At 39.8% G+C, this 72089-nt stretch overlaps 5 protein-coding genes across 5 annotated transcripts; 3 read left to right on the forward strand and 2 right to left on the reverse strand.

The window, feature by feature from the left end:
* The first annotated feature begins 8320 nt into the window (after positions 1-8320).
* On the forward strand, positions 8321-9289 carry LOC120876676 (olfactory receptor 51S1). Its single transcript, XM_040258647.1, has one exon. The coding sequence runs from the start codon at positions 8321-8323 to the stop codon at positions 9287-9289; it is 969 nt and encodes a 322-aa protein (XP_040114581.1).
* A 7304-nt stretch (positions 9290-16593) lies between these two features.
* On the reverse strand, positions 16594-17556 carry LOC120876677 (olfactory receptor 51A7-like). Its single transcript, XM_040258648.1, has one exon. It carries the CDS (start codon positions 17545-17547, stop codon positions 16594-16596), a length of 954 nt encoding a protein of 317 aa, XP_040114582.1. The 5' UTR covers positions 17548-17556.
* Positions 17557-28013: 10457 nt separating this feature from the next.
* On the reverse strand, positions 28014-28994 carry LOC120876678 (olfactory receptor 51F2). Its single transcript, XM_040258649.1, has one exon. The coding sequence runs from the start codon at positions 28962-28964 to the stop codon at positions 28014-28016; it is 951 nt and encodes a 316-aa protein (XP_040114583.1). The 5' UTR covers positions 28965-28994.
* A 14521-nt stretch (positions 28995-43515) lies between these two features.
* LOC120875935 (olfactory receptor 52R1-like) lies at positions 43516-44514 on the forward strand. The gene is given in 1 exon segment (XM_040257681.1): positions 43516-44514. A coding segment is annotated over 1 exon segment (999 nt).
* A 14591-nt stretch (positions 44515-59105) lies between these two features.
* On the forward strand, positions 59106-60092 carry LOC120875936 (olfactory receptor 52R1). Its single transcript, XM_040257682.1, has one exon. The coding sequence runs from the start codon at positions 59106-59108 to the stop codon at positions 60090-60092; it is 987 nt and encodes a 328-aa protein (XP_040113616.1).
* Positions 60093-72089: the final 11997 nt, after the last annotated feature.

Below are 72089 nucleotides of genomic sequence, written 5' to 3' on the forward strand. Positions count from 1 at the left end.
GAGCAATTAAAAATAATAATCATGTATATAAATAGACTATACTATTTCTTTTTCATTAATACTATTTCACTGTGTGGGTACCAATGGAATAAAAATAGAGCTTTGTGTTTTTGCAACTATATCATATGTTCGTTTTGTTTGTTCAGTTTTGATTTATTTTAGCAGATATGGTCAATATTTTTCAAAGCTCTTCATTTCATTCACGTAAAACAAATTAACATTGGGTTGAACTTTGTTTTCAAAAGCTTTCTATATAACCATGTGTAACTTTACCTTTCATCCACCAAATTGTTTAAGACTTTTTAAAAGATATGTATATATAGAAAAAAATATGATCAAGAGTAACTACTAATCCCTTTAATGATAAAATCTTTGAGTATCTATATGCAATATGTCATCAGCTTTTTCTTAAATCAGTGGCTAAAGTTCAGGTATTTAATCCTGTAATTTTTCATTTTTCAGGAAAAAAGATACATTTTAATATATTGTTAATAAATGAACATCACTAAAAATACTAGCCCTTTTAATACTGTAATACTCATATGAAGTATCAAAAGTAGTCAAACTCGTAGAAAAAGAAAATAGAATGGTGGTTACCTAGAGCTTTCGAAGAGGAAAAAAGGAAACTACTGTTTAACGGTTATAGAGTTTCAGATTCAGAAGACAAAATGTTATGGAAATCTATTTCACAACAATGGAAATATACTTAGTACCACTAAACTATATACTTAAAAGTGGTTAACATGGTAGATTTCCTTATATGTTTTCTATCAAAATAATAGATTTAGAAATGAAATAAATATTAAAATACATATAAGAAAAGTTAAATGTGTTATGTACTGTACAAGGAGCTCAAACCAAGATAAGGTTTTTAAAATCAGGAGGATCACTGTTAGCTGGTAGAGTGTGGGGAAGACTGAGGAAATTTAATGCATGAAGTGAAATTTAATTTAATAGTGTGTGTATGTTAATCCCCAAACTCCTAATTTATCTCTCCCCCAACCTTTTTCCCTTTGGTAACCATATTTTTCTTTTTTTTTTTCTGTATCTGAGTCTGTTACTGTTTTTTAAAGAAATTAATTTGTATTCTTTTTTTTTCTATTCCACATACATGTGGTATCTTCTGATAATCTTAAATGGTCTTCCTGCTTCCACTTTTGCCTGCTAAATCCATTCCTACTCTACATGGCAAGTAGATGTAACTTTTTAAAATCACAAATCATCTTTACATTTCTCTACTTTGAAAACACCCAAGGGTATTTCCTTGGACTTCAAACAAAAACTTTGTCTTGCCTCACTGCTTGAGAATTTGCCTAAAACATGCTTTGTCCATATCAGCACATGACTATTTCATTCTCAATATTTAGATCTCAGTTTAATATAACCTTCAGAAATATCACCCTTTCTATAGTATTCAGCCACTCTCCATCCATTATTCCATGATCCTTTTTGGTTTGTTTTATAGACCTTAGATAGAGCCATCTGGAATTGTCTGAATTGTTTATTCATTTATTGTCTATCACTCTCCCCACTGGAAGATCCATGAAACCTGACTATTCTTGTTTACTCCCTTGTTTACTACTGTAGCCTATAATAATATCTGGTATATATCAGGTGCTCATAACTCATCTTTGAGGGAAAACCACTTTGGACAACAAAGAGGGAAGATTGGAGACCTGACGTTGATGGGCACATACAGCAAATAATAGGAGTTATGCATATTCTAGACACTTCACTAACCTTACATACAAACTCTTTTTACTGATGAAGAAACTAAAGCTTGGAGATGTGAAGGGGCTTGTCCTGTATTATTGATAGAAAGTAGCAAAGCAAGGATTTTTGCCTAAATAGGTCTAAATATGAAAGTCATAATGCCATATTGTGGGCTCCTGAAATATGATAGCAGATGACAGACATGTTGATCTGAGATAAAGAAGTGTCCATGAATGGTTTAATTCTGTCCCTTCCTTCAACCTATTAGGTCAGAATCACTTATCACATTGGAAAATAGTTATCCTGAACATTAGGAAGATCAGAGTACAGAGATATGGGACCATTTCTATGGTTTAGAGATGAGAGAAGAGACAACTCTGGATCCCAAAGGCATGAAAGTATAGGGAATGGTACATTGAATTGAACAGGGAATCTGTGATAGGACTGGCTAGGGGACTGTGGGTGTTCTGAGGAGGTAAAACCGACTTTATCAAGGTCCTAGTCCCAATCCCCAGGGATTAAAAAAAGCTTCAGTTGGAGAGTTTGAGGGCAGCCTCCAGGTTCAATAGATCACACCTATTGGAATTTTCTGGGAGAAAATGAGAGGAAGGATGCAGTAACTTGAATCTAGGAGAAATTTAGTTGTACCCTGGGGATAAAGACATTAATGCACAATCTCTTCAAGAGGAGTAAAAGTAACAGGGATGAGCCAGGATAAACCCACAAGCTGGAATCTAGGGACTGTAGGTCTGCCTTAGGGATTATAGGAACAAAAACATCCCTGAAAGTCTTCAGGTAGGGGAGGAGCGGTGGGTGGCATGACACAAATGCGTCCCTAGGTTCTTTACAGAGATTTGGGCTAATTATGTCCAAGGTGTGAAGGAAAAGCCACAAGCTGGTGTGGGGAGTGGGAGTAACTGATACTTGATCCACCAGACAACAGGACATTTGTAAAGAATGAGAAATGGCAAGGCGAATGAGAAAGGGCAAATATAGGGAAGAGAGGGAAAAAGAGTGAGCCCAAATGACTTGATTTGGGCCAGAGGAGAGAGGGGATCCAGTCAAGCTCACTGCTGTATTTCAGAGAGATTTGACTTTATGTGTAGCAGAGTGAGTGTGGTTGGGGATGAGCATCAAACCATAACAAGGATAAAAGGTCATTCAACAGCCCTCTTTGAATGGATTATTTGAATTGATTCAGCCCTTAGCCTAAAGTTGCAAAGCAAAGTGAGTGAGTGATCTTTGGAGAGATGGAACCTGCACCCTTAGAGCTACTAGCACCCTGTTGTACTCCACTGAGCTCAGGGCAATTAGTCAAAACAAAGACAAGCAACGAATCCAGGTGTCCCTATGCTAAACCTGGGATACTCTCTGGGGCTCATTATGTGCTCTTTGAAAAAAAGGTTTGGGAGAGGTTGTAAACTGCCAAAGAGCAGAAAGACTTGGACAAAACAGGGCATCAAAACCTAGTGGGCCTATGAGCTCAGGGTTAGTGTGGGGTGGAAAGAGACTTGTTTTACAGGCTGAGAGAGCAGGAATTTATGCTGGGGATGGAAGGAGTCTTCCATTCCAGCTACAGTTTAAAAGTTGTTGTGATGCTTCCTCTGGGCAGAACCACAGACCCTTAACTAACTACAGCATTCTCAGGATCCCCATGGGGCTCTGGCAACAAGAGGCTGGACACCTGTGCTCTACTTTCATGTACCCTATACCCCACCCACTCCCTCAGAAGCTGTACAACAAGGGTAGCATAACGAATACATCTGAGGCAGTCCAACGTGTGTGAGGGTCATTGGAAGAACCAAGTGAGTGAACTGCACAAAGGGAGAAGCAGGTGTGAAAAAGGACCATATGATTCGAGGTAAGAGTGATAAAGTAAATGGGGAGAGGGTAGTAATTGGAGAGATGAAACAAGAATGAGGAAAGAGGAAGGAGAAATAGGTGTGAAAGTTACTGTTTCTGAGCCTGAGAGGGCAGAAAAAAGATAGGGTAAAGAATTTGGCCACTTGCAGAAAGTTACTTCCATTTTTGAAGCATGGAAATGTAGATGTGGGTTGGAGAATTGAGATGGAGCAGTAGAAAGTTTAGAAAAGCACAATTCCATTTACAAGGAGCTATGGGCTCAGAATCCGGTCAATGAGAGCAATTTTTATATAAGCAGACTTTAAAACAGCTCGTGGAATTCAACAAATATATTTCATGTATAATGGAAAGATACCATTATTATAGGAATGAAAAATATAAAAGATAATATGTCTTTATACAGCTCATAGAGTAGCAGGAAGGCATGGAAAGTGTTATAATAGTGCACTAGTTTATGCTAGAGGGATTCATAGAGTTAAGAGAATAATAAGTGATTTGTTTGCAGGGAGTAATATATTAACATTAGCAGGTCTATGGGAACCAGTAGCAGATGAGTTTTTGTAAGAATAAATTGTTTCCTGAGATGGATAATGGAGTGAAGATAGAAATAACTGTTCATGCAAAGACATGGATTCTGAACCACCATGCAGTATTCAGGATTGGGTTAAAGTCTTGGAGACTAGGCATAAAGGACTCTAACAGTTACCACCATAATTTAGAGATAGGAAGTCACTTGAAGCAGACTTTGAAGATCAAATATATCACTGAGAGATGTCTTAAAATTAATATAGTATAATTCTTAAAATGTATAACCCACAAGGACCTACTATATAGCTTAGGGAACTCTGCTCAATATTATGTGGCAGGCTGGATGGGAGGGGAGTTTGGAGGAGAATGGATACACGTACAGGTATGGCTCAGTCTCTTTGCTATCCACCTGAAACTATCACAACATTGTTAATCACCTATACTCCAATAGAAACTAAAAAGTTATTGGAAAAATTAATATAGTACAGTTCTAAGCTTCAGTTCAGTTCAGTTCAGTTCATTTCAGTCACTCAGTCATGTCCGACTCTTTGCGACCCCATGAATCGCGTCACACCAGGCCTCCCTGTCCATCACCAACTCCTGGAGTTTACTTAAACTCATGTCCATCTAGTTGGGGATGCCATCCAGCCATCTCATCCTCTGTCATCCCCTTCTCCTCCTGCCCCCAATCCTTCTGAGCATCAGGGTCTTTTCCAATGAGTCAACTCTTCGCATGAGGTGGCCAAAGTATTGGAGTTTCAGCTTTAATGTCAGTTCTTCCAATGAACACCCAGGGCTGATCTCCTTTAAAATGGACTGGTTAGATCTCCTTTCAGTCCAAGGGACACTCGAGTCTTCTCCAACACCACAGTTCAAAAGCATCAATTCTTCGGCACTCAGCTTTCTTCACAGTACAACTCTCACATCCATACATGACCACTAGAAAAAACATAGCCTTGATTAGATGGACCTTTTTTGGCAAAGTAATGTCTCTGATTTTGAACATGCTATCTAGGTTGGTCATAACTTTCCTTCCAAGGACTAAGCATCTTTTAATTTCATGGCTGCAATCACCATCTGCAGTGCCTTTGGAGCCCAAAAAAGTAAAGTCTGACACTGTTTCCACTGTTTCCCCATCTATATCCCTTACTGGTGGCCCAAATCTGGATGGTGGAGCTTGGGGAATCTTGAAAATTCAGTAGCAGTATCTGCTATTCCCTATATGTGGGCTGGCTCTTTCTGCCTACCTTACACTCCTGATAAGATTAGCAGGGGTCCTTTTCCCCAGATTCTTCAGAGCAAAGCTCAATCCCATGGGTGTCCTCACAAAGACAGAGTGTGAGAAAGAATCTGAATATACAGAGTAGCAGAACTGATCCCTGCCTTGTATTTCAACTAGCCACAGATTCGAGATCAAAAATAGACAGCTTATTATCAAAAGTTAGACTCTATAATTTACCAAATCATTTTTGTTCCCTGGTTGTTTTATTTCTCAATCCCGCATGTGATGCCCTTTTTAAAATGTTTCTTATATGCCTAGGTCTCTTGCGTATTCAAATTTCATAACGTATCTGATTTGATCTCTTACTTTGTCATATGGATATACCACCTGCCTCCAGCAGATTCATTAGTCTTTGGCTCTGTAAATATCTCTTTCAGTACAGTCAAGGTTAATATGGAGACAAACAGAGGTCTCTCAGGAAATGGAGGGGCAATCATCACCTTGGAGAAAAGTCCAATCCCTTAGCCATTTCTACCTACTGTGACTTATCCCCTATGACCTAACTTAGCAATTTCTCAAATTGGCCACTTCTAATTCTGTAGCATTCATGTGCAACTGAAGACCCTGTCTGATGCGTAAATTTTTCGATGCTGGCCTGGTAAGTAGCAAGGAGAATTTTAATGAGAGCCCTATAGCCAGTCTTGGTCTGGACGCAACTGTAAATTGAGAAGATTGGTTCATAATACTTTGCCATCTCTGTATGCCTGCTCCAATCTCCCCATTGCACCAGCCTCAAATCTTCCCTATAACCAAATATCCCATTTTCTATCTCTTTAGTAGCCTGAGCCACTTTTATTTCAAATGGCAGGGAAATAAGCCAGTAATGAGTGAAACTTGTCCTCTCCCCAAAAACATCATTAAGTATTTATACACGTCTTTTGTTGATAATGTCCCCACTTTCAGTTTTGTACCACAGGAATAAATCTATAGAAAGCAAGATTTCAGTATGAGAAAAATGGAGCTTATACTTGTCTTTGTAGTAATCTATCAGATACTTGAAGTAAAATATGGATTAAAAATGCCCTAAGTAAAATATTGATAAAAATGAGTGATGTGAGATGTGATTATTAGATACACGTTTATGATCACCTGCCTTTCTGATGGGTGCAGATGTATGTTTGTGTGCTGCATACTGAGGGAAGTTTCTGAACATCTGAGGAATATGTGTATGTGAAGAGGTAGACTTACTCATTGTCTGCAGGTGTGTTTATGGAAAATGATTGAGTCTTTGTATTTGCTTGGCTCTGATGGTGTAAAGCAGCAAAAGATTGGTTAAGGGCACTTGCCATTCACAAACTGCGGAGATGAGTGCATGTATGATAAGAATATACTAATACATGAATGTACGGGTGCTTTTGTTCCACATGTATTTTCATGTGAATATGTGTATACGTATCAGTACATATTCAGAAGTGCTTCCATCTAGGGAATGAGCATTTTGTATCTCTCCATGGTTGAGTGTTTGCATGAGTATGCATTGTATTTTGTTTATATTTTGTTTATCAGTTGATATAATGCCGCTTTTCTAACTTTGCTTTTGTCACGTGCACTTTTAGTGTCATACTCAAGAAATTATCACCAATTCCTATGTCATGATGGAGAAGGCAATGGCACCCCACTCCAGTACTCTTGCCTGGAAAATCCCATGGACAGAGGAGCCTGGAAGGCTGCAGTCCACAGGGTTGCTGAGGGTCGGACACGACTGAATGACTTCACTTTCACTTTTCACTTTCATGCATTGGAAAAGGAAATGGCAACCCACTCCAGTGTTCTTGCCTGGAGAATCCCAGGGACGGGGGAGCCTGGTGGGCTGCCGTCTATGGGGTCGCACAGAGTCGGACACGACTGAAGCGACTTAGCAGCAGTAGCAGCCTAAGTCATGAAGCTTTTCCCTTATATTTTCATCTAGCAGTTCCAGGTCTTACGTTTAAATCGGTAAACTTTTTTGAGTTGATTTTTGTTTGCAGTATAAGAACCAAGTACAATGTAATATTTTGTATGTGAATACATTTGTTAAGATCTGATTTGGATTATTTGAATTTATAACACTATGACATCCAAGTAGAGACTTGGGTGAGCTAAATATAGAATTATCTGGGGATATATTTATGATTCATCAACTTATAAAGTTTAGTTGAAGTCAGGAGGAATGTCACTGAGGAAAAAGGAAATAGCCAAATAAAGATTCTCAAAAATACCAGTGTATAAATTGGATGGGAAATGGCATGGAGAACTAAGAATATAAATTCTGAGAGGTAGAATTAAAAAGAAAAGGAGAAAGTGTTTCATAAGAGCCAAAGCTCATTGAGATATACATCAGTTTAGGAAATGTAAGTGCCCCTAGATTTGGTAATAAAGGAGTAATGGATGACAAATGAGAGCAGTTAAAGTGAATTGAAATGTGTGTTGAGGAAGCACAGAAGTCAGATTGCCTGGGACTGGGAGGAGTAGAAAACAGGTTTAGGGACTTCCCTGGTGGTCCAGTGGCTAACACTCCATACTCACAATGGTCAGGGAACTAGATCCCACATGCTGCAACTTAGTTTGCATGCTGCAACTAAGATCCTGCATAGCCAAATACATTTTAAAAAGAAAAAAAGAAAAGGTGCTCATAGGAGTATAGACCCCCTTATGGGTGTTTTTCGTTAAAGGAGGGAGCAAATTAGGAAAAAAGCTACAGTGAAAAACAGGGTTGAGGAAAATGGGAAAATAATTTAAAGAGAGAATCAGAGCTTTGTGGACAGCTATAGAAAATGCTCCAAGGCAAGGGATGACTATGGCATAGCTACTAGAATGAGTATGTGTGCGTGTGCCTGGGGCAGGGGACAGAGGCGGCAGGCAGTTTTAGAAAGCCTTATGCAAAGGTGTCATAAGGTTAAATAGATCTTTCTAATCTGTTTTCAGTTTCCTGAGTTCCCCGTGGGATCCTGAAGTATGTCAACATTCCTCACCCACTCAACTCCAAATGCCAGCACTTCGATGGCCCCCACCTTCCTGTTGGTGGGCCTGCCAGGCCTATCGGCTGTACCCTCCTGGTGGGCAGTACCCCTCATCACTGTCTACCTTCTGTCTGCCCTGGGCAATGGTGCTATCCTCTGGATCATTGCCCTGGAGCCCACACTGCACCGCCCAATGTACTTCTTCCTCTTCCTGCTCAGCATGTCTGATGTTGGCTTGTCCACAGCCCTGATGCCCCCCCTGCTGGGTCTTGCCTTTGCAAATACTCATGCTGTCTCTGCCTCAGCCTGCCTCCTCCAGATGTTCTTTGTCCATGTCTTTTCTGTCATGGAGTCCTCTGTCTTACTTGCCATGGCTTTGGATCGGGCACTGGCCATTTGCCGCCCTCTCCACTACCCAACACTCCTCACCAATGGTGTCATCAGCAAGATCTGTGTGGCCATTGCTTTCCGATGCCTGGGTCTCCACCTGCCCCTGTCATTCCTCCTGGCCCACATGCCTTACTGCCGTCCACAGGTCCTGACCCATTCTTACTGCTTGCACCCGGATATGGCCCGTTTGGCCTGCCCCGGAGGTGGGGGAGCAGTGTACAGCCTCTTTGTGGTCCTGTCTGCCATGGGCTTGGACCCTCTGCTTATTTTCTTCTCCTATGGCCTAATTGGCAGGGTGTTGCAAGGTTTGGGATCCAATGAGGATCGCTGGAAGGCTGGCCAAACCTGTGCTGCCCACCTCTCTGCTGTGCTTCTCTTCTATGTGCCAATGGTCCTCCTGGCTCTCATTGATCGTCTCAGGATGCCAATCCCTCAGCCTGCCCATACTCTTCTCTCCTATGTCCACTTCCTGCTTACCCCATTGATAAACCCTATTCTCTATAGTGTCAAGATGAAGGAGATTAGAGAGAGAATCCACAAGAGATTACAGCCCAGGAAGGTGGGTTGTGCTTAGTGAGAAAGATGTTTCCTCCATATTTGGTGGTTACCTGACACAAAGGTTTCCATGACTGAAAACTCAGTTCATCATGCATAAAATATCATTCAGGTACACAAAAGTACATGTACACAGATGTATATTTCTGTCCCTTGAAGTGTTCATGTGCATACTGATGAAAGTTTATGAGCCCTAGAGAAGGGGAGTGGTCTGTTGTGAGCCCCTATTAACATCACATCCATGGCCCAGAAACAGTCAGAATCTAAGTCTTGTCACAACAATTTAGGTGTGTTAGGAGGGTGAATTTTCTGCATGTCCACCAGAATTCCCTGTTATCATTATTCTCAAATTTTCATCAATTTTATGAGTGGTGAATTTTACTTTACATCAGATTTTCCTAATAGAAACAGTGTCTTTCACATATCTGTAGGCTATTTTGTTTCTTCCTCTATGAATAGTCTCTTCAAACAGCCTTCATCCATTTTTCTACTGGATTGTTTATGGTTTTAAAAACAAATGTGCAAGAAATCCTTTATATCAAATCCTTTTTATACCTTTGCCAATATAGTATTTGCCTTTTTCATTATTTAAGCAACCAAATCTCAAGTAAATGCAGTTTTACATAATCAAATCCATCTTTATATATCTTTTTAATTTTTGTTTTTCATGGGTTGCTTTTAAAACAAGTGTCTTTAACCTGTTCTGTACATATTCTCTTAAGCCTTTTTAAAAGAACTGTTATAATGACTTTTCTTTCTAAGTCCAATGTTATGTTAACAAGGTGATTATGTACTTGTGGTAGCATCATCTATTAAATACATTCTCTTTTTCTTACTGAAATAAAAAACTATGTATGTCATATTTTTGGATTACTGGTGGCTCAGATGGTAAAGAATCTACCTGTAGTGCAGGAGACATGGTTCTATCCCTGGATTGGGAATATTCCCTGGTAAAGGGAATGGCAACCCACTCCAGGATTCTTGCCTTGAAGAATCCCATGAATAGAGGAGCTTAGCAGACTACAGTCAACGGGATTGCAAAGACTCAGACATGACTGACTAAGCAGCATATATGTCATGTTTTAGGTGTGTGTATGGATATGGACTTTACTTTAGAAATCTTCTTATGGAATATGATGTATATGTGAAAAAGCTGGCTTAAAACAACATTCAAAAAATGAAGATCTTGGCATCTGGTCCCTTCACTTCATGGCAAATAGATGGGGAAACAATGGAAACAGTGAGAGACTTTCTTTCCTTGGGCTCCAAAGCCACTGCAGATGGTGACTGCAGCCATGAAATTAAGACACTTGTTTCTTGGAAGAAAAGATATGGCAAACCTAGGCAGCATATTAAAAAGCAGAGACATCATTTTATCGACAAGGGTCTATATAGTCAAAGCTATTGTTTTTCCAGTAGTCACATACAGATGTGAAAGTTGGACCATAAAGGAGGCTGAGCACTAAAAAATTGACGCTTTCAAACTGTAGTGCTAGAGAAGACTCTTGAGAGTCCCTTGGACAGCAAAGGAGGTCAAACCAGTCAATTCTAAAGGAAATCAATCCTGAATATTCATTGGAAGGACTGTTGCTGAAGCTCCAGTACTTTGGGCACCTGATGCAAAGAGCTGACTCTTTGAAAAAGACTCTGATGCTGAGAGGGGATGACGGAGGACGAGATGGTTGGATGGCAACATCGACTCAATGGACATGAGTTTGAGCAAACTCGAGGAGTTGGTGATGGACAGAGAGGCCTGATATGCTGCAGTCCATGGGGTCACAGAGTCAGAAAAACTGAGCAACTGAACAACAATATATGTGTCATATATATTCACATATCACCGATCTATTAGACCAGCCTCATAATGTGATTTGGTTAATATGCGCTATAAAGTGATCCTCTTTCAAAAGCAATTAAAAACTCTTAAATTCTAACAAGAATTACATTTTTAGTAGATTTAGTTCAGTTCAGTTCAGTTCAGTTGCTCAGTCGTGTCCAACTCTTTGCGACCCCATGAATCGCAGTACTCAAGGCCTCCCTGTCCATCACCAACTCCCGGAGTTCACTCAGACTCACATCCATCCAGTCAGTGATGCCATCCAGCCATCTCATCCTCTGTCGTCCCCTTCTCCTCCTGCCCCCAATCCCTCCCAGCATCAAAGTCTTTTCCAATAATCAACTCTTCGCATGAGGTGGCCAAAGTACCGGAGTTTCAGCTTTAGCATCATTCCTTCCAAAGAAATCCCAGGGCCGATCTCCTTCAGAATGGACTGGTTGGATCTCCTTGCAGTTCAAGGGACTCTCAAGAGTCTTCTTCAACACCACAGTTCAAAAGCATCAATTCTTCAGCACTCAGCTTTCTTCACAGTTCAACTCTCACATCCATACATGACTACTAGAAAAACCATAGCTTTGACTAGACAGACCTTAGTCGGCAAAGTAATATCTTTGCTTTTGAATGTACTATCTAGGTTGGTCATCACTTTTCTTCCAAGGAGTGTCTTTTAATTTCATGGCTGCAATCACCATCTGCAGTGATTTTGGAGCCCCCCCAAAAATAAAGTCTGACACTGTTTCCACTGTTTCCTCATCTATTTCCCATGACGTGATGGGACCAGATGCCATGATCTTCATTTTCTGAATGCTGAGCTTTAAGCCAACTTTTTCACTCTCCACTTTCACTTTCATCAAGAGGCTTTTTAGCTCCTCTTCACTTTCTGCCATAAGGGTGGTGTCATCTGCATATCTGAGGTTATTGATATTTCTCCTGGCAATCTTGATTCCAGCTTGTGTTTCTTCCAGCCCAGCGTTTCTCATGATGTAATCTGCATAGAAGTTAAATAAGCAGGGTAACATTATACAGCCTTGACATATTCCTTTTCCTATTTGGAACCAGTCTGTTAGTAGATTAAATACAACCAAATCAGCATTCATGATAAGTTTCCACATCCAACAATTTATGTATTTCATTTATTTAGAACTTTTTTACACTTTTCAATAAAATTATTGATTTTATTTAAATCTATTTCTATGTAGTTTTTAAAATGTATGATTGTGTTGCTATCATAAATAAAACATTACCCCATTTCTCTGTGTGTGTGTGTGTGTGTCTGTGTGTGTGTGTGTGTGCTCAGTCATGCTCAAGGACTGTAGCCTGCCAGGCTCCTCTCTCCATGGATTTCCCCAGGCAAGAATACTAGAGTGGGTTGCCATTTTCTTCTCCAGGGGATCTTCCCCACCCAGGAATCAAACCCACGTCTCTCAAGTCTCCTCCATTGACAGGCAGGTTCTTTACCACTAACACCACCTAGGAAGCCCTTAACATGTAACCACCTTGGGTAGTAAGGAGGAAAACTTTCTGTGGCCTGCCTGGGGATTGAACCCAGGACCTTGGTGTTATTAGCACCAAACTCTAGTCAACTGAGATAACCAGCCATTTCTATCTCCACATATATATTGCTAGATTGAGAAAAACATTTTTTATCTTGCATTATTATGTACTTTACCAAATTATCACAAAATTATAGAAGCATTTTAAAATTTTTATATTTTATTTGTATTTATTAACAGCATTCAGAAGTAAAAATAGATGATAAGTAATGTTCCCCTAATATTCATAGAAATTATTTCACTTTCTTATTTTATTAAATTCATTGGAATCTTCAACCTGTTATGAAAGTTTAAGAGTGAACAAAAAATGTTGTTTCTCATTTTATTTAAATGGCATTAGTGTTTCATTTACTGGCACTGCTAGATGGTTGACTGCTAGATCTTTGAATAAACTTTATAACACTTAAATGGTTCATTTATATTGCATTTTTTAAAAAATTTAATAAGCTTACTTAATGAATCCTATTAAATGCATTTTCAGCATTCACTAACACAATAATAGTCTACTTTAATATGGTGAACAGTTGAAAAGTCCTTGTTACTTGTAATTACAGAAGAACACATTTTAAATGAAAAGTGAAAAAATCAAATTTTCAGATCAAATCCATTTAGTGACAAGATAAGAATACACAGTGATATATTAGAACATATTCTAGGAATACAGAAACAGTTATAGCCTCATATTTTATCAAACTATTCTTTAAGATATACTGTATATTCTCTTAATAAACTAATTAGATGGCAGTCTCTCAATTTCATGGAGAAGGCAATGACAACCCACTCCAGTACTCTTGCCTGGAAAATCCCATGGACGGAGGAGCCTGATAGGCTACTGTCCATGGGATCTCGAAGAGTTGGACACGACTGAATGACTTCACTTTCACTTTTAACTTTCACTTTTCACTTTCATGCATTGAAGAAGGAAATGGCAACCCACTCCAGTATTCTTGCCTGGAAAATCCCAGGGAGAGAGGAGCCTGGTAGGCTGCTGTCTGTGGGGTCGCACAGAGTCAGACAAGACTGACGCGACCTAGCAGTGGCAGCCGCAGCAACTCTCAATTTCATGAACGAGAATACTGAGGGTAAAATTTTAAGAATGCCCCAGGTCTATACAATTAATTACTAAATAGAATTTATTTTCAGATTTTTCTTAATTCAAACCCCTGCTACAAAATACTCTTTTAAAATTATTGAATGGAGAAACAGCATGGTCTTGAAGAACAGTGATGAGGTCTCTGAGAAACATTTTTTTTTTCCCAAAGCCCACTCTTTCCTCCTCCCTGGAACACCTACCTCCATCTTCCCATTTCTTTACCGAGAGTAGAATGTTGTATAGAAAGAACGTGGAGTCACATTGGCCTGGCTTAGAATCCTCAGTCCATGATTCCTGGGTGATTTGGCGCTAGCTGTTCCATGTTCATAAAATAGGTGTAATAAGGATTTCATGCAATCAAGTCTCTGTATCATAGTGTCTGAACATATAAAATATTCAATAAATGATAGTTTTGTGGAATTAATCATGGAAATTAAAATAACTATATTTAAACTTCATATGCATATTCAATCTGAATACAGAATTTTACAGTTGGAAGTGTCTTTAAGTTCCTACCACCTCATTGTATACAGGAAACTACTGAAAGCATTTGAATGGCCCTTTGTAACTGGGTGGTAGATGAGCTAAATGCAGAATCTGACTGCCTCCATGTTTTTATTACTTTACTAAGAGATGGGAGCAAAGAGCTCTTCATTTCACAGCAGGGCCTCAACTGCTCTCCCCCGTCTCCTGACCACTGGCTACACCCACATCAATCCTGTAACATCTTTGGTTTTCAATGCTCACTATTACCATTCATAGCACCATTCTCTTTCTGAAAATCATTCCACACCAACTTGAATGATAAGTTTCACGAAGAACTCAACTGTTCTTTCTCCTCTCAATAGCACATATGGGGGTAGCGATATTAATAAGAACTTCTGGAACCATAATTTGTTCTTTAATGTTTATTACACTTCTTTATGCTAGCCATTTTACCCACACCCTTTCATTTAGACTATTCTTTTAGTTCAAATTGAGATACACCTCCCAAGCATACACAATGGATGAAGTATTTCATCTTTTAGAGACTTTTAAATTTGAATCATTCACAACTCTTTCCTTGTGTAAATTCACAGTGTATCAATGAGAGAGACATACGAATGTTGATGATGTATATAGGTCTCCATCCTTTGTGTCCCAAGGATTTCCTCCTACACTTTCCCTCCAAATTGGCTTTAGCAAAAGACACACTCTCTAAGTTTCCCTTTCACATTATCCCAGGAAAGTATTTTTTATTTTTAAATCATTAATGTACACACCGACCACCTAGAATCTTCTTACAAGACAGATTCTAACTTAGTAGGCTTGAAGAAGGATGAGATCCTATGATTCTTATTATTTCCCAGATGCTGCTGAGGCACATCAGTGCACCACCCTTTGGTTAGCAAGGAAGAAAACTTACTTAGACAAACCTAGTCACATTGAAAAGGATTTAATGTAAATCACAAGGAGGAATCAAATGCTGAGAGGCAAATATAAAGATGCTAAGCCTCTTGAGAAATCTGTTTGCAGGTCAGGAAGCAACAGTTAGAACTGGACATGGAACAACAGACTGGTTCCAAATAGGAAAAGGAGTACGTCAAGGCTATATTTTGTCACCTTGCTTATTTAACTTCTATGCAGAGTACATCATGAGAAACGCTGGGCTGGAAGAAACACAAGTTGGAATCAAGATTGCCAGGAGAAATATCAATAACCTCAGATATGCAGATGACACCACCCTTATGGCAGAAAGTGAAGAGGAACTAAAAAGCCTCTTGATGAAAGTAAAAGAGGAGAGTGGAAAAGTTGGCTTAAAGCTCAACATTCAGAAAACGAAGATCATGGCATTCGGTCCCATCACTTCGTGGGAAATAGATGGAGAAACAGTGGAAACAGTGTCAGACTTTATTTTGGGGGGCTCCAAAATCACTGCAGATGGTGATTGCAGCCATGAAATTAAAAGATGCTTACTCCTTGGAAGAAAAGTTATGACCAACCTAGATAGCATATTCAAAAGCAGAGACATTACTTTGCCGACTAAGGTCTGTCTAGTCAAGGCTATGGTTTTTCTAGTAGTCATGTATGGATGTGAGAGTTGGACTGTGAAGAAGGCTGAGCACCAAAGAATTGATGCTTTTGAACTGTGGTGTTGGAGAAGACTCTTGAGAGTCCCTTGAACTGCAAGGAGATCCAACCAGTCCATTATGAAGCAGATCAACCCTGGGATTTCTTTGGAAGGAATGATGCTAAAGCTGAAACTCCAGTACTTTGGCCACCTCATGTAAAGAGTTGACTCATTGGAAAAGACTTTGATGCTGGGAAGGATTGGGGGCAGGAGGAGAAGGGGACGCCCGAGGATGAGATGGCTGGATGGCATCACTGACTCGATGGACGCGAGTCTGAGTGACCTCCGGGAGTTGGTGATGGACAGGGAGGCCTGGCGTGCTGCGATTCATGGGATCGCAAAGAGTTGGACACGACTGAGTGACTGAACTGAACTGAAATGGTCCAAAACCTTGCAGAATTCTCCCAGTTACAGTTCAACTCCTACTTACAAGCTTCTCTGAGGTTAGATGTCTTCTTTACTCTTTTACCTGAGGATAGATGGCCTCAGTCTCCCCCAATAACAACAACAGGATCACTACCTACTTTATAAATTGTAAGCCTCTTCTTCCTTAATATCAAAAAGCTGTGGTGTGTGACATCCATGATAGATATTAATTGATTACTTAAATAATTAGCTAATATAATTAAGGACTCTAAAGTAAATGGAAGCATCTCCTATTTGAAAGAAACATTGTCGTACTCCTAAGACAATTTGATGTAGAGAAAATGGAACTTCCACCTTTGCCTCATCATTTAAACTTCAGACTCAATTTTTCCAATTTTTCCAGCACCTTCACTCTAATCTGCCGAGTTTTTACACAATATAAGATGGGATTCATCAAGGGTGGTGCCAGCAAGAACGCATCCGCCATCAGAATCATAGCCACAGGGGGTGTACGCTTGGGAAAGCGATGCATGATAGCCAAGTTGATGATGGGTACATAGAAGATGAGCACAGCACAGATGTGGGACACACAGGTGTTAAGAGCTTTAAGCCATTCCCTGTGAGATGCAATACCCAATACAGTCTTCAGAATAAACACATAGGAGACAACAATTAACATACTGTCTGACATCATACAGAGTGCAACAAACAGACCATAGTAGAAGTTAACTCTATTGTCAGAGCACGCCAGCTTCATGACGTCCTGGTGGAGGCAGTAGGAGTGGGATAACAGACGTTTATTACAGTATTTGAGTCTCTTTAAAGTGAAAGGGAGGGGAAGGACTAGGAGAATGCTTTTAAAAGCAAATGCTAACCCAATGTGCAAAACTCTGGAGCTAGTAAGGATGGAGCGGTATCTCAGGGGGTTGCAAATGGCTACAAAGTGATCAAAAGACATGATCAGGAGTACCGAGGACTCCATGTCTGTGAATCCATGGATGAAAAATTCTTGAGCAATGCAGGCATCAACAGAAATCCCCATGGCATTGAACAAAAAGATCCTCAGCATGGTGGGAAGAGAAGAGAAAGACAGGCCCAGGTCTGATAATGCCAGCATGGACAGGAAATAGTACATAGGCTCATGCAGAGAAGGCTCTGTCCTGATGACAAAAAGAATGGTGCAGTTTCCCAGGATAGCCATGAAGTACATGAGGCAGATAGGGATGGAGATCCAAATGTACACACTCTCAAGCCCTGGGATCCCAATCAACAGGAATGTGGAGACTGCAGCTTCTGAGGCATTGAGAGGAAGCATCATAAATAGGTTTTTTACATACTGCTCCTGGTAGATAAATAATCAAATTATTATTCTTAGTTATGTTTACTGAACACAACTCACTTTAGTTGTCAGTTAAATTAAACACAGTTCACATTTAGGTATCAAGAAATAATGTTATATAACTTTTTCTATATAAAGAAAAATGAGTAAATTTAAATAGACTCATTTTTATCTAAGACCTTTATACTCTTCGAGTCTATCTTTATTCCTTATATACTTCTAAACAGCTCTATAGAAGTGTGTCTGTGCATGCTAAGTCTCTTCAGTCGTGTCCAACTCTTAGCAACCCTTTGGACAGTAGCATGCCAGGCTCCTCTGTCCATGGAATTCTCCAGGCAAGAATACTGGAGTGGGTTACCATGCCCTTCTTCAGAGGATCTTCCCAATCTAAGGACTGAACCCGAGTGTCTTCTGTCTCTTTCATTGGCAGGTGAGTTCTTTACCACTAGCGCCATCTAAGAAGCCCGTCTATAGAAGTAGTAGAGTGCTTTAATAGCTTTTCTTTTTTCTTCTTTTTAAGCCACCACGTTTGGAGGTATATGAATCAAGTAAACTGAATTGTGGAAAATTCTGAAAGAGATGGGAATACCAGACCACCTGACCTGCCTCTTGAGAAATCTGTATGCAGGCCAGGAAGCAACAGTTAGAACTGGACATGGAACAACAGACTGGTTCCAAATAGGAAAAGGAATATGTCAAGGCTGTATATTGTCACCCTGATTATTTAACTTATATGCAGAGTACATCATGAGAAATGCTGGGCTCGAAGAACAAGCTGGAATGAAGATTGCTGGGAGAAATATCAATAACCTCAGATATGCAGATGACACCACCCTTATGGCAGAAAGTGAAGAACTAAAGAGCCTCTTGATGAAAGTGAAAGAGGGGAGTGAAAAAACTGGCTTCAAGCTCAGCATTCAGAAAACTAAGATCATGGCATCCAGTCCCATCATTTCATGGCAAATAGATGGGGAAACAATGGAAACAGTGGCTGACTTTACTTTGGGGGGCTCCAAAATCACTGCAGATGGTGATTGCAGCCATGAAATTAAAAAATGCTTACTCCTTAGAAGGAAAGTTATGACCAACCTAGACAGCATATTGAAAAGCAGAGACATTACTTTGCCAACAAAGGTCCATCTGGTCAAGACTATGGTTTTTCCAATAGTCATCTATGGATGTGAGAGTTGGACTATAAAGAAAGCTGAGCACTGAAGAATTGATGCTTTTGAACTGTGGTGTTGGAGAAGACTCTTGAGAGTCCCTTGGACTGAAAGGAGATTCAACCAGTCCATCCTAAAGGAGATCAGTCCTGGGTATTCCTTGGAAGGACTGATGGTGAAGCTGAAACTCCAATACTTTGGCCATCTGATGCGAAGAGCTGACTGATTTGAAAAGACCCTGATGCTGGGAAAGATTGAGGGCAGGAGGAGGACAACAGAGGATGAGGTGGTTTGATGGCATTGCTGACTCAATGTACATGAGTTGGATGAACTCCAGATGTTGGTGATGGACAGGTAGGCCTGGCGTGCTGCAGTTCATGGGGTCGCAAAGAGTCAGACATGACTGAGCGACTGAACTGAACTGAAAACTAAACTGGAATATGTTGCAATCTGGAAAAGCTATAACATCATGGATGTGGTCAGTGGTCATGTACTCAAACAAACCACAGATGCTATAGTAACAGAAGTTAAAGAGACCTAAATCTTATATTACTGTTCATGGAACATGTGCATGAAAATATAAAATCAGTCTACCACAGTCCTGAGTGTGCATCGTGTCTCAGCCTCTCAGATGTGGTTAATGTTCCCTTGGCATGCAGTACATACCACAGTAGTTGTTTGTTGTTGCCTAAAGCCTCACATCCTTTCATGCAATTGCTACTGGCCCTGCTCATAAAAGCCACAGATATTGCTCTTTTCTCCCTCTTCCAAGTTATTTTCCCATTGTTCTTGGCTTCTCTGTGAATGCCCTTAGATTGGTGACTTGAAACTCAGATTCTTATCTCTGCTGTTTAGACTTGGCCCTGCTCAAACCCTTGGCATCAGCATCACCAACACCTTGGGTGACTCTCCTTTTAACAACTCTACATCAGAGAAGCCCCAGTGGTGCAGCTGACAGTCTGCCTTTGTGGGCAAATGGAATTCAGAGGCAGAGAGAAAAAGGATAATCCTTTGTCCATTCTTACTCAATGTGTCCCTTCAAAATGGGTCATTTCCAAAGTTCCATGTCTAAGGTTTTTATTGACAAGCTTCCAACCTAATTCAGGTAACTAAATAAATGAGCTACTGTTGATAATATCATTTTTACAACTGTTCATTATGCAAATACAAAGATGTACCCTGTCCCACTTATAGACCCTAATCTTTTCAGCCATCAACACTGTCCCAAACATAGCTTGATCCCTTGGCTGGAGAACCTATGAAACATTTTTATCTCTAACCCTCTGAAAGGCATTGGGTTGATGCCTATAAATTGCAGAGTTTTCCTTGGATAACAGAAACTCATCTTAAGGAAGTTTAGTTTGAGTCTTCAGGACACTTACCAGGCTCTTGGTTACCTTATCCCAGAACAAGAGTGGCAAGGTTTTAGATTATTCAGGTTCGGCAGCTTCTTTGCTCCAGTGCCCTGCTGGGAATCACATCCTTTTTTATGCTCTCATATACTTCTCTAGGAAGCACAGGCACATCCTCATGAGAATGGACAGATACTATGCCCCTGGAAATACTGACTCCACTCACTTGATCACTGTCTGTAAATAATAACCTCTCCTAAGAAAATGCAGAGAGCAAGTTTCTGTCTCATGGTCAGATTTAACTCCTGTGACCCTGTTCCCACATCAGGTGCAGGCTTTGGGAATACCAGTCTCAGATGTTGGTAAGGCAGCCCATATCCAGCTGTAGCTCTAAGATAAACTATGTACCTTAACAGACCCAATGTGAGATTTTACAGACCTTATGTAGAGTTCTGTCCACAAAACTCTATTTGGTCATCACAATGTTTAATTTTAGTTTTAATCTGAATGCAGTTAAATAGCTTATGAACTCTCAAATTTATCATAGATTCCAGCTTTCTTCATTGTCTTCACATTTACTGGCAATCAAAGGCATTTAATCTCACAGAGCAGAAAGCCAAGGGTCACAAGTAGTCCTGGTATCTTGGACCCTCAAGTTTAGAAGAGAAAATCAATTTTTATCAAGCCCTCAACTTTGAAGATTGAAAGTAAATAAAAGGTATAATTTTGATAATATTTTATGGGATGACATGATTTTTCAGGCAGAGAGTAGAAAATAAGATCAGTAAAACATCTTACTCTTGAAAAAGTAAGAAGAGATGAATGAATCAGTTTTGATGAGCCAAAAATGATGACTCTGTCTCCAGGTTAATAGAAGAGGGGATATGCTGGCGATGGGGCTACAGTCATCAAATCAGCTCAGGAAGGAAATTGAAGAAAAGATGCCTATAGACTATTCATCTTGGTTTTCCACTCCCCTCCAAAAATGCTTATTCCAGTTAAAGTACTAAATAAAGTAATATAAATGTCTAACCTTGATATACATATCACTCTAGGATCATAATGCAATTATACAGCTCAAGTTCAACTATGTTATTTCTTCCCATCACTTTTTGACAGGTATCTACATTGTTTTGAGTTGAAAATCCATTGGTCTCCAGGTAACAAAATGGGGCCAGGAGGAAAAGCAGCTGGAACCAAAAAAAAAAAGTGTTTTGTTTATTTGTTTTTTCGGGGAGGAAGGCAGGAGAAATCTGGACCTATACGGTCTATATTTAAGTAAAAGGTACATTTATCTAAGTAAATTTAGGTAAAGTCAGGTAAAATATGTAATAAAATATATTATTTTCCTCTTCCGATTCAAATTGCTGCCTAATCTCTGCCACTTTCATTTATTTTCCCCCTTGTTCCTTTTTTCTTATTGTTAATATTATTATTTTAATGGAAAAGACCATGAATTTAACAACAAATATTTCTGATAAAAGGGATTGCTCTCAATGGTCTTTCCGAGACCACTTCTGTATACATTATGTACTCATAGCACTTCCCCATTGCCCTGGAGCTACTTTCATTCTTTCTAAAGCATGTTGCCTATGAAAATCTTTTTCTGGGTCATTTTTCTTCCCTGAGGTTTAAAATATAAAGGAACAGAAGTTTATAACTATGAGACCCTAACTGACTTTGTAGGGCTTCCCTGGTGACAGTGATAAAGAATCTTCCTGCCAATACAGGAGACAAGGGTTTGATCCCTAGGTCAGGAAGATCCGCTGGAGGAAGAAATGGCAACCCACTTCATTATTCTTGCCTGGAAAATCCTATGGAAAGAGGAGCCTGAAGGGCTCAGACAAGACTGGGCAACTAAACAACAACAATTGACTTATGGGAATTTAAAGGGGCAATACAACTTGCACAAAAAACAAAAACTATTAAGGGTAACTTTACAGTACAACAGGCAAGATGGCCCAAACCTTACTCTTAGACAACCAAATCTTTCAACCTACAAACTCTCCAGGCTAGAATATCACGGTCTAAGTTTGCCTTAAAAGTCAGTTTTTTACAGTGTACCATTCAATTCATTCTGCCTCATTGTCTAGTCACTGGTGCAGTAAGCAGCCCCATCATTCATTTATTTCACACAGAGAAAACAAGATATTAGACTGCTTTAGGCCTGCACCATGCACCTCTTGCTTCCTGCCCCAGGGCTGAGACTGAGGAGTGAGATTTTCATAAGTACTATTAAGTGTTCATGCGCAGTCCATAAGGTCACAAAGAGTCATACATGACTGAGTGACTGAACTGAGCTGAACTAGGTGTTCAGGAGGGCTTCCCTGGTGGCTCAGCAGTAAAGACTCTGCCTGCTAATGCAGGAGATGCAGGTTTGATCCCTGGGTCCAGAAGATCCCCTGGAGAAGGAAATGACAACCCACTCCAGTATTCTTGCCTGGGAAATCCCATGGACAGAGGAGCCTGGAAGGCTACAGCCCATGGGGTCACAAAAGAGTTTGACACAACTTAGCCACTAAACAACAACAATAACTAAGTGTTCATGAATCTGCAACCCAGAAGTATGGGACAATCAACAACAAATAGGGTCAGTTTTGACCAAATAGGATCCAATGGAGAAATCTTCCCCACTTTATTTTCCTGGATAGAGTATCACAAGGCATATTTGATAAGGCTTCAGAGATGGATCGGCAGGATTTGCAAGTCACCTGTAATGGTATCTGGCTTATTACTGATTCATCATCTCTCAGCTCCAGATTTCTTTTTGCCTACTCCATGATGACGATGTTGGATTCTGTGACTATTTCTCTTCTGTCAGTTGGCACAATGTTAAGACTTGTCACTAGAGGGTGGTAGGAGAACACCAGAGGAAAAGGGGTTTTCTCTCCCTGCTTTCTGTGTTGCTTGCAGGCCAGACTCACAGAACATGTCAGTTCCCCATTGCCTGGCACCGTGCAGTTTCTTCAGTGCTCAGCTCCAGCAGCACATAGCTCCCTATAGCATTTACACACTGAGCTTGTTCTCCAGCTCTCCAATGGGACAGTAGCGGTATAACCAGGGGCCCAGCCAGAATGGACCAGCACCCCAGCTGAAACAGCTTCCCTACATCTTCTCATTAGCCTTGGCTATGTGGCTGTACATTGAGTCAGTACAGGGTGAGCTGTCTAACAACCCAGCCACCGAAACCTCCTCCCAGAAAGGCAGCCTGGAACTACCACAGGCTGAGCCTTAGGCAGCCTCCCCGTATTCTAGTTCAAGTGGCACCTAACAGTCATAGACTTCTCTGGCGTATAGAGTTCAGAGTGCCAACTAAAAAAAAATAATAATAATAGCAATCTAAAAGTTTGAGAGTTGTGGGTTTTTTTTTCAGCAGACATACTGAGGACTTCAAACCCACGAGGCAGCATCTCAAGTAACTGAGAAAAGTGCTCTGAGGAGTTATGGAGGTGGGTAGCTAGGATATATAGAAATTTTGCAACAAAGGCAGGTAGTCAGATCAAAAGATTACTGTTAAAAATAGACTAGTTATCTCAAGTTATGGAATTTAGTAGTTTTCTATATACAGGAAGACACAAGATTCTGGGCATGTACATCTCAAGTATCTGGGGCCATATCTTGGGTTTTCTTATCCTGAAATCCCTTAGGGTTCACCCTACTGTGAGTGGCTGCAGTGTGGTAGCTGCTAGATGGCAAGTATTTTTTTGTTTCCTTTCTAAGTTCTCACTGCTGACTGTGACATCCTTTGTTTGCTGTTCTGGTAGGGAATATTTTATTTTTCAAGAGGCTTGGCAATTTCCTGTAGAAGCCCTTCCTTGACCTTCCCAGAGGGCAGATTTTTGGCAAGCCCCCCAAATAAGTCACTTTAGTAATCTCACAGGCTTAAATAAAAGAGAGGAAGGTTCTTCTTTGGATGCCCCACCTCAATTCTAGAAGTAGTGATTTATCCTTATATCTTCTTCTCTCATAGGTTCTTTCTATTTCTCTTTTATCTTTTACTAGCCAATTTCCCCACTAGTATACTTTTTAATAACAGAATTCTTTATATTAAATTTTTCCTTTTCAAATCATTGTGTGGTCTCTGTCTCCTGTTGGACCCTTAAGAACACAGCATCCAATTTAAAATAAATTTATTACCCTTCTCTTTGACTTCAGTTGTTCCTCATGCATGTTTGCTGAAATCACATTATCAATAACATGGTCGGTTTATAACCAAGAATCTATTGCCAGTGGTCAATGGACTGACAATGATTTCTGAAATGCAACAGTATTACAATTACTAAGACTCTCACTTGTGGTTGATTGGATGAGATTCAGGTGGAAGGTGCGAAGTTACATGGTGACTGTAGTCTCCCATTTTTATCAAAAACATTTACTATCAAGATTATGGAATGAACTGACCATTTGTATCTGCACTGAAAACCTTAGGTAGGAAAATTATTCAATTAGGACAGCCACTGACAATTCAGGGCATGTGTGGGAAGTCAGAGGGCCACTATAGGAACCTTTAAGGAAACCTTTATCTCCTGCACCCAAAGATCTTACAGTTCTAAAAATATCCAGCAGATGATGTAACTGAAAGAGTAACAGAATTTCAAGGCAGCCTGAATGTTCACTTTTGATACATCGTCTTTCACTAAGTCAGAACACTGAAAAATACAGGGAATTAAAAACTGAGGAAGTAATATGATCTTTACTCCCAGAATGTGGACCTTTGCATGAATAAGCCCCAAAATCTCAAAATCTTTTAAGATTTCACACCAGAAGAAATAGCTCTATTCTCATTTTACAGAGGATAATTATTTTATCATGTCTGGACACCTCACAAAACCAAGCCTGAGTACAGTGCCTTATAACATGGTGCTTCTCCCATGCAAGATCTGCCCCCATCATTTCTCACTGTACCCAAGCCAATAAGCAATCATATCTCAGCAAAGCATGAACAGGGTAATGTTATTGACATTTTGGGAGAAAATGGCTTAACCACTGAAGTCACTACAGAATCTACCTAAATGTACTAGCTGAAACACTTGTAAACCTGGATCTTGAAAGTGTTAGATTTGAGACAGCAGAGGAAGTGACTGGTGATATAAGTTGACATAGAGAATAATTTATTGACATGAGGACACACATACATGATTGGAGTTCACCATTACATCAAAGAAGACTGCAAACTATGAAAATGCACTGCTGAGATGGTTGCTTGAAACTTTAACATGATGACTTACCTATAGAAAATTTGGTAGAGATGCCATATCTGCTTGGCAAAATATATAGAAATCTAAAGGAGGTGAAAATATTAGAATGGATTTATCATGTAGGACCAGATAATTTATCACATGATTATTTTCTCTGGAAGGAAAGAAAGGATATTCCCTCACTGAGGCAATAAAGAATGTGTTTGCAAGAGAGTATCTGGTGTCTTTGAATAGTTCGGTAGTTGCTGTGCTCTGTATGCTGGACTTGGCAGTGAAAGCTGCTTCTGTGGAGCAACTGCCCACTAACAAGGAGAATAGGGAGATTTTGAGACCACATGGCAGTACTTAACAATCAGAAGTAAGCTAAATAACTGCAGTAGAGAGTAGCAAGTCTTGAATGACAATCAGGGCGGCAGCACCCATAATGATCGGTTGCATTAGATGATGGCATTGAAGACAAGCTAAGTAAACAGTGACTAGGCATTACTTGAAATACATTTAAAACAGAGAACTTCTGACCATCAGACTGGAGTCAACCACTCTAACAGAAAGCTATGACTCCTCAGATTATCTGAAAGATTTAAGTCACTTCACATACCGGGTAGTCATCAACTCGATGTGAGTCTTGGTTCTCTAGATGAAATAACCTGCCATGCCATTATAAGTATGCAACTACAACAGCAAAAAATACCCAGGTCTTTTCCCAAATAGACATATGTCCATTTACAGAAGTTCTTGTTCACTGGGGAAAGACAAATACCCAGATTCTTTGAGGACTATTGGATATAGGATATAATATCTCACTGATATGGGAAACCAAATATACCATCATGTTCTTGTTTGGTAAAAGTATGAGATTACTGAAGCAAGATGATTGATGGAATTCTGGACCAAGTTTATCTCATAGTGAACCTGATGATTTTCAGTTCTACCTGTGTAGAGATACACAGTTATACACACAGATGCCTGAGTGTATAACTGGCAAGATTACATTTAGTAGCTGGTGAAATCTCATGTTGTTACTCTATCTGGGACATTTAAACCATTATGGTGGGAAAGAAAAAGTGCAAGGTCCCATTCACATAATTTATTTATACAAAGCACAAATAAATTATGTGAATGAATGGTTGTCCTAGAATCCTATGGAATCTATCACTGGTTTTATGGGTGGATTAGTGGACAATTTGGTGCTAAAAGAAAAGTGTAGTCGCTTAGTCATGTCTGACTCTTTGTGACCCTATGGACTGTAGCCTGCCAGGCTCCTCTGCTCTTAAGATTTTCCAAGCAAGAATACTGGAGTGGGTTGCCATTTCCTTTTCCAGGAGATCTTCCAGACCCAAGGATAAAACCTGGGCCTCCTGCATTGCAATCAGACTCTTTATGGTCTGAGCCACAAAATATAATACAACAGCAAAACAGTCCCACACATGGGTGGTCATAAAAGAAAATGATAAAGAAAAATTATCATAATGTGTGCTTCTCTTGGTTGTAAACATTGTGTAGAAAGAGAAGTTATCTGACTTATGTGGATATACATGGACTTCTGTAGTTTTCTGAAAGGTGTGGATAGTTGGTCATGGGATAGAATAAGCAACTTTGAAAGAAGAGAAAAAAGGAAGTCTGTAGAAGATGTATGTGAAGTATATATTGAAGAGGTCATAAAGAGTAAAAATCTTTTATCTCATGCTGAAAGTGAAAGTGTTAATTGCTAGTTGTGTCCAATTCTTTGCAACCCCATGTAGCCTACCAGGCTCCTCTGCCCATAGGATTCTCCAGGGAAGAATACTGGGGTGGGTTGACGCCAGGATATCTTCCTGACCTGAGGACCAACATCACAGACAGATTCTTTACCGTCTGAGCCATAAGGGAAGCCCCTTACCTCATGCTACCACCCACCAAATCTCATGCTACTACCCACCAAACAGTACACACCTCAGTGGAGGAATTCAATAACCAAGTAGAGAGAACCTACATAGCAATATCACTTGGCCTTAGTTCCACTGCTGCTGGTCCAACGCACCCATAGATGGAGTCTTAATGGCAGAGTTAAAAATAAAGCATGAGCCAAAAGTATAAGCCCTCTTTTCTCAAGGCTGGTCAGGGGGAAACAGTACAATCCTCATTCCTGGGATGTTAAAAATGTTACTACAAGTGTTTAATGTTCAGCTAACGGCAGCAAAACTGATCCAGAGCACACGATATGACATTTTACATTCACACTGGGTATGCCCCTATAACATAATAAAGGACAAAAATAAATTTACCTACATAAGGTCCAATGTTACATTACACTGATGTATATTTTAGGATCCACTCTCTCTATATATATCTGTTTTGGAAGCATGCAGACAATCAAGAGTTTTCAGGAAAAAGTTCAATTATTAGAAGTGTTTTTTGTATATCATTCAGAAAAGAACTGGCTTGTTAATAAAGTTTCCTACATAAATCTGAGCTTTTATTATTGCAGAGTCTGGTGAATATTTTATTCAGGCCTCATACTACTTTCAAATATAAATATTTGTTTACAGACATTATTTTACTTTATCTTAAAAGCAAAAATAATTTAGGTGTTATTAATATGAACTTACTGAATAAGAAAGCTAAGCAAATATCATACAACCTATAACTTGAATAGTTTGTACTGTTGGAGGCATATCTAGGCATTTGGTGGACAGTTACACCATTCTACCAAAGCATTCATTCAAAGCACTTAACTCTGAGACAGCTAAAGATTAGATTTGGAGTCTCTTCTGAATTAAGACCTTGATAACAGCCTTTTGAATCTGCTTAGTCTTCACACTGTAGATGATGGGGTTGAGTACAGGAGGAATAAGCAGGAAGATATTGGCCATGATGGTGTGGACAAAGGGAGGTGCTGAATGGCCATAGCGATGGACAAGAGACAGGCTGATGAGAGGGATATAGAAGATGGCAACAGCACTGATGTGGGAAATGCAGGTGTTGAAGGCTTTCTGCCTGCCCTCTATGGAGGCAATGCTGAGGACAGATCGGATGATCAGGACATAGGAGAGCAGGATACAAGGACAGTCAAACCCTGTCGTGGAGAAGAGTGCAAACAGACCCAGGATGCTGTTGATTCTGTTGTCTGTACATGAGAGTTGAATGAGATCAACATGGTAGCAGTAAGAATGTGAGAGGACCACAGAACTGCAGAAGGACAGCCTCTTTACAAAAAGCACAACTGGCAACATGACAGCAACATTCCTTGTCAACATGCTCATCCCAATCTGGGCGATCCTGGCATTGGTGAGGATGGTGGTGTATCTCAGTGGATCACAGATGGCCACAAAACGGTCAAAGGCCATGGCCAGCAAAACCCCAGACTCCATGAAAGTAAATCCATGGAGAAAGAACATCTGAGCAATGCAGGCATTTAAGTTGATCTCTCGGGCTTCAAACCAGAAGACACCAAGGGTAGTGGAAAGTGTGCACAGGGATAAGCTCAGGTCTGTGGCTGAAAGCATAGACAGGAAATAATACATGGGCTCCTGAAGGCTCTGTTCACGGAGGACCACAAACAGGATCATACTGTTCCCAGAGAGGGCAATGGCATACAGGAGGCAAACAGGGATGGAGACCCAGATCTGGACTGCTCTCAGTCCTGGAATACCCGTCAAGAGGAAGGTCAGAGGCTGAGCACCGGTATTGTTGAGGACCCACATAATGAGGGGCTGAGAAGACAGGGATATTTGAATAATTAAACATAACATATGATAAAAACATAGCTTATCATTAGACACTCTGAGATTCACTAAATTACTATTGCTGATCTAGGAATTTTAGTATTTTATGAGTTTTATAGAGTCACAAGTTTCTTTCCCTGCCTCTCAGTATTTCTCATTTTTGAGAACTGAGGATTCCCTGAATTATTTCACATCAAATTTTCTTAAGTCTATAATTATCTTTGGTGGCAACAATGACACAGTTCGATTTTTCTTAACAATAAAAGTCCCCAGTAGAATATGCTGATAAATCTGGTTTCCAGGATTTTTTTAAAATAATTTATTGATCCTAGAATAAAGAACCAAAAAATCAGTTCATATTTAAAATGTGGATATTATTAGGTGTTCCTGGGATATATCCAGAAGTATATAAAGAATCTGACTGCAATGCAGGAGACCTGGGTTCAATCCCTGGGTAGAGAAAATCCCCTGGAGAAGAGAATGGCAACCTACTCTAGCACTCTTGCCTGGAGATTTCCATGGACAGAAGAGCCTGGAAGGCTATAGTCAATGGGGTCACAAGAGTGGGACACAACCGAGTGGCTAACACACACATGACTAAGGCATCTCCAAGACTCACATGTTTATATATGTGAGGATGAGTCAAAGAATCACACTAAGAAAGATTAGTATATCTCTCATTCATTGAAATTTCCCTGTGTTGTTGACAAATACTAGTAGGCATTATATGATTTTACCCATACACTAACTCTAGAAGGTAGGTAGTATGTATAAATGTATAAATGGCATATGAGGAAATGAAGACTTAATGAAATAATCCCCAGATTAATCTTTAAAGATAAAGATAACAATTGTTGAGAGAAACCACATATTTAGCAAAGGTGGAGGAAAGAAGGAAAGTATAAAAGGAAGGAAGGGAGGAAAGAAAAAAAGGAAGGAAGGAAGAAAAAAAGACAAAACTTGCCATTATTTTAACACAGTCCAATAACACCTCATTTGATAAATTTGGCAACCTACTGCTAAAATGGCTTCCCTGGAGCTCAGTGGTAAAGAATCCTCCTGCAATGCAATAGACATGGGTTCTCTCCCTGGGTCAGGAAGATCTCCTGGATAAGGAAATGGCAACCCACTCCAGGATTCTTGCCTGGGAAATCCCATGGACAGAGGAACCTGATGGACTACAGTTCATGGGGTCACCAAAAAGGTGGGCATGACTTAGCGACTAAACAATTACTGAACCACAAAGACTAGCATTTCTTAAATACAAACCATGTGACAGATGTTATTATCTTCATATCCATAATATGATCTAATAATCGTAAGTATCCAATCAAGTCACCAAAAATGTTATCTCTAATATATAAATGGGGAAACTGATGTTTAAAATGGTTAAGTTAATTTGCCCCCAATTATGGAGTTAGACATAGAAGAACTAAAGTTGGAACTTTCATGTATGACCCCAGTGCATGTATGACCTCATTCAATGAGGCTGAGGCACATAGAGAAGGGGTCTCTAACATAGTCTGACAAATGTACATGACAAATATTTTTTTAGGTATTTATTTTCAGACACCTAAAACGTTAATTCCATGTCAGTTGTGGGGGTATGATGCTGCTTAGGCTTCTCAAGAAAAGAATCTCATCATGAATTGTTTTGTGTGCAAAGGTCCCAGAGAATTAGATGTTGAGGATACACTCAGTATGGAAAACAATGCCAAAGTATAATAGAACTGCCAAATTCTATTGTTGAATCATTTGGGTGAGCATCTCATTTATTTACCACTTACATATTATTCTGACGACTCCTTCTTTCTGGAAATTTCCATTCTATATATATTATATATGCCATATATTAGATGACATAGTTCAGTTCAGTTCAGTTCAGTTCAGTCACTCAGTCGTGTCCAACTCTTTGCGACCTCATGAATTACAGCATGCCAGGCCTCCCTGTCCATCACCAACTCCCAGAGTTCACTCAGACTCACGTCCATTGAGTCCATGATGCCATCCAGCCATCTCATCCTCGGGCGTCCCCTTCTCCTCCTGCCCCCAATCCCTCCCAGCATCACAGTCTTTTCCAATGAGTCAACTCTTCGCATGAGGTGGCCAAAGTACTGGAGTTTCAGTTTCAGCATCATTCCTTCCAAAGAACACCCAGGGCCGATCTCCTTCAGAATGGACTGGTTGGATCTCCTTGCAGTCCAAGGGACTCTCAAGAGTCTTCTCCAACACCACAGTTCAAAAGCATCAATTCTTCAGCGCTCAGCCTTCTTCACAGTCCAACTCTCACATCCATACATGACTACTGGAAAAACCATATCCTTGACTAGACGGACCTTAGTCGGCAAAGTAATATCTCTGCTTTTGAATATACTATCTAGATTGGTCATAACTTTCCTTCCAAGGAGTAAGCGTCTTTTAATTTCATGGCTGCAGTCACCATCTGCAGTGATTTTGAAGCTCAAAAAAATGAAGTCTGACACTGTTTCCACTGTTTCCCCATCTATTTCCCATGAAGTGATGGGACCGGATGCCATGATCTTCATTTTCTGAATGTTGAGCTTTAAGCCAACTTTTTCACTCTCCTGTTTCACTTTCATCAAGAGGCTTTTGAGTTCCTCTTCACTTTCTGCCATAAGGGTGGTGTCATCTGCATATCTGAGGTTATTGATATTTCTCCCAGCAATCTTGATTCCAGCTTGTGTTTCTTCCAGTCCAGCGTTTCTCATGATGTACTCTGAAGTTAAATAAGCAGGGTGACATTATACAGCCTTGACGTACTCCTTTTCCTATTTGGAACCAGTCGTTGTTCCATGTCCAGTTCTAACTCTTGCTTCCTGATCTGCATACAGATTTCTCAAGAGGCAGGTCAGGTGGTCTGGTATTCCCATCTTTCTCAGAATTTTCCACAGTGTATTGTGATCCACACAGTCAAAAGCTTTGGCATAGTCAATAAAGCAGAAATAGATGTTTTTCTGGAACTCTCTTCCTTTTTCCATGATCCAGTGGATGTTGGCAATTTGATCTCTGGTTCCTCTGCCTTTTCTAAAACCAGCTTGAACATCAGGGAGTTCACGGTTCACATATTGCTGAAGGCTGGCTTGGAGAATTTTGAGCATTACTTTACTAGCATGTGAGATGAGTGCAATTGTGCATTAGTGTGAGCATTCTTTTGCATTGCCTTTCTTTGGGATTGGAATGAAAATTGACCTTTTCCAGTCCTGTGGCCACTGCTGAGTTTTCCAAATTTGCTGGCATATTGAGTGCAGCACTTTCACAGCGTCATCTTTCAGGATTTGAAACAGCTCAACTGGAATGCCATCATCTCCACTAGCTTTGTTCATAGCGATGCTTTCCAAGGCCCACCTGACTTCACATTCCAGGATGTCTGGCTCTAGATTAGTGATCACACCATCATGATTATCCGGGTCATGAAGATCTTTTTTGTACAGTTCTTCTGTGTATTCTTGCCACCTTTTCTTAATATCTTCTGCTTCTGTTAGGTCCATACCATTTCTGTCCTTTATCAAGCCCATCTTTGCAGGAAATGTTCCCTTGGTATCTCTAATTTTCTTGAAGAGATCTCTAGTCTTTCCCATTCTGTTCTTTTCCTCTATTTCTTTGCACTGATCACTAAAGAAGGCTTTCTTATCTCTTCTTGCTGTTCTTTGGGACTCTGCATTCAGATGCTTATATCTTTCCTTTTCTCCTTTGCTTTTCCCTCTCTTCTTTTCACAGCTATTTGTAAGGCCTCCCCAGACAACCATTTTGCTTTTTTGCATTTCTTTTCCATGGGGATGGTCTTGATCCCTGTCTCCTGTACAATGTCATGAACCTCATTCCATAGTTCATCAGGCACTCTATCTATCAGATCTAGGCCCTTAAATCTATTTCTCACTTCCACTGTATAATCATAAGGGATTTGATTTAGGTCATACCTAAATGGTCTAGCGGTTTTCCCTACTTTATTCAGTTTAAGTCTGAATTGGGTAATAAGGAGTTCATGATCTGAGCCACAGTCAGCTCCTGGTCTTGTTTTTGTTGACTGTATAGAGCTTCTCCATCTTTGGCTGCAAAGAATATAATCAATCTCATTTCGGTGTTAACCATCTGGTGATGTCCATGTGTAAAGTCTTCTCTTGTGTTGTTGGAAGAGGGTGATTGCTATGACCAGTGCATTTTCTTGGCAAAACTCTATTAGTCTTTGCCCTGCTTCATTCCACATTCCAAAGCAAAATTTGCCTGTTACTCCAGGTGTTTCTTGACTTCCTACTTTTGCATTCCAGTCCCCTATAATGAAAAGGACACCTTTTTTGGGGTGTTAGTTCTAAAAGGTCTTGTAGGTCTTCATAGAACCGTTCAACTTCAACTTCTTCAGCATTACTCGTTGAGGCATAGACTTGGATTATGGGATATTGAATGGTTTGCCTTGGAAACGAACAGGGATCATTCTGTCGTTTTTGAGATTGCATCCAAGTACTGCATTTTGGACTCTTTTGTTGACCATGATGGCTACTCCATTTCTTCTGAGGGATTCCTGCCCACAGTAGTAGATATAATGGTCATCTGAGTTAAATTCACCAGGGTTAGGGTTAGGGTTAGGGTTAGGGTTAGGGTTTAGGGTTAGGGTTAGGGGAAACCCCCCCACTCTTGTTAGGGTTCGAGTTCGGTTTTGGGTTAGGGTTTGGGGAACCCAATCTCTATTATTTTTCTTCCACCATTCAGCAACTTCCACCTGAACCCCCACCAAAGGATTCCACATCAATAGCAACATTCATTTATTAAAAATTTTTTCTATGATAGAAAAATACAAATGAAAAATATATTTTAAGCTCAATAAAAATTAGAAAAACACATACCAGGCAATGCACTGGAGTGCAGTATATTAATCTTAAAAATATACATTTATTAGAAAACAATGATGGGCTTCCCTGGTGGCTCAAATGGTAAAGAATCCACTTGCAAGGAGAGACCTGGGTTTGATCCCTGGGTTGGGAAGATCCCCTGGAGGAGGGCATGGCAACCCACTCCAGCATTCTTTCCTGGAGAATCCCCATGGACAGAGGAGCCTGGAGGGCTACAGTCCATGGGGTCGCAAAGAGTCAGACACGACTGAGCAACTAAGCACAGCTCATATTGGTCAAAACCTCATTGTTTTAATGAAACTTTCTTTTTTCAATGCAGAAAGTGATGATATAAAACATTTTTTTTTTGTTTTCAGCTTAAGATGTTAGGAAAATATTTAAATAAAAGTCAGAAGATGAGCACAAATTAATGCATTAACAATAAAACCAAAGAAAAGTCGATTATTTAAAAAGAAAATATGTGAATTTTTTTCAAGAAAATTTTAGAAAAAGCATGATTAACTGGATGAGAAATGATAAGAACAACTGGATGCTTGGGGCTGGTGCACGAGATGACCTAGAGGGATGGAAAGGGGAGGGAGGAGAGAGGGGGGTTCAGGATGAGGAACACATGTATACCTGTGGCAGATTCATGTTGATGTATGGCTAAACCAATACAATATTGTAAAGTAATTAACCTCCAATTAAAATAAATAAATGTAAAAAAATAACAAAAAAGAACAGAGAAATAAAACTTTATAATAGAATAGTATGCATAATACTATATTTGGCAACAGATACAAAATATATAACATTTATAGAAAAACAATCACCAAATGAGCCCATCCTATCCATGGTATGACTATACCAACAAAGCAAGAGAAGCAAATGATGATTTTCGCAAGAGATGAGGAAGAAATCAGAAAATTTAACGGCAATCCGTGGAGGATTCATGTTGATGTATGGCAAAACCAATACAATGTTGTAAAGTAATTAGCCTCCAATTAAAATAAATAAATTTAAATTTAAAAAAAGAATCAAAAACATGGTAAAAAATAAAATAAAATTCTTAATATATAACATGCAAATAGTGTTCTAAATGAAAGGTATCTTTCAGAAATTTGGAGTAAATGTATTTATCAGTGACCTGTGAAAAGCAGATCTGTTAAAGTTAGTGACAAGATCAAGATATTGTGAGGGAGGGAAAATTTCCCCCCTACCCATACTTAGTTTTTGGCTAATCTAGTAATTAAATTGACACCAGGCAGATTAACAGGTGAAGCACACACACACACCCCCACACACATTAAATCTGATTTCTACATGTGGAGTGTGGAGGTCTCATAGAAATGGAACATAAGAAGTGGTCAAAGCTGGCAGCTTTATACTCTTAAGACAAAGAAACAGCATATTTGTGAGGAAATGACCAGACAAAGAAACTTAGGCTTGAGTGCTTAATTACTGACACATCTAAACAGAGTTTTGGTTTGGGGTGGCAAATTAGTAAAGAAGTAGTGAGGTCTGTCTATACAGCCTCTGGGCTCTGAATTCACTGTCTCTGATGATAAGGTCCTCTGTTTACCCTACAGTACAGGGAAGATTTCACATGGGAGATTTATTTCCCACTTTAAGAAGAGAGAAGACAGTCAGAGTGTCCTTCTTGCACTGGTTGTTTCTAAAGTAACTTTTAATTCAAAATAATCAACATGCCATTGTAATGTATTTGGGGATGGGCTGCCCTGAGCCCCAAGGATATTTATTAACACAACTACTATTCAACATTTAATGGAACAGTCTTCATAAATGAAAAAAACAAGTAAATAAAAGGAGATTAAAAAAAATAAAATAAAATAAAAGGAGATAGTGTTGCCTTTGAGACAAAGCAAAAATGTCTTTATTTAGGTTTTAATTAATCATTTAAAAGAATAAACTGAAAACTCTTAAAAACAGAATCTGCCAAAGTGATGGTATAGATGATCAATATCACAGATTAATAGCTTTTTCTGCCACAGAAATTAACCACTGAGAGTAAAGTCACATATGTAGAAAACAAACTTGTTACCAGAGGCTAAAGGTGGGTTGGGGAAGGGATAAACTGGAAGATTGAGACTGACAAACTATCATGTCTGAAATAGATAACTATTAAGAACCTGTTGTATAGCTCAGGGAACTCCACTCAATATTCTATAATGGCCTATATGAGAAAAGAAATTTTAAAAGTGTGGATGTACGTATAGTTATAACTGATTCACTTTACTGTACACCTAAAAATAACACCACATTGTAAACCAATTATACTCCAATAAAACATTTTTAAAAAAGAAATTAACTGCTGAGGAAATTTTATAAAAGTAATAATTTATTTATAATAGCTACAAAGCTATAAAATGAATTCGTATGACAGAAGTTTGTGTCTGGCAGAGATAGGGGAGGTCTGTAAAAATTTACTGAAGAACATTAAGTCCTCTATTCCTTTCCTAAAACAAGGAATGAATATTCAACAGTGAAAAGATATGAATTTTCCCATTAACACTCCCATAAATTCAAAGTGTTATCAGTCAATAAACAAAAGTTTTTAATGGATAGTGACATGTATTATAAAATGTATTTGGTACTATAAATGTGCAAATATATTTGGTATAATATTGAAGAAACAAAGATGGGATACCCTTTGATATGTCAAAATGTAATTGAAAGCTATTATAATTTAAAAATGTAATGGTCAAAGGTTTAAAAATATATACCCTCAGAATAGAAGAGTATTTCCAAAAAATGTTTAAATGAAGATAAAGAATATAACGACAATGGCATGTTACCAGGAAAAATTGTATATGATAAATAATACTTGGTCAGTTGGTTAACAATTTATAAAAATATGAAAGCATCCCTATTTCATGCATCTCTGCGCTTGGGTGAAAAATTTCAAGGCCAACCAAAAGCTATAATAATTAATATTAGAATAAGTAAGGTAAAATGCATTTTTTTAGGGAGTGCCTTCTTAAATAAGATGAAATGAAAACAGTTAAGTAAAATACCAATACGGAACACACTATGTCAAACTTAAATACAACTTGTTACAAAAGATACATGTAAGTAAAATAAGTTGTACAGCAAATATACACATTATAATGCCAAAGCCAGAGAATATTGCTACATCTGATTTAAAGTAGATTGTGCATGTGTTATTTATTTGATGACAGTCTGTGGTTAGATACATGGTAAGAGAGTTGGGAACAGGAACAATAACACTTAATAAATTTTTGTGTCCAGAGGTTTTGATAATGGATGTTGGGATATATTATTCTGTCCCAGTATAATAATAAAGATGAAGGTATGAGTCCTTGCTCCTACACTGACATTGGTGAGAGGTAGACTTTGGTAACCCATTCCCATCTAAGATTCCTTACCTGTAAACCTTGGACTTAAATATCCATGGTTCCAAACTCCTAATTTATCTCATATACACACTACTATATATGATATAGCTAACCAACAATGACCTACTGTATAGCGCAGGGAACTGTACTCAGTTTCTTATAATGGAAAATAATCTGAAAATAATATTTATATATATGTGTATAGCTGAATCATTTGCTATACATAGAAACTGATACAACATTGTAAATTAACTATATTTCAATTAAAAAATAAAATCCCTGGTCTGCCAATATCCAGTTGTTTCTATAATGATCAAATGCCAAGATGTATTTGAAGTACTTCTTTCTAAACATAAAAGGTTTCTTAAAAGCTCAGACTGTGAAGATCCTGTAAAAAAGGTGGAACTGATGCCAAGTGAAAGAATTCAAAAAACTTACTTTCTAACAAATAGGGAGACAGAAATCAAATCTAAAATCTGTGTGAAATAACAATAAAATATATGATAAATATCAAATTTGGGCCACGCAGAAATACAACTCACTCAAATTCTTGATAGAAATGAATTCAATGCTTTTCCTGTAGATATATATGTGCTTGCAAATGTGTCACTTAACTTTCACAAGCTCTAGCTTTGCGGCTGCCACTCTGATCACTCTACTCTCCCTTTTTAGGTGTGCAGTCTTTTGCCGCCCCTCTCCCCATCTCTCCCTCTGCTCTGTCCCTTGCCCTTCTGATGAGCTTTCAACAGTGCCTCTTCTTGATCTGCACTTTCTGGTCCTAGCATCTTACCTGGCTCCCAACAGAGGGGCAGCTGCCTTTTCCTCTACTGCCCAGCCAATTGTACAGTGGGTATCTCTCAGACCCAGCCTTCTGAGGAGCCCAGCATGTGACTCAGCCCTACTGCCAAGAGACCTTTGGGGCTTAGAGAGAGTAAAATTAGATAATCAGCATAATCCTAGGTGGAAGACTAGAATTTCCCAGGAGACTAACCTGGGAAATACTAAATATTATGTTTTAGATTGAAGAAAATCTAAATAGGGATGTTGCCATCTCCCTTTTAGTTATTTCACTAACTTTACAAAATGTTCCATAAATGTAAACAGTCTTTTTTTCCTCCATTAATTTTCAATTTTGTTTATTGCTGTGCAGGGTACAGACAAGAAATGCCCTTATCCTTATCTCCTTTCTTCATTCCCAGATATTAATATAATCACCTACACCATAATATTTTCCTGAATATTTATATAAATTTATATATGGTAGATGCTTTACCGTCTGAGCCACCAGGGAAGTCTGTATATGCTGCTGCTACTGCTGCTAAGTCACTTCAGTAGTGTCTGACTCTGTGCGACCCTGTAGACGGCAGCCCACCAGGCTCCTCCGTCCCTGGGATTCTCTAGGCAAGAACACTGGAGTGGGTTGCCATTTCCTTCTCCAATGCATGAAAGTGAAAAGTGAAAGGGAAGTCGCTCAGTCGTATCCAACTCTTCGCGACGCCATGGACTGCAGCCTACCAGGCTCCTCGGTACATGGGATTTTCCAGGCAAGAGTACTGGAGTGGGGTGCCATCGCCTTCTCTGATGGTCTTGTAGCTATTATTATATATACTATAGTTGTGTTTCAGTTGTTTGAACTTTAAAGCAAATCAATTTTGATTGAAATATGATTAAATAAACATTATTCAACACAGAATCTAAAACCCAAGGAATGTCTAGAAAAATAAATAACACACAATCTTGTGTAACTAAACACATATCTGGCTTCCTAGGTGGCTCAGTGGGTAAAGAATCCTCCCACAATGCTAGGGATGCAGGAGATGCGGGTTTGACCTCTGGATTGGGAAAATCCCTGGAGAAGAGCACGGCAACCCACTCCAGTATTCTTGCCTAGGGAATACCATGGACAGAGGAGCCTGGGCACTACAGTCCATAGGGTGACAAAGAGTTGGACATGACTGAGATGATGAAGCATGCAAACACACACCACTGTAAGAGGAGGCATCCATTCAACAAAATAAAATCACTTTTTCCTTTGACTCTGATTCAATTACCCATATTTATGTCACATTTCTGTTTAATTTACACTGGACCATGGATTTCTGGGATAACATTTTGCTTTCTCCAGAATTCAAGTTATCTTCCATTTTGCCTGCTAGCAAGATAAAGGGATAAACATAAACTTTCAACATTCAGAGATTATGACTGCTGATTCCAATCTGCGATGGGAAGAAGACATGTTGCTTGTTCTGTGTCCTCCAGGGAGACTCTAGAAAAGTAGGAAGACTTCCTCCAAACACAAACCCTCCAGGAGGGAGGTTGGATCTGAACCCCTTACTACTCCAGAATTATTGTTCTGGGTCTTAGTTTTAAATACTCCAAAGTACAAAAACAGGGTCTCAACTTCCCTGAAGCTATTCATTAGCTAAATCTCACCCCATTTAGGTCTTTATCCCTTTGGGCTTGAGCAACATGGATTGAACTGCTATTTTACCTCATGAGTCAGTGTGAAGGCACCAGATTCTGTAGGAATTCAGGAAAAAGTGCAGAGAGAAAAGACAGGCACCTCTCTAGGGCTCCTCTCTGCCATTTCAGACTTGGGTGGCAGGTCAGCATTGTTTCTCTATTGTCCACCCAAGTGTGTGTGTGTGTAGGGCTGGGGGCGGGGGTAATCTGTGATCTGAAAGCCAGAATCAGCAGGACAGAATGAGGAAGCTGAGAGGCATCTCTTTTGAGGGAACTTTGCTCTGAAAAAGACATTAGAGAGTCCGGAAAATAGATGAATCCGTGGAGACAAACTGGTTTTGAAAGGGGCTACATCATATGAATAACAAGGCTTCCCTGGTGGCTCAGAGGTTAAAGCGTCTGTCTGCAATGTGGGAGACCTGGGTTCGATCCCCTGGGTCGGGAAGATCCCCTGGAGAAGGAAGTGGCCACTCACTCCAGTATTCTTGCCTGGAGAATCTTATGGACTGCATATGAATAGCCGAACCCTGGTTGAGAAGAGTCACTACCCCTAAAGGAGTTTACAGAAGAGGTGAGTTTTCTATTAAGGCTCATGGGCAGAAGGCAATAAAGACGCCATCCTAGAGAAGGCAGTCTGTTATACCCAGAGATGCCAGAAAATCAACCTGGAATCTTGTTATAGAGGCAACCAGTCCAATGAAAAGCAGAGTTCTGCGTTCAAATGCAGATTTCCCTTTAATTTGCAGGTCCCCTTTGTATCTGGCTTTTTCATGACAGGGCAGGCAAAAATCTCTTCTGTGTACTACCCGAGTGAGTGTTCCAATCAGTCACTAGCAGAGGCAGTGGTGTGGACCACCAAGATCACTGGGTGTGAAGTTATGCACTTGGCATGAATTTATTCGGCTTCCCTTGTGGCTCAGCTGGTAAAGAATCCACCTGCAATGCAGGAGGCCTGGGTTCGATCCCTGGGTTGGGAGGATCCCCTGGCAAAGGGAAAGGCTACCCACTCCAGTATTCTCTCCCGGAGAATTCCATGGACTGAATAGCGCATGGGGTCGCAAAGAGTCGGATACAACAGAGCGACTTTCATTTTCACTCTCAAATTCATTATGTGGTCTTGGGCAAATCATGTAACTACTCTCAGCTCTATTTTCCTCATTTTAAATGCAGATGCAGAGTCTTTGTGAGAGGAACAATAAAATGTAAAGGCATATCTACAAAAATAGCAATGTCTTCCACAGTTAATCAAACAGATTATTATCCACTTTGATAAATTGTATCTCTAGCCAGCATCTTCACCGGTGCCCGTGGTACAACCTGATGAAGATGGTACAACTTGTGCTTTTGCTGGTGCCACTGATTCTCAGTGACTACATCCTCACAAGTGAGGGAATGACATACAGGAGGCAAAAAGGAGTTTGGGAGGAAGCTTCTACCTCAAACAGAATATGAGACAATTTGGGAAGACCAGGACAGGCAGAAGGGGATTAAACAAAGCCCTAGTGCCTGGATAATGGGTGTGTATTCCTGAATTTTCACCATACTCCATATATGACTATTTGTTTTGAGCAAATCTATACCTATTATCTAAATAAGATTATCTAGTTCCAAACTTGAGCAAGACAAGTTCAGAGCCACACCTCTCTCAAATTGTTACAAATCTAGGGAAAAATCAGAAAGAAGCTAAGTTTATTACATGTCTTGCAGAACCCCTATTAGATACCTTTGGGTTGGGTTGAATAAAACATTTGTCAATAGATTTGTTAAAGGAGATTTGAAAAGATATCTTTCTTGCCTACATGTTTCTGTTATAAAGGAGTTAAGAATTAATCAAAGAATTTAAGAATTGTCAAACAAAGACTCAGGTCAAGTGAGACTGAATGGTGAAAAAGTGTTGGGTAGGTGAGCTCCAGATAAATTTTTTGAGTCATTGAGTCTTAGTTAAGAGTCACCAACTGGAACAAACAGTAGGCTCAACCCAAATAATTCCATCAAATACTGGCAGAGGATGATGTTCACAAAGTCACCCCCTGGTCAGTAGGGAAACAGCTAGTATGAAAAAAGTGCACAACTGTCTTGTGGGCCAGGTGTCAAAGTAGAGGGTTCTGTCAGACCATTTTAAGATGTGCTTGTGAGCATGCGTGCTCAAGTCATGCCCAACTCTTTGTGACCTATGAACTCTAGCCCACCAAGTTCCTCTGTCCACGAGATTCTCTAAGCAAGAATACTAATGTGGGTTGCCATTTCCTCCTCCGGGGGCTTTTTCCAACTCAGGGATCAAACCCAGGAGTTCTGCATTGGCAGGTGTATTCTTTACCACTGAGCCACCTGGGAAGCCCTTTTAAGATGTGGTCAATGTATTAATGACACCATTGCTACTGAATAATGGATTCTATTTGTTATTTGCTTCAGCAAACCTTTATTAAACTCTTATTCTGTGGCACACAGGTGCTAGAAAGAGAACATGGCATAGGGATGGCATTATGAAAATTTATCATTTAGGACAGGGTTTGGAAAACTATAGCTTACAAACCAAATCTAACTTGCAGCCTGTTTTAATAAATAAACTCTTATTGGAACACAGCCATACTCATGTATTTATATATTGACCATGGTAGCTGTTTTGGCTAAGTGAAGTTACAACAGAGATCATATGACCCACAAAGCCTAAAACATTTAAGATATGACTTTTTCAGGAAAAATAAAGTTTGCTTGTCCTCCAAGTAATAGGAGTCATAGCCTAAATTCATTACAGGTACACAGTTGCTGAGTCAAGTTATCATCCATTCCCCATGGTAACTGTTTTAGAGTCAAGACTAATTCATTATCAGCAAATACACTGCCATCTGCCTTTAAGTCAGAGTTTTCCAAACTGACTTCCAACCCAGAATGTGGCCCAAGTGTTGCATCATTGTTTTAATTCAGAAGCAGGAGACCACAGCATACAGCCTGTTATTGATAGACTGCGGCCTTTGTTATCTGGTCATCTGTCTGAATATATATCTGAATATTTCTACCAAAGGAGAGTCTCATGTAAAATCTAAAGTACATTCTGGTTTGAACAACTTTGACCAGTTTGCAAACTGGTCAGTGAAAGTGTGCATGAAGTCCAAAGGAAGACAGGACACATGGGATAGAGGCCTGATTCAGCCCCTTGCCAGGCTGGTGCCCTTGGCTAGCATGCTTGCTCCACCTCCCAGACATCAGCCCTGTCCTGAGAGCAGTCAGAGGGAACATAGAGTCCAGTCCTCCTCCTGGGGTCTCTATATGGTAAGGTCCTTGGCTTTGGGGGTCTCAGAACATATCAGCAGGGAGATGACAGGGTCTTCTGCATAGTCATCCCTCATGGAGAAGTAGGAACCCTCTCCCTGCCAGAAAGGAAAAGCAGATCACTGCTCCCCACATCCTCAGAGCATGGATCCACCATGAAGGGGTATTGTGGTGCTGTGTAGTGAACCAACTGCTTCCCTGTGGAAGGACTTCTCAAGAGGAATGAAGGGACCTATGCTTAGGTTAAACAAATGAGTTGTCAGTTCTAAATTGAAAAGAAGGGAAAGAATATTATGATGTTATTTGTCAAGATAGTTTCCCTTTCACAGATTCTATTTTCAAAAAGATATTACTCTTATGAAATATTGTTATTAATGTAGCTTATATATTCTGGCCCCCTTTGCATGGACATAAATATGAATAAATAATAATGAGTGGCATTATTTTATATTGCAAGTTTTTATTTATTAAGATAGTTGAAATTATTCTGGTTTAACATTAACTCCAGCTGCTCTATTGTTCAATTATTCCATCTTCCATCCAAAATATTATAAATAATAATCATGACTGCTTTTAATGTCATGCCCTGAAAGGAGCAGATCACCTTCCCAGTGGAGAAACATTAACCATCCACTGAGGTTGACTTCAGGGAACAGCTCTTCTGATCCTGTGTCCTTCATGCTGCTTGGGATCCCAGGGTTGGAGAGTTCCCAGTCTGGGGTGGCCTTTCCATTCTGTGCCACGTATGTTGTGGCTCTAGTCGGCAATGTCGCTCTCCTTCATGTAATCCGAACGGACCCCACCCTGCATGAGCCCATGTACCTCTTTCTGGCCATGCTGGCTACCACTGACCTGGTCCTCTCCACTTCCACACAACCTAAAATGCTGGCCATATTCTGGTTTCACGATCATGAGATTGAATACCATGCCTGCCTCATCCAGTTGTTCTTCATCCATGCCTTTCCTTCAGTGGAGTCCGGATTGCTCATGGCTACGGCCTTGGATGGTTACGTGGCTGTCTGCTTCCCACTGCATCACTCTAGTATCCTGACCCCATCTGTCGTGGGTAAACTGGGGGCAGGTGTAATGATGAGAGGGCTGCTGTGAGTGAGTCCTTTCTGCCTCATGGTGTCCAGGATGCCCTTCTGCCCCAGTCGGATCATCCCCCAGTCATACTGTGAGCACATGGCTATGATGAAGCTGGTGTGTGCTGACACTAGAGTTAATCGTGCATCTGGGCTCTTTGCAGCCTGCTCTGTGGTTGGCTTTGACATTATTTTCATCAGTGTATCCTATGTGATGATTTGGAGAACTGTGCTGTGGTTACCTTCAGGTGAAGCCCAGTTCCAAGCTTTTGGCACATGTGCCTCCCAAGTCATCCTGGCTTTTTATGTCCCTGCTCTCTTTCCTTTCCTCACCCACTGCTTTGGATATCAAGTGCCCCAAATGGTACATGTCATGTTAGCTATTCTCTATCTCCTGGTACCTCCCATGCTCAACCCCATCATCTATGGAGTTAGAACCAAACAGATCAGGGACAGGGTTGTTCAAGGATGTTGTGGAAAAGACCCTTGAGTCAAAGCTTAGGGATATTACCATCCCAGTCACCCCACTGATCTGGGGACATAAATATAGAAGGCTTAACACGATATTGCATATTGTCAGAAGATCATCGCTATGAACAACTGACTCAGAGGATGAAGCAACAGGGGCAATTTTCAGGATACTCTGAATATGATTCTCTGAAAGAAGTTATTGATAATGAACACAGGGTTGACCTATGTTCATCAGAAGAAGAAAAGAGTAAAAGACATGCTCACCTATCAAATTTGTGAAGATCTGAAAAGAATATTATCTTCCATGGACAAACAAGATGACATTTCCTCTTGAATGGTTGGTAGAAGGATAAGTTGGTATACCTTGTGATAAAGGAATTTAGAAATTTCCATGAAAACGGTTTAAAAGTTCTGTATTTTCCCCAAGCTTGTAATTTATTTATAGAAATAGAATTGCTTCCTATGGATTCATTATTTATAAAAATAAGAGCAGGAAAACATTCAGATATTGATTTATAAGAAAGCAGATATAGTAATGAGCAATTGAATGTTATTTATCATTTAAATACTGTATTTTCAAAATGTATCTAATGGTGTGGGAATGATCACGATATAATGTGAAACTGAAAAAAGATTGCCCATATGGCTGATTTCAATTCTAAAAAGGAATATAGGTGCATAGAAATGGATTCAGGAAGTGCATCCTAATGCTATAACAATTAATGACAGTACTGAGATTTGTGGCATTTCGATGTTCTTTTTGCACCTTTATGTATTTCTCAAAATTATTCATGATTGAAAAGTTTAGTTTCAGTGTGAGAAAAAAAAGTCATTGAAATAACAATAAAACTATACCGAAGAGGTTAATTCAGTGCCAAAGCCTAGAGGGCGGCGTGGACAATCTGAGAGCATTAGGGACTCTGTAATAATTTCCAGAAATGTTTGGAAATATAGACATAACATTGCTGCCATACGTAATATTGCTCACAGTATCTTGAGACTGCTAATATTGAGACTTAGGTAGACTAAATGCTGGCCTCTCTTAACAAAATTTGCTGATGCTCTGATGATAATTGATTTCAAATGAAATTTTGGAAAAAAATTGAGGAAGGAGCATCTCCTTGAAAATAATTGTTGTAGAGTTGAAGATAGTAAGAAAGTCACTAGAAATTTTATTTATTAATATTCAATTTCCTTTTAAATGAAAATTTTAAGGTATATTAAAAATTACATGTCCTTCATTTTTCTTATTTTTTTTCAACTTTTTTGAGTTGTATGAAGCATACAAATATTTGCATATATTTAATGCATACATTTTGATGAGTTTGGACATAGGTGTATACCTCTGATACCATCACCACAATCAAGGTGATAAACATATGTATCATATTTACAGTATCTGTACTTTTATTCTCATGCACTACTCTCTTGTCAAAGCCAATGGTGAAGAAGGTCCTAAAATAGAGGCTCTTATGTTATTAAAAACAACATCTGATGAAGGTACTTTAAGAGATATCAGGAGTATTTGTTTCTCACAAGAGAAACAGCTAATGGAGCTTAAAGGAGCCTTCAGAAATGAATGGATATTCTGAAGGACCATTGTCAAAATTCCTAAATTTTAGAGCTCTGAGGAACCATGATCCCCTTATTAGCAAATCAATAAATAATTCTGATTCTCTCTCTTTGTCTTTTAAAATTTATTTTATGGCTGTATAACTTGAAACAATAAAATGCAAATATTTGTAATGCATAGTTTAATGAGTTCGTGCATGCACACTCAGTCTCTTGAGTTGTGTCCGGCTCTTTGAGACCCTGTGGATTGTAGCTTGCCAGGCTCCTTTGTCTATGCAATTCTCCAGGCAAGAGTACTGGATATGTGGCCATGCCTTCCTCCAGAGGGTATTCCTAACTCAGGGATTGAACCCAAGTTTCCTGTGTCTTCTGCATTGCAAGCATATTCTTTATCTACTGAGTCACCTAGGAAGCCCCAGTTGAATGAATTCTGACTCATGTAACTGCCTGTGTGGGTACCCGCCCATTTAAGATATAGAAAATTTCTATCACTTGATAAAGATTTTTGCTGCCTCTTTGTATGTAAAAACCCCCTTCATCCCAAGCAGGCAATTCCTGATCTGATTTCTTTCTCTATATATTATTATTTTTCCTTCCAAAACTTGAGCCTTATGTCTAGCTCAGAATACAGCTTTTCAGATTCATCCATATTGTTGAACGTACCTGAGTGATTCATTTCCTATTATTGCTCAGTAGTATGTTTTGTTTTTTCTACATACCTCAATTGTTATCTTTCTCGCTTCCTTCAGCCCTAATTTACATATGCTCTTGTAGCTATATAAAATATGATATACTCATTTTTCATTTATTTGAACTTTAAAGCAAGTCAGTTTTGATTTAAATGTGTTTAAATACATGTTATTCAATAGAGAATCTAAAATACATACTATGACTAGGAAAAAATAATGACATTATTCTACATAACTAAACACATATCACTGTAAAAGAAAGCATTCATTCAACAAAGTAAATTATTTTCTTTGACTCTGATTCAATATGTCATATTTTGTTTAATTTACATTGGACCATGGATTTCTGGAAAAACTTTCTCATATCACTAGCATTCAAATTGTCTTCCATTTTGCTCACTAGGAGGATAAAGACAAGCTTTTAGCATCATCTCACTAATGACTTTGTGCTAATTATTCTTAACGGTGCTAAAAGCTTTCAAAATTTCATGAGCATACAAACATCCCTAACCTCTTGTTAAAATGAAAATTCTGCTTCATTAGATCTGAGGGCAGGCCTGAATCAGGAATTTCTGACAACATTTCCACTTTGAGGCCCTATTTTGTGCAAGACTTTAATACATTCTGCACTTTTAAAGGCGTGTTGGAATGCTCTTTTCCTGAGATTACATGACACCCTTCAGTAATTTATACTTAGTTAACAATTCTAATCGGTTGTTGAAATTTTTTTGCATATATGTTTCCTTTTGCTAAAATACATAATTCAATGTTAATCAAAAAAATATGGGTGTGACATTTAAATGATAAATTTTCTATGTGTTCTACCAGTGTAAAATGTCTCTGATTTTTTCCTTTTACACTTCGTTGATAGATTGACTATATATACAGAATTACTAGGCTTTAAATAATTTTCTTTGAACACTTTAAGGTTTACCTAAATACAGTGAATGAGAGTAAAGTTAGCATTCTGGTTCTGTGTGTCTACACTCTAAAACCTTAACCTCTTTGTGCCTTAGATTCTCTACCTGTACAATGAGAAGGCTGATACCTATTTCATTGGGTTGTTGTAGAGAATACATAACTACACGGTTTAAAATCCTCTAGAGTACAACCTGGCACAGAGAAACTATTAAACAAATGTCACACATTCATTATTAGGCCTGAATAGCCTAAAACTAAATGTCTTTCTTTTGAAGTTGATAAGTTCTGTATTTTAAAGGCTTAGTCTCCAGTCTTTATCCTGGCACTCTGAAATTCCACAATATTATTTCCACAAATACTTTTTTCCCAGTTCTTTATCTTCCCCTTCTTTACTGAGTAGTGTTTTATTGGATAAATGTTGCAAAATTTCATTAATCTCTGATTGACAGATATTTGGGTTTCCACATTTTAGCTGTTATTATGTACACAGCTACTTTAAATATGCTCTTTTTATCAACTGAAATATAGTTGAATCACAAAGTTATGATATTCCTACTTTATGTTGTAAGTATTAACCAATTATTTGGTGTATGCAACTTGAAGTGGGCCTGCTTCATCAAAATATGCCTGACTTTGTTAGAAGTAGCCAAAAAGATTCCTGATGGGGCTGTCCTCAGTGCCTGAGGGCCCCAAGTGCCCCACAGTTTTCTTGAACACTTAGTGTCCCAATGCATTTTGTTTAGTTATTCTAATGATTTTGTGTTTGTATCTCTTTGTGGTTTGAATTTTCATTTCCCTAATGAATAATGAGTTGAGCATATTTTCACGCATGTAGTAGATGTTCATTTACTTCCCTTTGTGAAGTGTCTCTTAAATCATATGCTTAGAATTTTAATGAGTTCTTTATCTCTCTACTGATTGTGAAATTTTGTTTTTCAGATACAAGCAATGTGATTATTTTCTTCATCTGTGGGTTTCTTTTTTACCTTTATATCTTTTGTAGGTTGATGAAGTTTAAATACTTATTTTTTTTCTTTAAAATCTGTTGTGTCCTAAGAAATCTTTACTTTCCTTCAGTTCATGACAATATTATCCTATTAATTTTTCTCTTATAATATTTATAGCTTTAGCTTCTAAATTTAGGTTTATACTATATTGCAAATAAAGATGTTTTACATTGAGGTAAGAATTAAATTTCATTTTGGTTTTTATACAAATACCCAGTTGTTCTAGGCACATATTTTTCTGTCACTGAAGTTCATTGATTTTGCTGATGAAAATTACTTAATTATATTTGGGGCTGTTTCTGACTTCTTCCTGATTTTCTTCTACAGTGTATTGATCTATTCTTCGATATAGAAAAGATTACCTCTTGGGTATGTGGAACACTAAGCATGTATGTTCTGTAGGATCATATGTAGATGAACAATTTCCTTGGAGCTATATTAAAAAATCCAATGGCTCATGTTAAGTGAATTATTTAGAGATGATGTCTTAGAATAATGTAAAAAATGCATTTATTGTTATATTAGTTTGCAATGGTTCGCTTAACAATGTAACAAAAGCTGAGTGGCTTAAACAACAGAAATTGATTGTGTCACAGTTTTGGAGCTTAGAGGTCCAAGATTAAGGTGTCACCAGGGCTGATTCCTTCTAATGGCTCTGAAGAAGAACCTGTACCTTGCATATCTCTTAGCTTCAGGTGATTTTCTGGAAACCTTGCCATATTAACATATTAACATAATCTCTGACTTCATGTCTACATGGCATTCTTTTTGTGTGCAAGTCTCAGTTCAGTTCAGTTCAGCTCAACAGCTCAGTCATGTCTGACTCTTTGCAACCCCATGGAATACAGCATGCCAGGCTCCCCTGTCCATCACCAACTCCCAAGCATTCTCAAACTCATGTCCATAGAGTTGGTAATGCCATCCAACCATCTCATCCTCTGTCATCCCCTTCTCCTTTGCCCTCAATCTTTCCCAGCATCAGGGTCTTTTCAAATTGTCAGCTCTTCACATCAGGTGTCCAAAGTATTGGAGTTTCAGCTTCAGCGTCAGTCCTTCCAATGAATATTCAGGACTGATTTCCTTTAGGATGGAGTGGTTGGATCTCCTTGCAGCCCAAGGGACTCCCAAGAGTCTTCTCCAACACCACGGTTCAGAAGCATCACTTATTCAGTGCTCAGCTTTCTTTATAGTCCAACTCTCACATCCATACATGACTTCTTGAAAAACCATAACTTTGACTAGACGGACTTTGTCAGCAAAGCAATGTCTCTGCTTTTTAATATGTTGGCTAGGTTGGTCATAGCTTTTCTTCTAAGGAGCAAGCATCATTTAATTTCATGGCTGCGGTCACCATCTGCAGTGATTTTTGCAGCCCCCAAAATAATTTCTGTCACTATTCCACTGTTTCTCCATCTATTTGCCATGAAGGAACTAGATGACATGATCTTCATTTTCTGAATGTGGAGTTTTAAGCCAGCTTTTTCACTATCCTCTTTTACTTTCATCAAGAGGCTCTTTAGTTCTTCTTCACTTTCTGCCATAAAGGTAGTGTCATCTGCCTATCTGAGGTTATTGATATTTCTCCCAACAATCTTAATTACAGCTTGTGCTTCATACAGCCAAGTATTTCACATGGTGTACTCTGCATATAAGTTAAATAAACAGGGTGACAATATACAGCCTTGATGTACTCCTTTCCTGATTTGGAACCAGTTTGTTGTTCCATGTCCAGTTCCAACTGTCACTTCTTGACCTGCATACAGAGTTCTCAGGAGGCAGGTCAGGTAGTCTGGTATTCCCATCTCGAAGAATTTTCCACAGTTTGTTGTGATCTGCAAAGTCAAAGGCTTTGCATAGTCAATAAAGCAGAAGTAGATGTTTTTTGGAAATTTTGCTTTTTCGATGACCCAGCAGATGTTGGCAATTTGATCTCTGGTTCCCCTGCCTTTTCTAAATCCAGCTTGATCATCTTGAAGTTCACAGTTCATGTCTTGTTGAAGCCTGGCTTGGAGAATTTTGAGCATTCCTTTGTTAACATGTGAAAAGAGTGCAATTGTGCAATAGTTTGAACATTCTTTGGCATTGCCTTTCTTTGGGATTGGAATGAAAACTGACCTTTTCCAGTCCTGTGGCCAATGCTGAGTTTTCCAAATTTCCTGACATATTGAGTGCAACATTTTTACAGCATCATCTTTTAGGATTTGAAATAGCTTGACTGGAATCCCATCACCTCCACTAGCTTTGTTCATAGTGATGCTTCCTAAGGCTCATTTGACTTTGCATTCCAGGATGTCTGGCTCTAGGTGAGTGATCACACAATCATAATTATCTAGGTCATGAAGATCTTTTTTGTAAAGTTCTTCTGTGTATTCTTGCCACCTCTTCTTAATATCTTCTGCTTCTGTTAGGTTCATAACATTTCTGTCCTTTATTGTGACCACCTTTGCATGCAATGTTCCATTGGTATCTCTGATTTTCTTGAAGAGATCTCTAGTCTCCCATTTTATTGTTTTCCTCTATTTCTTTGCACTGATCACTGAGGAAGGCTTTCTTATCTCTCCTTGCTATTCTTTGGAACTCTGCATTCAGATGGGTATATCTTTTCTTTTCTCCTTTGTCTTTAGCATCTCTTCTTTTCTCAGCTATTTTTAAGGCGTCCTCAGACAAGCATTTTGCCCCTGTGCATTTCTTTTTTTTGGGTATGGTCTTGATCAGAGCCTCCTCTACAATGTCACAAACACTTGTCCATAATTCTTCAGGCACTCTGCCTATCAGATCTCATCCCTTGAATCTATTTGTTACTTCCACTATATAATTGTTAGGGATTCAATTCAGGTTGTACCTGAATGGTCTAGTGGTTTTCCCTACTTTCTTCAATTTAAGTCTGAATTTGGAAAGAAGGAGTTCATGATCTGGACCACAGCCAGCTCTTGGTCTTGTTTCGCTGACTCTATACAGCTTCTCCATAGTTGGCTGCAAAGAATATAATCAATCTGATTTCAGTATTGACCATCTGGTGATGTCCATGTGTAGAGTCTTCTCTTGTGTTGTTGGAAGAGGGTGTTTGTTATGACCAGTGATTCTCTTATGAAAACTCTATTAGCCTTTGTCCTTCTTCATTTTGTACTCCAAGGCCAAATATGTCTGTTACTCCAGGTATCTCTTGACTTCTTACTTTTGCATTGCAGTATCCTATAAGGAAAAGGACATCTTTTTTTGGATGTTAGTTCTAGAAAGTCTTATAGGTCTACATAGAATCATTCACCTTCAGCTTCTTTATCATTACTAGTTGGGGCATAGACTTGTATTTCTGTGATATTGAATGGTTTGCCTTGGAAACAAACAGAGATCATTCTGTCATTTTTGAGATTGCATCCAAATATTGCATTCTGGACCCTTTTGTTGACTATGATGGCTACTCCATTTCTTCTAAGGGTTTCTTGCCCACAGTAGTAAATATAATGGTCATCTGATTTAAATTTGCCCATTCCAGTCCATTTTAGTTCACTGATTCCTAAAATGTTGATGTTCACTCTTGCCATCTCCTGTTTGATCACTTCCAATTTACCTTGATTCATGGAGCTAACATTTCAGGTTCCTATGCTATATTGTTCTTTACAGCATTCAACTTTACTTCCATCACCAGTCACATCCATAACTGGGTGTTGTTTTTGCTTTGGCTCTTTCTCTTCATTCTTTCTGGAGTTAATCCTCCTCTCTTCTCCAGTAGCATATTGGGCACCTACTAATCTCAGGAGTTCATCTTTCAGTGTCCTATCTTTTTGCATTTTCATACTGTTCATGGAGTTCTCAAGGCAAGAATACTAAAGTGGTTTTCCATTGCCTTTTCCAGTGGACCACATTTTGTCAAAACATCTCCACCATGACCTGTCAATCTAAGCTCAATCAAGATGGCAGAGTAGAAGGACGTGCACTTTTCTTCACTCTTCTCTTGTGAGAACTCCAAAATTATAACTCACTGCTTAATAACCGTCTACAGGAAAATATCGGATCCCACCAAAAAAAGATACCCTATGTCCAAGGGCAAAGGAGAAGCCCCAGCAAGATGGTAGGAGGGGTGAACTTGCATTTAGAATCAAACCCCATACCCGCCAGAGATGCTCAGAGGGCTCAAACAAAACCTTGTGCACATCAGGAGACCCCACAGAGACTGAGCCAGACCTGCCTTTGAGTGTTTGAGTGTCTCCTGTGGAAGTATGGGTCAGCAGTGGCCTGCCACAGGGGCAGGGGCTCTGGGTGCAGCAGACCTGGTTATAGTAAGCCCTCTTAGAGGATGTCACCATTAATCCCACCATAGAGCCACCAAAACTTTCACAGGACTGGGGAAACAGACTCTTGGAGGACACCAACAAAACTTTGTGCATACCAGGACCCAGGAGAAAGGAGCAGAGACCTCACAAGAAACTGACTCAGATTTTCCTGTGAGTGTCCAGGGGTCTCAGATGGAGGCATGGGTCAGCGGTGGCCTGCTGAAGGGTTGGGGCACTGAGTGCGGCAGTGCATGTATGGGACTTTTGAAGGAGTTCGCCATTACCTTCACTACCTCCACCATAGTTTGGGCCTTGCCCATCAACAGAAAATTGGATTAAATATTTACTGAGTATTGCCTCACCTATCAAAACAAGACCCAGTTTCCCCCATCAGTCAGTCTCTCCCATCAGGAAGCTTCCATAAGCTTCTTATCCTTATCCATCAGAGGACAGACAGAATGAAAATCACAATCACAGAAATCTAATCAAACTGATCACATGGACCACAGTCTTGCCTAACTCAATGAAACTATGAACCATGCTTTGTAGGTGCATGTCTCAGTGTCCAAATTTTCCCTTTTTAGAAGGAGATCAGTCATATTGACTAGGAACCCACTCTACGTCAGCATGAAATTATCATTACTAGTTTATTTTCATTTAATTTTATTATTTATTTATTATTAGTTATAATTACATCTACAATGAGCTTGTTTCCAAAGAGTCGGACATGACTGAGCGACTAAGCACAGCACAACATGAGCTTATTTCCAAATGAGGTCACACTGAGAGGTACTAGAGGTTAGAACATTAGTATCTGAATTCAAGTCCTTACTGTTGAAGTCAAATCCACCCTCTATACCCCAACAGGAAACTAATTCTCAGACAGAGTTTTAGGTGAAATAGAAAATAATAGCTTTATTGCTATTGTAATGCCCTCATACTCTGTGTCTGAATCTGGAGGGACTATGAAGAGTTTTATAGTAATGGCTCAAAGATGGCATGGTCAGCTATTGGACAGTCTTCTGACTGGTTGGTGGTGTGCTAATAAGTAGAAGTCAGCATCATCAACCTTCTGGTTCCAAGTGGTCTGGGGTCTACATGTTTGTGGGAAGCATACAGTTAATTTCTCCCACCTGGTGGGATTTTCAGATCTGCAAAACAGTTCAAAGATATTGTTATGTATATCCCTTGAGAGAGGATCAGGACACTGCCCCAAGGCTGCACTATTTTGTGTATGTGTGCGGGAGGGGGGTTATTTTGACTGTTCCTCCCTTTGTCTCTATATCACCTCCCTTCCCTCATTAGCAACTGTTGAACCCACTCACTGGAATTCAGGGAGTCAAGGATACTGAATGAAGACTATTTCCTGTAACTAAGAAATGATGTTGCAGGAAGGAGAATACCTTCCAGAGCCCACTGGTTGATGGCTCAATGGCTTAATGATAAGCAATATTCTTTTCATACTGAAATGGCAGGTGACATTCTTTTCTCCACATGTATGGTGACCTTGCCCTCACAGAGTCCTGCTGTCACACTAAAATGTATACTTCATGCAAGCAATTATTTGTCCTTGCAGGTATATACAATTTCACATACATACATCCTCAAGAAAATCCACTTCTTTACATACATAGTTATTACTATCACTCAGATATACACATCAATATACATGGTAAATGAACACACTTGCACATTGCACAAAATATCCCTTCAGTTGTAAATATACATACTCTGGCAGACAGTAAAGTACATGCATATAGATAAACTTATACTCATACGATCAGTGGACATGAATTTGAGCAAACTCCAGGAGACAATGAAGGACAGGGAAGCCTGGTGTCCTGCAATCTTTGGGGCCGCAAAGACTCAGACACATCTTAGTAACTGAACAAAAAAATCTCAGCAACACACATTATTATGTGTGCATTCAAATGCACACATATAGAGAATGCACACATATGGAGAAGAAGGGAGATTTAGGGGTTAATGCTTCCGCTTTTAGTCTCCACGCTTAGAGGAAGTCAGTTCAAGTATGAGGCAGTGGGACCTAGGAGGGCAGAGAGAATTGGTGCTTGGGGGAAAGGAAAGTGTAAACACTCACAGGTTTTAAAGAGGCTCCATTCAGTGTTCTCAATTATAAGCTGTTTTCCAGAAGCCATTTACAGTTGTGTCTGGTAAAGCTGGAGTTGGTGAGAGATAAAGCAGAGCTTTCAGTGAGGGGTGCCTTGGACCCCAGTTATCTCTGCCCATCCCAGGAAGCAATAGGACTCAGAGTCTTCAAGGAGCTAGAGGCATGGTGTGCTCTGTGCAGAAAGGCCTGACTCACTGGGGGCTCCAGGCCCAGAGATCATGACTGCTGATCTCTAGCCTAAGACAGGAAGAAGACTTTCTGCTTATTCTGTGTCTTCCAGGAAAATTCTAGAAAAGTAGAAGGACTACCTCCTTACACAATCCATCCAGGAAGGAGGTTGGATCAGGACCCCATACTACTCTAGTATTATGGTTCTGGGTCTTAGTTTTAAATGCCCAAAGTAATAAAACAGAGTGTAAAATTCCTGGAAGCTGTTCCTTAGCAAGATCTCAGCCCATTTAGTCTTCATCCCTTTGGGTTTGAGCAACATGGATTGAACTGATATTTCATCAGGTGAGTGATAATGAAGGTACCCAATTTCAAAGGAACACAGCAGAAAGTGCAGAGAGGAAAGAGAGGTGCCTGTCAAGAAGCTCCCATCTTCCACTTAGACTTGAATTTCAGGTCAGCTCTTCTCCTCCACTGTCGACCCAAGAAAGAAAATCTGAGTCCTGAATGTCAGAGCGAGAAGAATAGAAGAATAGAATGAAGAAGCTGAGAGGCATCACTTATGAGGGACCTTTGGTCTGTGAAAAGGCCATGGGAGAGTCTGGAAAATAGATCTATCAGAGAAGAGAAACTGGTTTTGAAAGAAGCTACACTATATGAGTAGCTGAACCCTGGCTGAGAAGAGAGTCACCACACCAAAGGGAGTTTATATAACAGGTGAGTTTATATGAGGGTTCGTGGGCAGATTCAATGAAGATGCCATTCAGCAGTCTATACTCAGAGATGCCAGAAAATCCACCTAGAACCTATTGTAGAGGGACCTAGTTCAACGACTTAGTGGGGTTCCAGATTCAAATGCAGATCTATCTGTAATTCACCAAACAATTTCACAAGTTCCCTTTGTATCTGGCTTTTTCATGACAGGGCAACAATCACTGCTGTATCCTATCAGCATGGGTGTTCCAATCAGTCACTACCTAGCAGAGGCAGTATTGTGGATCACCAAGACCACTGGGTGTAGAGCTGTGCACTTGGCACTAATTTATTGTGTGATTTCAAGCACATCATGTAGCTACCCTCAGTTCTGTTTCTCTCATTGTAAATAAAGATGCAGAAGCTTTATGAGAGAAACAATAAAATGCAAAATTATATAGTGTTGTAGCTACAAAAATAGCAGTATCTTTCAGAATTAATCAAAGAGATTATTATTCATTTTGATAAATTTATATCCAACATCATCACTAGTACCCACTGAAACAGTGAGGATGACCCAAGTATGCTTTTCCAAGTGACCTTAAGCCTCAGTGACTATGTCCTTGCAAATGAAGAGTGACATACAGGAGGTGAAAAGAGGGAAAAGAGGAAAATGAGGGAACCTCTAGAGTAAACACAATATATGACTGTTTGAGAACATAAGGCCAGGTAAAAGGGGATAAAACACAGCCCTAGTGCCCAGATAATGTATGTGTTTCTTAATTTCATTTTTTATGATTGGTGACTTTGTTTTTAATTGCTACGCCTTGTATGTGTGTGTCTTAGTTGCTCATTTATGTCCGACTATTTGAGACCCCATGAACTATAGCCCAGAAGAGTTGTGTCCGACTCTTTTGCAACCCCATGGACTGTAGCCTGCCAGGCTCCTCTGTCCATGGGATTTTCCAGGCCAATGATACTAGAGTGGGTTGCCATTTCCTTCTCCAGGGGATCTTCCCCATCCAGGGATCGAAGCTGTGTCTCCTGCATTAGCAGGCAGATTCTTTACCACTGAGCCACCTGGAAAGCCCCAAATATCTACTATCTAGGAAGGATGGTAAAGTTTTCAAAAGAGCAGGACTTATAGAATCTTAGTTCCACTTCTTTCACAATGTTACAATTCTAGAGAAAATCAGAAAGAGGCTAGGTTTATTTCAGATTCTGCATAAACCCTTCTTAGGAACCACTGAGTCAGGTGAATGAAACATTTGTCCATACCCAGAGGTGATTTGATAAAGGGAGTTTGAAAAGATACTCTCCTTGACTATGTCTTTCTGTTATGAAAGAGGTAAGAGCTAATGCTTTCAAAGACTCATGTCAACTGAGATTAAATTGTGTAAAGATATTGGGTAAGAACCAGGTGTGTTTTTTGCCATTGACTCTGAGATAGACAGTGGTCAGCAGTGGGATCAGACACAAGCATCAATCCTTGTGATACCAGCAAATACCAGCAGAGGATGATGTTCCCAAAGTCAAACCCTGGCCAGCAGGGCAACCGCTAGTATGAGAAATGGACATAACTATCTTCTGGGTTTGGAGCCAATGTGGAAGGCTCTGTCAGACATTGTAAGATATGGAAAATTGGTCCATGACTCCATTGCTACTGAATAATGACCTTTATTTGTTAGTTTCTTCAGCCAACATTGATTAAATTCCCTTTCTTTGTAAAGCAGAGGTTCTAGAAAGAGCACAGCTCAGGAAAAACTTCATGAAAGTTACCACTTAGGACAAGGGTTGAAAAACTATAGTCTGCACCAGCTCCACTTTGCAGCATGGTTTTAAAAATAAAGTTTTGTTGGAGCACAGCCACATCCACAAGTTAGATATTGACTGTGGCTTCTTTCATGCTACAATACCCATGCTAACTAGTTTTAACAGAGATTCTGTGGCCCATGGAGCCTAAAATATTCATGATTTGACCAAGGAAAGTTTTTTGATTCTCCAACTGAGGAGTCATACACTAAATCCATTATAGGTACACAATTGGTCAGTCCTTTACCTACCAACCCAAATCTTCACAGTAATTGTCTTAGAGTTAAAACTAACTCAGGAATACACTGCTATGGTCCTTTAAGTCAAAGTGCTTTCCAGAATGACTTCCTACTTTGAAAAGTGGCCCAAGTGTTGCTGCTGTTTAATTCAGGAGTGTGAGGCCCCTTCACAGAGACTGTTGTTTATAGATCTCTGTCTACTTCATCAGGATGTCTGTATATACATCTAAGTATTTCTATAGATGGAAAAAAAGGGATTCTCATATAAAAATTCAAATACATTCTGGCTCTGAACACTCGCAATACAGGTCAGTCCAAGTGTGTATTGACATTCAGAGAAAGACAGGGTACCTGGGACAGAAGCCTGGCTCAGTCCCTAACCAGCCTGGTGCCCTAGGCTAGTATGCTTGCTCCACCTCCTAGAGACCAGCCCTGTCCTGGGAGGGGTTAGGGGCAAGGCATGACTAGACTTCCTCCCGGGGCCTCGAGGACACAGTAGGATCCTTGGCTTTGGGAGTCTCAGAAGCTATCAGCAGGGAGATGATGGGGTCAGCTGCATACCTATCCCCCCTCGGAGAAGCAGGGGCCCTTTCACAGCTAGAAGAACAAGGACAGATCACTGCTCCCCACATCCTCAGAGCATGGGTCCTCCAGAAACTGATTCCTCATTGTGGTGTAGTGAATCAACTGCTTCCCTGAGTTGGGGATTTCCAACAGGGATGAAATGACCTATGCGAAAGTTTAAGCAAATCAGTTGTCAGTTCTTACTAGAACACAGGGACAGAATTAATATGGCATGATTTTTCAATTTTCCTTCTACATGTTCTTATTTCAAAAAAAAATTTGTTTCTTATAAAATATCACGGTTGCAGCTAGTGGTGTGTTCTGACCGCATATTCAAGAATATAAATGTAAGTAACGAACACAGATTAGCATCATTTTATATTGCAAAATTTTACTTATTAAAATAGCTGAAGTTATTCTGGTTTGCCATTCAACTTTTACCTTATTATTCAATTCTTATATCTAAATATAATAAATAATAATAAAGATTTATCTTAATGCTATCTCCAGCAGAGAGTAGATTACCTTATAAGCCAGAGTGCAATGCTGACTTCAGGGAACAGCTCTTCTGATCCTGTGTCCTTCATCCTGCTTGGGATCCCAGGATTGGAGAATTCCCAGTTTTGGGTTGCCTTTCCATTCTGTGCCATATATGTTATGGCTCTAGTCGGCAATATCACTCTCCTTCATGTAATCCGAACTGACCTCACCTTGCATGAGCCCATGTATCTCTTTCTAGCCATGCTGGCTACCACTGACCTGGTCCTCTCCACTTCCACACAACCTAAAATGCTGGCCATATTCTGGTTTCACGATCATGAGATTGAATACCATGCCTGCCTCATCCAGTTGTTCTTCATCCATGCCTTTTCTTCAGTGGAGTCCGGATTGCTCATGGCTATGGCTATGGACCGTTACGTGGCTGTCTGCTTCCCACTGCATCACTCTAGTATCCTGACACCATCTGTCGTGGGTAAACTGGGGGCAGGTGTGATGATGAGAGGGCTGCTGTGGGTGAGTCCGTTCTGCCTCATGGTGTCCAGGATGCCCTTCTGCTCCAGTCGGATCATCCCCCAGTCATACTGCAAGCACATGGCTGTGCTGAAGTTGGTGTGTGCTGACACTAGAGTAAATCGTGCATATGGGCTTTTTGTGGCCTTCTCTGTAGTTGGCTTTGACATTATTGCCATCAGTGTATCCTATGTAATGATTCTGAGAACAGTGTTACAGTTACCCTCAAGTGAAGCCCGGCTCAAAGCTTTTGGCACATGTGCCTCCCATATCTGTGTCATCTTGGCTTTCTACATCCCGGCTCTCTTTACTTTCCTTACCCACCGCTTTGGACATCATGTGCCCCGAGTGGTACACATCATGTTTGCTATTCTCTATCTCCTGGTACCTCCCATGCTCAACCCCATCATCTATGGAGTTAGAACCAAACAGATTAGGGACAGGGTTATTCAAGGATGTTGTGGGAAAAAAACCCTGAGTCAAAGCCTAGGGCTTCAACCACCCCAATCACCCCACTGATCTAGGAATATAAATGCGGAAGTTTGCCAGGATGTCACATATCGTCACACAGTCATCTCTGTGAACAACTGGCTCAGAGATCAGCCACCCTCCCGAAGTAAGAGGAACACTTTTCAGGATACCCTGAAAGTAGTGACTGATAATGAATACAAGTTTTACCTATGTTTGATCGCTTACAGTGATGATGTTGATTTTGTGATCTCCAAAGAAGATTTAGCTTCAGGATCAGGGACCAGGCTTATTCACTCAGAGCTCTTGTGTGACACTTTTATTACAGTGAAAAAGAACAGAGAAACCTTCTGACATAGACATCAGAAGGGGACGGAGAGTGCCCCACTCATAGCCTTAGCAATTGGTTATTAGAGTAAATCAAAAGAATGTCTCAAGGTCGTAAAGGTCTTACCAGACCCACTCCCACAATATACATTTTAAGATGTCAGGATTATTCAGAAGGTTCTTAAGAAGGAGAAACATGTCCTCCAGCAGGATACATTGTTGTAACATAATCATTCTTACAGAGTTTAAGGAAAAACTCCTTGAGTAAGATGAGTTGATTTTTTTGGGTCATCATTAGCTCTGTGCTTAAAGAAAAATATGTTTTATGTGACTAAGATGAAGGAATGTAGGGAAAAAAATGTGTGTCCCTTTCTCCTCCTCAAGAGCCCCAGACCCTTTTCTCCTTCTCAGGGACCCCAGATTTCTTATCAACCCTGCTTTTTTTTACTATACCAAAGCCTTTGACTATGTGGATCACAATAAACTGTGGAAAATTCTTAAAGAGATGGGAATATCAGACCACCTTACCTGCCTGCTGCAAAACCTGTATGCAGGTCAAGAAGCAACAGTTAGAACCAGACATGGAACAATAGATTGGTTCCAAATCGGGAAAGGAGTATGTCAAAGCTGTGTATTATTACCCTGCTTATTTAAATTATATGCACAGTAAGTAAAGTCACTCAGTCGTGTCTGACTCTTTGTGACCCCGTGGACTGCAGCCCACCAGGCTCCTCAGTTCATGGGATTCTCCAGGCAAGAATACTGGAGTGGGTTGCCATTTCCTTCTCCAGGGGATCTTCCCGACCCAGGGATCGAACCTAGGTCTCCCACATTGGAGGCAGACGCTTTAACCTCTGAGCCACTAGGGAAGCCCTATGCACAGTGCATCATGTGAAATGCTGGGCTGGATGAAGCACAAACTGGAATCAAGATTGCCGGGAGAAATATCAAAAACCTCAGATATGCAGATGACACCACCCTTAAGGCTGAAAGTGAAGAACTAAACAACTTGATGAAAGTGAAAGAGGAGAGTGAAAAAGTTGGCTTAAAACTCAACATTCAGAAAACTAAGATCATGTCATCCGATCCTATCATTTCATGGCAAATAGATAGGGAAACAATGGAAACAGTGACAGACTTTATTTTCTTGGGCTCCAAAATCACTGCAGATAGTGACTGCAGCCATGAAATTAAAAGATGCTTGCTCCTTTGAAGGAAAGCTATGAAAATCCTAGGTAGCGTATTAAAAAGCAAAGACATCACTTTGCCAACAAAGGTCCATCTAGTCAAAGTTATGGTTTTTCCAGTAATCATGTATGGATGTGAGAGTTGGACTATAAAGAAGGCTGAGCACCAAAGAATGAATGTGTTTGAACTGCATTGTTGGAGAAGACTCTTGAGAGTCCATTGTACAGGGAGGAGATCAAACCAGCCCATCCTAAAGGAAATCAGTCCTGAATATTTATTAGAAGGACTGATGCTGAAGCTGAAACTCCAGTACTTTGGCTACCCGATGCAAAGGACTGACTCATTGGCAAATACTCTGATTCTGGGAAAGATTAGGGCAGGAGGAAAAGGTGGCAACAGAGAATGAGATGGTTGGATAGTATCACTGACTCAGTGGACATGAGTTTGAGCAAACTCTGGGAGATAATGAAGGACAGGGAAGCCTAGCATGCTGCAGTCCATGAGGTCACAAAGAGTTGGACACAACTTACCAACTGAACAATAAGAACAGGATATTTGCACAAAGGAAATTGCCCTACTGCAAATGTGGCTCCTGGTCCAAATTGGGTGCCCTGTCAGATCTTGGATGATGATCCTAAACCAGGTTCCTGTGTCCTATGGGTTAGTATATAAACTACTATTTGTCTTTAGCATACCTCAACAACCGTCTAAAGAACTGCAAATTGATTGGAACGTACATTCATCCTGGAGACCACAATCAACAGGAAAAACTGAGAAAATGAGTCATACATTGAAAAGGAGAATTGCTAAAATATGTCAATAAACTAATTTAACTTGGAATGAGCCTTTGCCGGTTGCCCACTACATATCAGGGTGGCTTCCAGAAGTAGGCTTAAATTAAGCCCCTTTGAAATATTGTATGATAAGTCATTTCAATTGTTCGACCAGACTTATCTGTGAATGCTCTAAAATAGCTAGCTGTAGCTAATTATGTTAAATCTTTGGACATTATAAAAACCTCTGTACATGAGTTTTGCTCTATTATACTAACCTCTGATCTTGAGTAATGGGCTCAAGATCATACCTTTTCAGTGCCACATAGAGGGGCTTTAACATGACCCTATAGTTTGGGATCCAAATCCAACAGAACGCTGCCATCCCCTGATACCCTCTCAGTTGTCTGTAGATCTTGGGTGCCCTCAAGCCTGGAACTGCCTAATTCCTGTCAGGTGAAATACCCCACTGTCCTTGGGAGAAGACAAAGCCCAGATAGATGACTTGTTTGCATATCTGGGCCTTTTTCTAGGAAACTTTTTATCCACAATTAGCCAAATAGTTCAGGGTTCTGATGGTATTTTGCAGACATTTGTCATATGTAAGGCTAGCTATGAGCCAGTTGTCCACATATTAGAGTAAAAGCCTTTCATCCAATATTAAGTTTCTAAGCTTCCAGCTGCCTATGCAACTGAAGTAGCCTTACATTTTTTCTAACCCAGTGATGGAGTCCTCCTTAAAACCCAGAGAGAACAGCGGGCTGAGGACCAACTGACTGCAAGGTAGACTGGACCATGCAAGGTGTTATTCACCATGAGCTCATCTGTCAAACTGCCTGAGATAAAACCCTGGACTCACTATACTCAGATTAAAGCTGTACCTCTTGTCTTTGAAAACAAACGCAACTCCCAGGAGGCCTGGGGAACAATGGGTTTGTGAACCCTTAGAGGACTTAAGATTGCTCTTCAAAAACGATATGTTGAGTTTATAATTTCCTTAGAAATTGGAGGATAGATCAATCTACTTCTTTAATCCTGTTCTACTGATCCACCCAGCATGAGGTTCAAGTAGTTGAGAATTATACTCTACTAAAAATTCTAATTGAAGAAGGCAATGGCACCCCACTCCAGTACTCTTGCCTGGAAAATCCCATGTACCGAGGAGCCTGCTAGGCTGCAGTCCATGGGGTCACTAAGAGTCGGATACAACTGAGCGACTTGACTTTCACTTTTCACTTTCATGCATTGGAGAAGGAAATGGCAACCCACTCCAGTATTCTTGCCTAGAAAATCCAGGGATGGGGGAGCCTGGTGAGCTGCCGTCTATGGAGTCACACAGAGTGGGACACGACTGAAGCAACTTAGCAGCAAAAATTCTAAACATTATTTCCTGCCTGAGGGTTTAACAGGCAGAGGGGCAGAGTTCCCTGAGGCGGTAATTATATCTGATTATAATGACAAAAGCAACTCTCACAGGTCTTCAAAGATGCTCCAGTGTGTAGAAGTGAAATAAAGTGAACGTCGCTCCGACGGGCAGCCCTATAGATTATACAGTCCATGGAATTCTCCAGGCCAGAATACTGCAGTGGGTAGCCTTTCCCTTCTCCAGGGAATCTTCTCAACCCAGGGATGGAACCCAGGTCTCCCGCATTACAGGGGATTCTTTACCAGCTGAGCTCTAGTGGGTGGTTTCTGTTAAAAACTGAATTCCAGAAGCCATTTAGAGCTATTTCTGGTCATGATAGAGTTGGTGAGAGATAAAGAAGAGCTCACAGTGAGTAGTGCCCTGTGTCCCAGTCTTCTCTGCCCATCCCAGGGAGCAGTAGGGCTCAGAGTCTTCAAAGAGTTGGATGGCAAGGGGTGCACCATGCAGGACAGCCTGACTCAGTGCAGGGTCCAGGTCCAGAGAACATGACTGCTGAGCCAGAAAGAAGACTTGCTGCTTGTACTATGTCTCCCAGGAAGACTCTGGAAAAGTAGGAATTGCCTCCATTCACAAAGCCTCCAGTAAGGAGAGTGGATCTGAACCCCACCCTGCTCCAGCATTATTGTTCTGGGCTTTGGTTTTAGCTACCCTAAACAGAGTCTAAATTTCCCTGAAGCTATTGCTTAGCAAGATCTCAGCCCATTTTAGTCTTTATCTCTTCAGGGTTGAGCAACTTGGATTGAACTAATATTTCACTAGTGAATGAGTGTGAAGGCACCAGATTCCCTAGGAACTCAGCAGAAAGTGCAGGGAGGAAAGAGAGGTGCCTCTCAAGGGCTCCCACCTCCCACTCAGACTTGTGTCGCAGACTTCAGCTCTGCTCCTCCATGGTCCATCCAAAAAGAAAATCTGAGAGCTGAAAATCAGAGCCAGTGATGGAATGAGGAAGCTGAGAAGCATCTCTTAGGAGGGAAATTTGGTCTTTGAAAAGGCCAATGGAGAATCTGGGAAATAGAATCAGCAGAGAGAAACTGGCTTTTGAAAACAACTACAGTAAATGAGTAGCTGAAGCCTGCTTGAGGAGAGAGTCACCACTCCTAAAAGAGTTTGTGGAAGATGTGAGTTCACTATTAAGGCTCATGGGCAGAAGCTGATAAAGATGCCTTCCTAGAGAAAGCAGTATGTAATCTGAGATTTCAGAAGAGCAGCCTGGAACCTATTATAGAGTCATCCAGCCCAGCAACTTAGGAGGGGCCAGGTTCAAAGGCAGATCTATCTGTAATTCAGTATACAGTTTCACAGATCTCCTTTTTATCTGGCTTTTTCATGATGACAGGGCAACAATCTCTGCTGTAACCAACCAGAGTGGGTGTTCCAATCAATCACTACCTAGCAGAGGCAGTGGTGTGGACCACCCAGAGCACTGGATGTGGCATTGTGCACTTGGCACGAATTTACTATGTGCTCTTGGGCAAATCGTGTAACTGCACTGAGCTCTGTTTTTCTGATTTTAAATACAGATGCAGAGGTTTTGTGAGAGAAACAATAAAATGTAAAAGTGTATGGCGTCATATCTACAAAAACAGCAATGCTTTCCACAGCCAATCAAAGAGATCATCGTTCACTCTGATAAATTATATCTTTAGCCAGACTCTCCACCAATGCTCAGTGCAGGAATGAGGATGGTACAAGTTATGCTTTTGCTGGTGCATCTGAGGCTCAGTGACTACATCCTCAGAAGTGGAGAGTGATATACAGAAGGCAAAAAGGAGGGAGAGAGTCTGTAGCTCAAATAGAATATACGACTGTTTGCAAAGGTCAGGCCAGGCAGAAGGAAATAAAACCCTAGATAGTGGGTGTGTATTTCTGAATGTCACTATAAGCCAGATAGGAGTATATGTTTTGAGCAAGCCTATAGCTATTACCTAGGTAGAATGGTAAAGTTTCCAGATTATAGAGTAAGACCTATAGGGTGAACCCCAATTCTCTCACGATGTTACAAATCTAGAGTAAATCAGAAAGAGGCTCGGTTTATTTCAGATCTTGCAGAAACCCTCTTGAGGAACCTTTCGGGCTGGCTGACACATTTGTCCATATGTTGTTAAAGGAAAGTTGAAAAGATGTTATTCTTGCCTATATGTTTCTGCTGTGAAGCAGATAAGAATCAATGTTTTCAAGCAAAGACGCAGGCCAAGTGAGATTAAATACTGAAAAGGTGTTGGGTAGATAAGAACCAGATGAGTTTTTGTGTCATTGACTCTTAGGTGGTGGTCACCAGAGGGATCAAAGTGTATGAACCCACAGCATACCAGCAGTGTGAGGGACACACAATCCTTCCATAGCCAGCAGGGCAACCACTAGTATGAGAAGAGGATGTAACTGTCTTGTGAGTCTGGTGGCAAAGTGAACGTTTCTGTTAGAACATTTTAAGGTATGGTTAATTGCTTAGTGATTCCATAGCTACTGAATAATGACCTGTATTTGTTACTTTCCTCAGCAAATGTTTATTGGATACTTATTCTGTGCCATGCCAGGTGATAGGAAAATCTAACACCAAATCCATCTTGCAGCCTATTTTTATAAATAAACACTTATTGGAACACAGCCATACACACATATTTATATATTGACTATGTCTGCTTTTATGTCATAATGACTAAGCTGAAGTTGCAACAGAGATTGTATGACCGACAAAGCCTAAAATGTTTATGATCTGATTTTTTTCAGAAAAAAATTTACTGATCCTGCAAGTAAGAAGAGTCACACCCTAAATGCATTACAAATGCATGATTAGTCAGTCAGCTATCTTCCAGCCCAAATTCTCATAGCAATTGTGATAGGGTCAAACTAACTCAGTGTCTGTAAATACACTGCTATGAGGCTATAAGCCTGTCTTCCTACCCTGAAAATTGGCCCAAGTTTTGTGTTGTTTTAATTCAAAAGCAGGGGGCTTCAGGATAGAGCTTATTATTTATAGACCTCTGCCTGTCTCATTGGATATCTGTCTGTCCATATATCTGAATATTTCTACAGAAGGAAAAAATGGTTTGTGAAACCGTTAGTTGCTCAGTCGTGTCCGACTCTTTCTGATGCCATGGACTGTAGCTCACTAGACTCCTCTGTCCATGGCATTTTCCAGGCAAGAATGCTTGAGTGGGTAGCCATTCCCTTCTTCAAGGGACCTTTCCGACTCAGGAATAGAGCCCAGATCTCCTGCACTGAAGGTAGATTCTTTACCATCTGAACCACCTACATATCTTTGTACAACATTTTCTAAAACTCTATAAGTAAATTCCAAAGTTGAGGACAACACAGGACTTTTAAACAGTTTGCAGGGAAATTTTAAACTCCTTTGTAACAAGGTATACCAATTTATATTTCTTCCAGCCATGTAAAAGGAATTTTCACCTCGGGGTCTGTGGAAGATGATATTCCTTTTAGATGCTCACTAATTTGATAACTGAAATTTTTTTTTACTGTTTCTTCAGATGATGAACATAGGCCAACCTTGTGGCCATTATCAATCACTTCTTTCTGAGAGTTCTTATCCAGGGTATTCTGAAAATTGTCCCTCTTTCTTCATGAGGGTGTCAGTCCTCTGAGCCAACCGTTCACAGCCATGACTTTGTGACAATTTGTGACATCCTGGCAAAATGTATGCAAAATGTATGCATCAATGCCTTAGCAGTGGGGACCTTGGGGTGGTTAAAACCCAATGCTTTGAGTTGGGAGTATTTTCTGCAACATCCTTGAATAACTCTGTCCCTGATCTGTTAGGTTCTAACTCTACAGATGATGGGGTTGAGCATGGGAGGTACCAGGAGATAGAGAATAGGAAACATGACATGTACTACTCAGGGCACATGATGCCCAAGTGGTGGGTAAGGAAACTAAAGAGAACGGAGGTGTAAAAAACCAAGATGACAGATATGGAAGGCACATGTGCCCAAAGCCTTGAGCCGGGCTTCACTGGAGGGTAATCCCAGCACAGCTCTCCAAATCATCACATAGGATACACTGATGACAATAACATCAAAGTCCTAACATCAGACCTACTCACATGGCTGATGCCAATTCTTAAAGGTAAGATATATGCATAGAAAAGGATTCAGGAAATACATCCAAATGATATAACATTTAAGAATAATGGTCAGATTTGTCGTATTTTGATTTTTTTGGTGGGGGGGTACCTTTAGGTATTTTTAAAAATTATCAATGATTGAGGAAGCTTAATTTCAGTATGAGACAAAAAGTAATTGAAATAACAACAAAAGTGTACAGAGGTTAATTTAGTGCCAAAGCCTAGGGAAGTGCAGTGGACAATCTGAGAATGTGAGGAATTTTGGAATAAAATCCAGAAAGTTTGAAAGTCTAGGTGTAACATTGTTGCCAGCAATCACAACTTCTTGAGACTCCTAACAATAAGAATTAGGTAGACTAAATGCTGGGCTCTCTTACCAAAATTTGTTGATTCCATGATGACAATGGATTTCAAATGAAGAAGTTCTGGGAAAGAAGAAGGAAGAAGAATCTCTTTGAAGATAACTATGCTGTAGGGTTCATAGTAGCAAGAAAGTACCTAGAAATTTAATTATTTGTTAATATTCAATTCCCTTTCAAATTAAAATTTTAAACTACTTTAGAAAACTACATGTCTTTTATTATTTTCTTATTTTTAACTTTATTGAGCCACATGTAATATACAAATAGTTGCACATATTTAAGACATACATTTTGACATAGGGGATTTGGACATAGGCATACACCAGTGATACCATCGCCGTAATCAAAGTAATAAATGCATTTATCACATTTACTGCATTTGTACTTTTGTCCTCACTCACTACTCTCTTGTCAAAGTCAGTGATGAAGATGGTTCTAAAATCCAGGCTCTTACTTTACTAAAGCCACTGTCAGATAAAGGTACTTTAAGAGAAATCAGGAGTATGTTTGTTTTCTCAGAAGAAGCAGCTATTGGAGCCTAAAAGTACCTCCAGAAATAAATGGGTATTCTGAAGGACCATTGTCAAAATTCCCAAATTTTAGAGTTGTAAGGAATCATGATTCCATTATCAGTAAATCAGTTAATGAATGTGTGTCTCTATTTCATTTTAAAATTAGCTTTATGGCTGCATAAGTGGGGCAATAAAATGCAAATATGTTAATACATAGTTTAATGATTTCTGACACATGTAAACATCTGTGTGGTTACCTACCCAATTAAGATATAGAAATTTTTCATCACTTCATAGTTTCAATAGGGACAGAGTGAAGGGATAAAGTAGGTCATTAAATAGTTAATCCCACTAGGGGATTGTAAGTAGAAAAAAATATGGGAGATCCCGGTAAGTTAATGATTACTCAAGAAATCAGGTTTACTTAGCCACACAACCATGCAGGCTGGTTTAGCAACAAAACCATGTGACAGAGGCATGAGACTTGTCCCCAAAACAGTAAAACAGTAGTGACATTAGGCCCACATCCTGCCCAGTGAGCTCAGGAAGTTAGGACATGCTTTTTGCACACATAAAAAGCAATAATTTGTGGACCTAAGTTGACCATGTAGGTATAAGAAAACTCTTCTGCTCAACCTGGAGAGGAAAATGATGATGGAAGCATGGCATCAACTCAAGAAAGGCAAAGATGTTCTCTCCTCCTCACTTGTTCTTTGATTATAAAATTATAGCCCAGTAAGTTTCAGGGTTATGGATTTCTGAGTTTTACCAAGACAATGCACTGGTCATAGCAAACAGCCTCTTCCAACAAAACAAGAGAATACTATACACATGGACATCAACAGATGGTCAATATCAAAATCAGACTGATTATATTCTTTGCAGCCAAGGATAGAGAGGCTCTATCCAGACAGCAAAAATAAGACCAGGAGCTGATTGTGGCTCAGATCATGAACTCCTTATTGCCAAATTCAGACTTAAATTGAAGAAAGTAGGGAAAACCACTAGACCATTCAGGTATGACCTAAATAAAATCCCTTACAATTATATAGTGGAATTGACAAATAAACTCAAGGGATTAGATCTGATAGACAGATTGCCTGAAGATCTATGGATGGAGGTTTGTGACATTGTACAGGAAGCAGTGATCAAGACCATGCTCAAGAAAAAGAAATGCAAAAAGGCAAAATGATTGTCTGAGGAGGTCTTACAAATAGCTGAGTAAAGAAGTGAAGCAAAAGGCAAAGGGTAAAAGGAAAGGTATACCCATTTGAATGCAGAGTTCCAAAGAATAGCAAGGAGAGATAAGAAAGGGTTCCTCAGTGATCAGTGCAAATAGAGGAAAACAATAGAATGGGAAAGACTAGAGATCTCTTCAAGAAAACTAAAGATACCAGGGAACATTTCATGCAAAGACGGGCACAATAAAGGACAGAAATGGTATGGACCCAACAGAAGCAGAAGATGTTAAGGAGAAGTGGCAAGAATACACAGAAGAACTGTACAAAAAAAGATCTTCATGACCCAGATAATCACAATGGTGTGATCACTCACCTAGAGCCAGACATCCTGGAATGCGGTCAAGTGGGCATTAGGAAGCATCACTACAAAGCTAGTGGAGGTGATGGAATTCCAGTTGAGCTATATCAAGTCCTAAAAGATGATGCTGTGAAAGTGCTGCACTCAATATGCCAACAAATTCGGATACTCAGCAACAGCCACAGGACTGGAAAAGGTCAGTTTTCATTCCAATCCCTAAGAAAGGAAATGCCGAAGATTGTTTAAACTACCGCACAATTGCACTCATCTCACAGCTAGTAAAGTAATGCTCAAAATCTCCAAGCCAAGTTTCACCAGTACCTGAACTGTGAACTTCCACATGTTCAAGCTGGATTTGGAAAAGGCAGAGGAACCAGAGATCAAAGTGCCAACATCCATTGGATCATTGAAAAACAAGACAGTTCCAGAAAAAACATCTACTTCTGCTTTATTGACTAGACTAAAGCCTTTGACCATGTGGATCACAACAAAATGTGGAAAATTCTCAAATATATCCTGAGAAACCTGTATGCAGGTCAAGAAGCAACAGTTAGTACCAGACATGGAAAAACAGATTGGTTCCAAATCGGGAAAGGAGTACTTCAAGGCTGCATATTGTCATCCTGCCACCCTTATGGCAGAAAGCGAAGAAGAATTAAAGAGCCTCTTGATAAAAGAGAAAAAGCAAAGTGAGCAAGTTGACTTAAATCTCAACATTGAAGAAGCTACATCCGATCCGATCACATCATGGCAAGTAGAGGGGGAAACAATTGAAACAGTGACAGGCTTTATTTTCTTGGACTCGAAAATCACTGCAGATGGAGACTGCAGTCATGAAATTAAAAGATGCTTGCTCCTTGGAAGAAAAGCTATGACCAACCTAGACAGCATATCAAAAAAGCAGAGAAATTAGTTTGCCAACAAAGTAATGTCAAAGCTATGTCTGTCTAGTCAAAGCTATGGTTTTTCAAGTAGTCATGTATGGATGTGAGAGTTGGAGCATAAAGAAAATGAGCACCGAAGAATTGGTGCTTCTGAACTGTGGTGTTGGAGAAGACTCTTGAGAGTCCCTTGGACTGCAAGAAGATGCAACCTGTCAATCCTAAAAGAAATCAGTCCTGAATATTCATTGGAAGGAGTGATGCTTAAGCTGAAGCTCCAATACTTTGGCCACCTGGTGTGAAGAACTGACTCATTGGAAAAGATCTTGATGCTGGGAAAGATTGAAGGCAGAAGAAGGGGATGACAGAGGATGAGACGGTTGGATGGCATTACTCAGTGAACATGAGTTTGAGCAAGCTTCGAGAGTTTGTGATGGACAGGGAAGCCTCGACTGCTGCTGTCCATGGAGTCACAGAGTTGTACATGACTGAGCAACTGAACTGAACTGAACTGAACTGAAAGTTTCAGGGTAAGGCATTTCTCACCAACCCAGCTGTAAACTTCACAAATGTCTTATTCTAGTAAATCACTTCTTATCTATCACTTTGACTCTCACTGAGTTCTTTTCTACATTGAGATGTAAAGGTCAGTAGTACTGGAGCTCTTTAGAGCCCTGCTGAATAGTAACCAGTTTCAGTTTTATTGCCTCTTTATAGTCATACTCTCCCATCCATCCTAAACACACAAATTCTGATCTGATTTCTTTCTTGATATTTTTCTCTCCCACTAAAACTTGAGTCTTGTGTCTTGCTCAGTATAAAGCTCTTCAGATTCATCCATACTGTTGTGTGTATGAGTGATTCATTTCCTATTATTGCTCAGTAGTATGCTTTTTTTTCCTATGTACCTCAATTGGAATATTGTTACCCTTTCTTCTTTGCTTCAGTCCAAGTTTACA

The sequence above is a fragment of the Oryx dammah genome, unplaced genomic scaffold (assembly GCF_014754425.2).
Source record: "Oryx dammah isolate SB20612 unplaced genomic scaffold, SCBI_Odam_1.1 HiC_scaffold_17, whole genome shotgun sequence".
In the NCBI taxonomy this organism is placed as follows: Eukaryota; Metazoa; Chordata; class Mammalia; order Artiodactyla; family Bovidae; genus Oryx; species Oryx dammah.

Coding starts and splice junctions, on each gene's coding strand:
- LOC120876676 (XM_040258647.1), top strand. CDS start 8,321: ATGTCAACATTCCTCACCCACTCAACTCCAAATGCCAGCACTTCGATG.
- LOC120876677 (XM_040258648.1), bottom strand. CDS start 17,547: ATGATGCTTCCTCTCAATGCCTCAGAAGCTGCAGTCTCCACATTCCTG.
- LOC120876678 (XM_040258649.1), bottom strand. CDS start 28,964: ATGTGGGTCCTCAACAATACCGGTGCTCAGCCTCTGACCTTCCTCTTG.
- LOC120875936 (XM_040257682.1), top strand. CDS start 59,106: ATGCTGACTTCAGGGAACAGCTCTTCTGATCCTGTGTCCTTCATCCTG.